At 43.7% G+C, this 70,894-nt stretch overlaps 4 protein-coding genes across 6 annotated transcripts; all 4 read left to right on the top strand.

Moving 5' to 3' along the window:
- Positions 1-1,667: 1,667 nt before the first annotated feature.
- On the top strand, positions 1,668-7,283 carry LOC103715279. Of its 2 annotated transcripts, none has more exons than XM_039125624.1 (4): positions 1,668-2,173; positions 2,271-2,352; positions 5,713-5,927; positions 7,128-7,283. In XM_039125624.1, the coding sequence occupies exons 1-4, from the start codon at positions 1,755-1,757 to the stop codon at positions 7,219-7,221; spliced, it is 810 nt and encodes a 269-aa protein (XP_038981552.1). In that variant the 5' UTR covers positions 1,668-1,754; the 3' UTR covers positions 7,222-7,283. The 2 variants fall into 2 exon arrangements, with proteins under 2 accessions (XP_038981552.1, XP_008801080.2); XM_008802858.3 differs by lacking the exon at positions 7,128-7,283 and adding an exon at positions 6,432-6,812 and having other exon boundaries at positions 1,669-2,173.
- A 12,656-nt stretch (positions 7,284-19,939) lies between these two features.
- LOC113460906 (CASP-like protein 4A3) lies at positions 19,940-23,925 on the top strand. Its single transcript, XM_008802857.4, has 3 exons — positions 19,940-20,941; positions 21,235-21,370; positions 23,459-23,925. Exons 1-3 carry the CDS (start codon positions 20,379-20,381, stop codon positions 23,648-23,650), a joined length of 891 nt encoding a protein of 296 aa, XP_008801079.1. The 5' UTR covers positions 19,940-20,378; the 3' UTR covers positions 23,651-23,925.
- Positions 23,926-43,097: 19,172 nt separating this feature from the next.
- Positions 43,098-53,014, top strand: LOC103715841 (2-methylene-furan-3-one reductase). Its single transcript, XM_008803606.3, has 4 exons — positions 43,098-43,572; positions 44,821-45,144; positions 51,677-51,836; positions 52,540-53,014. Exons 1-4 carry the CDS (start codon positions 43,165-43,167, stop codon positions 52,803-52,805), a joined length of 1,158 nt encoding a protein of 385 aa, XP_008801828.2. The 5' UTR covers positions 43,098-43,164; the 3' UTR covers positions 52,806-53,014.
- A 6,582-nt stretch (positions 53,015-59,596) lies between these two features.
- On the top strand, positions 59,597-63,669 carry LOC103715840 (protein KINESIN LIGHT CHAIN-RELATED 2-like). Of its 2 annotated transcripts, none has more exons than XM_039125622.1 (3): positions 59,597-59,714; positions 60,529-62,285; positions 63,250-63,669. In XM_039125622.1, the coding sequence occupies exons 2-3, from the start codon at positions 60,952-60,954 to the stop codon at positions 63,458-63,460; spliced, it is 1,545 nt and encodes a 514-aa protein (XP_038981550.1). In that variant the 5' UTR covers positions 59,597-59,714; positions 60,529-60,951; the 3' UTR covers positions 63,461-63,669. The 2 variants fall into 2 exon arrangements, with proteins under 2 accessions (XP_038981550.1, XP_008801827.1); XM_008803605.3 differs by having other exon boundaries at positions 60,385-62,285.
- Positions 63,670-70,894: the final 7,225 nt, after the last annotated feature.

The following is a 70,894-nucleotide window of genomic DNA, read 5'->3' as shown; positions in this document are numbered from 1 at the left end:
ACATTACTAGTATTATAAAACAGAGCATAATAAAATATAATATGTATTAATACATAAAAATATGATATAGTATAATATTAATATAATATAATATAATATTATTATAATATAGTACTATAATACTGTGTACTATAGAATAATAATTTAATATAATATTAATTTATTTAATATGACATATCAATATATTATGGTATAATGTAATATAATATTATATTTATAGTATAATCAATAATAAATATATAAAATATTATAATTATTAGTGTAAATTCATTTTTCATCCTTCTGATGACCATTTGCAGTTAACCAGCGGCAATCTCGACGGAAGGGAGCAAAGGCGGACGCACGTTGCCGTGGGCGGACGCCGCCGCCTAAAAGGGCACCCCACGATTTCCAATATCATCAAAAATATGGGCATAACTTAATTTTCCATAATATAATATAATATTAAATTATTTAACATAATATATTAACATATTATGATATAATGTAATATAATATTATATTTATAGTATAATACATAATAAAGGTATAAAATATTATAATTATTAGCATAAATTAATTCTCATAATATAATATAATATTAAATTATCTAACATAACATATTAATATATTATGATACAATATTATATTATATTTATAGTATAATACAATAATAAAAATATACAAAAATTTAATTATTAGCGTAAATTAATTTTTACTCTTCTGATGACCATTTATCTCCCTAACAAATTTTCTTGCTAGATGATAAAATTGGTTAAACAATTACTAATATTTTTATTTATTTATTTATTTATTTATTTTATTTTCTCTATTTTTTCATTTCCTTTTCTTCTTTTTTTTTTCTTTTCTTTTATTTTTCTTTTCTTCTTTTTCTTTTCTTTTCTTTTCCTTCTCTTCTTTCTTTTTCCTCCTTCCCGAAGCTTCTCCCCTCCCTTCTTCCTCCCTTGCCTCACTTCTCCCGCATGGTCATGGAAGGGGCGATCAAGCTCCCGGCGGCGCGACGACGGGAGGATGGGCGATGAAGCCGAAGAGAGAAGCTTTGAGGAAGAGGGAGAGCGGTGAGGGAGAGGTGGTTGGGCGAGGGAGAAGAGGCGAAGGGAGTCAGGGGCGGCGACGGGGGAGAGGGAGCAGCAGAGGAGGATGGAGAAGAGGAAGACGATGTCGGAGGCGGCGGCGGGGGAGAGACAGCGGCAGAGGAGGAGGGCGTTGGCGACAGCAGTAGGGGAGAGGGAACGACAGAGGAGGAGGGAGAAAAGGTGGAGGGCGTCGAGGGCGGCGGCGAGGGAGAGGGGGCGGCGGCGAGGGAGACGGAATGGCGGCGGAGGAGGGAGAAGAGGGGGAGGGCGTCATGGGCGGCGGCGGGGGAGATGGAGAGGAGGGGGATGGGCAGAAGAGGAAGAGGAAGAGGAGGGTGATGGGCCACTTTGGGAAGAAAAAAGGATTTTTAAATGGGGGTACTTTTGGTAAAATAACATCTTTCCGACAAAGCTGAAAACAGCTTTTGGGAGGAAGCTACAAATTAGAGCTTCCCTCCAAAAGCTATTTTCAGCTTCCCGCAAAAGCTGAAACAGCTTTTCCGAAATTTTACCAAACATCTTTTTTTGTTTAAAAGTACTTTTGGAGGGCCAGAAAGTGCTTTTTGGCCCTCCAAAAGCTTTCCCAAACAGGGCCTTACTCGTTCACAGTATCCGAGATAGGAAAAGAAAAGCTACGAGACCACAACTTCAACGGAGGGTGGATAAAGGGGACGATCCATGGCTACGGTGTCGCCTCCAAACCCCCAACACATCTTCCTCCACCCAATCCATCGCCGCCGCCGGGGCTTCCTCCTCCTAACTCTCGCCGCCCCCTTCATCCTCCACCGCCGCCCGCTGGCCGCCGGCGCGCGCGGTCTCTTCCGCATGCCCCCGGCCCGGCTCGCCAACCGGTACTTCTTGGTGCGGGCGGGGGAGTCGGAGTACGAGAGGGCGGGGGTCGTGCGGACGAACCCCGTGGCCAAGACCGCCATGGACAGCGGCCTCTCGCCGGAGGGCGCGAGGCAGGCCGCGAGAGCCGCGCTCGAGCTCAAGAAGATGGGAGCGTGCGACGATAGCTGCTGGATCTGGCCCTCCATCACCCAGAGGTCTTATCAAGCGGCCGAGGTCATCGCCTCCGTCAACGGCGTGGATCGGAGGTTAGTCCAACCAATTCAATTGATCTTTGGTGCTTATAACTTGAGTCTTTTCCATTTTTTCTAATGTATTAACTGTTTTTTTCCCGTTGTTTTGTAGCCGCATAGTTCCGGAGTACAGTTTTTTGGATGCTCGGGGTCTGGGAGCATTCGAAGGAAGGAGATTAGGTTCTATAGCTGAGGTATGATATGAAAGAAATGTCAATATTTTATTCTTTTACTTGATATATTGTTCATGAAAATCTATCTTTTGGAGATGAGCATTTGGCTAAAATGTGTCACAATATTTTTTTGCTTACATATCCTTCTAAATATTGGAATTTGCATGAATACCCCACGAAAATTGATATTTACATGTATATCCTCATCAAATGCTTGTTTTGTATGTATACCCATGCCATCTAACATTTTACCCATTAAAAAGTTAGTGGTTTAAAATTAAAATGACGAAAATATTATTAATGAGTAAACATACAAAAAGAAACGTTTATAAGAGTATAAATGAAAGTAGCAATTTTGAAGGGTATTCATACAATTTTATATATTTAGAAGGGTATACACGCAAAAAATTCTTAGATTTTTGGATAAATACCCTTCTTAATATTACAATTTGCATGAATGCCCTCCAAATTGATATTTATTTGTCTGCCCTCACAAAACACTATTTTTGTATGAATACATTTGACATAACGATTTAGCTAACGTAATTTGCCAAAATTATATTTATTTAAATTAAAAATTTAATTAAAATTATGAAAGTATTTTTTTATTTCTAAAGTGGGTAACAGGTTAATAGATCTCACTAAAAACTAAAACAGGTTGAAATAGAAAAAATAAAATTAGATTTTTTTTGCATGTAAACCCTCATAAATATGTGAAATTGCATGAATACCTTCACAAAGTATTATTGCATATATACCCTTATCAAAATATTTTTTTTTTGCACATCCACCTATTAAGGGTATTTCAGTCATTTTTAATTTTAAACTGCTAATTTCTTAACGATGTTAGATGGGATGGGATAGACATATATGCAATAAAAAAGAAAATGGAGAGTATACATGCAAAATAAGTATTTTATAAGGGTATACATATAAATATCAATTTTGGAAGGATATTCATGCAAATTTCAATATTTAGAAGGATATGTATGCAAAAAACCCTTAAAATTTAATCTGAAGGACCAAGAGAGTAGCTTGCAAAGATCCTGGTGTAATGTAAGGAGAAGTCTGAGCTCATAATACGAGTTGGTTCTTATGAATGTGCACACTTGGGGAACAAAGCACATCAGAAACTGGAAAGGAAACTAAAGAAATTTTATGTGAAAACAAATATTGAATAAACATCTTCTTAAAATCGAAACTTTTACTGGATTTGATGTTAGTATTGATGCTCCGTTGCTTTATAAAAGAGTAAATAGTTAAATCGTGGAATTGACATCACAAGGAAAAAATGTGAGGAGTGCAGCGTACTTCTTATAAGGTGCAAATAGATGCTGGAGCTGCTGTCTGTAACAACCCAGGACCTCACCCAAAATGGCTAGCCGGAAGGTATTATTTGGGTTCATTGATTCTGTATAAGTACCCAAGATCTACCTAGTGAATAACCGATGTGAGACTAAACACACGCCTGCATGGGTCCTCACTTACTGTTCAAGTCCTGACGTCCTCGTCAGGCTAAGGGTTCAAATTTAATCACAAACACCACGATTGGCCCGTGGTCAGCCCCAATGGATCTGTGCTGCAGTGTCCCCTAGTCCACATAGGTTATGGGCCGGGTTCGCTCTGATACTATTTGTAACAACCCAGGACCTCATCCAAAATGGCTAGCCGGAAGGTATTATTTGGGTTTCTTAATCCTGTATAAGTACCCAAGATCTACCCATTGAATAACCGATGTGGGACTAAACACACGCCCGCACGGGTCCTCACATTGTCAGTCTTGGAAACATCCTCCTTCCTTCATCCTTGTCTGTGCTGCAGACTCCCGCTTCTTATTTTTTTTCGTATCATGGATGTCGGTTCGCGTTTTATGGTGCTTGGCTTTCACTTGCCTAATGTAAAAACAAGACCAAGCTATGGCCCATGCCTATTGCCCCAGCCTTACCAACTACCATAATGATGCCCAAAAGGAGAAACTACGAAAACAAATTCGTAAGGCTGTAGCCAAAGAATCTTAAGGGAATCAACATATATACAAAGGGACCTGCTGTTAAAATGTTTAAATTCAAAATGCAATCAAATGGAAATATCAAAAGCTAAGACAACAAAGAATATATGAACACTAAATAGGTCATACATATGTATGATATGAGAGAGCTTGGGTTTAAGCCTGAAGATTGTTACAGGGGCTGTGCAACTCAGCATTGTCTAGCTGAACTCCGGTGGGAAGCCATGTGTGCATTCATCGCCTCCATCTAACTTCATTTAGACTGAGAAAGTGAATGATAGACATGTTTGAAGCGACATTGTCTTCTGGCGCTATATCAGGTGACCAAGATGGTTTTAGACGGTCCCTTTGTGCAATGAAAACAAGACATACTAACCTACCTATCTTTTTATATGATTGATGGGATCTGAGAAAAAGTTAAGAAGCTAACATCAGATGAGAAGTTTCAGAGGGTATATATATGAAATTTGGGTGCATTTGAATGAGGATTCCAGCAGTTTGGCAAAGGCTGGTAACGAGAGAAGAAATTTCAAAACAAAGTTGTTGAATGAGGCTACAGTGTATACATCAAAGGTCCCTTGAGATAGCATGCATGTGTATCATCATTAAAGTTGGATAACTGATGTATATGTTATTCTGGAAAGATGAATGGGAGGAAATTTGACCAATTTCAGGGAACAGTCAAGTTATGGAGCATCGCAGGATGTACTTGGTTGATTTGGTTGATAAAGCTGAAAAATAAAATGCTCAATGAATAATGATTGAAGAAGTATGCTGGTGCTTGCTCGTAAGAAGAGCAATACTACAACCAAATACAATTTTCCGATTTACTTTGGTGAATCACCTCTCCTGGTAATGGAAACTCTGTCCTCAGAGGGGCTGCTAGCAGACACAGGGCTATTCATTTCATCCAAAATGAAAATTACTTAGATGCTGAATGTCTCAGCATGATGGGATTCTGAAGTGTGGATTACTTCTTCTTTTTATTTTTTATATCTTTTGAGAAGAGAAGTGTGGGTTACTTTTCATTTGCAAAGGTGTATTTTTGTTTACATATATATTAGATAATCTTGATGCTCTAAGAAGATAGAATCATGCTATGGATCCAACTAGGGAAAGACTTTAAATAACTAGGTAAAACCTGGGAGGGAAGGATTTGAAAATGCATTTGTTGAAAAAGGATACAGCTCTGGTAGGAACACCTGTAGAATATTCAAAAAGCCGACTGAAATAGATGCTGTAAAAAATATCGATTAGGGATATGGTTATGGAACAACTAAAGAACATATCAGTTTTCACTAATACAATCATCAAGTCAGTTGCAGGTGTTATTTATTTATTTTTAATAGTTTACTTTGATACAAATTCTTCAGGTGTATGAATCGGATGGTATTTCTCCAAATATTAAGCCACCTCCAATTGATGATGGAACACCAAATGAGAGTGTGGAAGATGTATTTGTTCGGGTGACACAACTTATGTCTATATTAGAGACCCAATATTCTGGAGATACTATAATTATTGTTTCACCAGATTCAGATAATTTAACAGTCCTACAAGCTGGCTTAGTAGGACTCGACCTTCGCAGGTAACAATCATTTCTTTTTGCTCTCTGAAATCTTTACCTGATGAATGTCAATTTATAGCCACTTTGCTGCCACCATATATATTAGTCTTAAATATTTCAAGAGGCTCTCTGAAATCTTTCTGTTTGTCAGGACCTTTTCTTTCCACCCTGGTAGTGATTTGTCCAATAACCATCCCCTAGAAGTCACATGGAGGATGGTTGCTCCTCTAGACCTGTTTATGCCAAACAATGTGACCTTGAGAGTTAAAATCTGTCTATTGATGACTGGGTTTTGATCAGCCTATGCTTGTGCCAAATCCTCTGGCCCAAACCTAGGCTGTCCAAAATTTGTTCATTCTGAGCCTGGTGCAAGTCTGGGTAGCATTACATGGCTTTGATATGCGTCCCAGACAAATTTTGCTAAAACCTTCCATTTGCATTGCTTTGTATGAAAGAAAAGACATGCCTCCACTCCTGATTTCTTGGAGACATTTGCAACTAAAATGCCTTTTCCTTTGGATACAGGCATAGCGATCTGTTCTTTGGTCCTGGTGAGATAAGGTTCGTTGATCCCGATGGCATACCTGATTACAAGCAACCGGCATCTGCTGTTTATAAATGTACAAACCCACCAAGCTGCAAATGATTATTTGTTGTCATTGTAAGATTGGAAACTCAATCTGTACATTTGCTTTTATTTCTTTTCATGAGCCCAAACTCTACAGCTGCTTTGATTTCTTACCCTGCTGATCTGGCAAAGCTAGTTTGATCCTATGACTGTCTTGTTAGCTGGGTTTGATTCTGTACCTACTTAAGTTCCACATATGACTGAACTGTAACACTAATTGCTTGAGACAAGAGGATATCTTTTTATCTTTAATGTTACCAGTGATTCAGATGATTCAATTCACCCTCCTAATCTACTTCTCCAACTTCTGAGGAAGCTGATAAATTAAAAATAGTCGACTTGAGCAAATTTCTGGCATCATGAGATCACAGTTAAGCTGTGTGAATAATAGAATACAATTTAAAGGCGCTGTACAGTAATCGGGCATTCGGATATTAGCAGTCTACCAAGCATAGTGTTATTTATGCTTATGAACTACAATAAAAAGAATGGATTGGATGGGGGTGAGTTAATCATTTAGTTGGAGAGCATTCTTCCATATACTCAATGCCATGATCATTTAACAAGGTGCTTTGTAGCATGTCAAATTTCAGGAAACAAGAGATATCCTATACCGGACTCATCCATGACAAAGGAAAAAGGAAAGACTCTCAGCCAGTAAAGCGCCTTCTAATTACTAGAAACTGATGGATCTGCAAGTATAGCATGGACTGTACATCCATACCTATCCTAGACATTGCTGGACAGTTGCTTCACAGTAACTACAGTTGTATAACACCTCCATGAAGAGTGAGGTGATATGATTTATAGGCCATAACCATTCCATGTGTTGGGGGAAAATATAAGGCGTCCTGGAGCGAAAGGCGCGGACCGGGAAACTCCCGACCAAGAAGCGCCGACCAGAAAGCGCCGACCAGGAAGCTCCCGAACAGGAAGCGCCCGACCGGAAGCGCCGACCAGGGAGCGCCGACCAGAAGCGTCCGACCTGATGACGCTCGGACTAGAATGCGCCCAGCTTGGCAACTGGCTCGGCACCCGACCAGGTGTCGAATTCCGAAATGCCTTATCCAAATATTTGACCCCGGCCTAACTCCCTAAGGAAGTCTGACTCCAGATACGCAATCTCACCGTATCCTGCCACTGTCGTCAAATTATTATTGCGCATGGCCTCTGCAGGCCTCCAGCACACTCAACCATTAAATGGGCATGGTTCATGATGATCTCCGGTTCACTCAACCATCAAAGCGTATGACCTCTTCCGACCTCCGGTTCACTCAACAATTAAAGCGTATGGCTTCTGTCGTCTACGGACATTGAGCCTCTTACGGCAAACCTACTTGACAACTGATGATAACATGATTCAACGTTGACTTGAGAACTTCGACCTAATCTCCAACAGTAACAGCGCTGACTCATACGATCGGGCATTAATTTCCACTCCATACCAGATTGTACGATAGGCAGTTTGCCCCGTCACATCACAGGTAACCCAGCCCCCTCTATAAAAGGGGACTCCTCCATTTTAAGGGGGGGGAAAGGAAAGCAAAAAACCAGACTCTCTACTATTGTCTCCATTCTCACACTTGCCCCCTCTGACTTAAGCATCGGAGGGCCGGCGCCGGAAATCCCGGCCACCGGCTTCTTGCAGGTCTTCCGGAGGACGCCACGCATCAACGGACCGCCGCCGATCACCGCCGATTCTCACCGGAGCTCCCCCTTTCTGGCCCAGCGGTCGCCTCCGGGTCCAATTTCCAGTAACAGTTGGCGCTAGAGGAAAGGCCCGAGTTGCGGCCATGAAGCTAAGAAGCAAGGGAGCTTCTAATGTCTCCCGACGTCCTCCAACTAGTCCTGGACATTCTGTCCAGAACTCGCCACCTCCAGCCGATTCGACTCCGCAAGTTCGGCCGGAGCAATTTGATGCCCTGGTGCAACAGGTACAGGCTTAGGCCACCACCGTCCAAAACCTGCAACCCGAGGGCGTCCCAGCAGCACCACTTCCTCAGGCCCCGGTCCAACCGGTGCCCCCTCCAAGTGGACCGGCCCTCCAAGGCCGCGATCTCCACGCCTCTTCAAGAGCCAACGGTGAGGAGCGGTGCCGCTGCCAGGGTTCCGCCCGACCATTCTCCTGGAGGGAGCCCCTAGCGAGGGGTCCAGGCGACTGGCCACAACCGTCAGAGGTCGAATCAGTCCCAGGACAACCCGCACCCGAACAGACCGCTGTGGCGATCCCTCGAAATGATGAACTCGACAAAAAAGTCGAGAAACTGGAGCGCCAGATTGAAGCGCTCAATGGCAAGAGGGGGAGGTGTGAGGGTGACTACGAGTTTACCGCGAAGTCCCCTTTCTCTTACCAGATCGAGGAGGAGCCGGTCCCGCCGAGGTTCAAGATGCCACAGGTGGAGCCCTACAATGGCAAGACCGACCCCTCGACCACCTGGAAAGTTACCGGGCCTTGATGGCACTCCAAGGATCCTCGGAGGCCATGCTCTGCAAGGCCTTCCCAGCGACGCTTCGAGGAGCAGCTCGGCTTTGGTTCACCGGGCTGAAACCCAGCACAGTCTCCTCTTTTGAGCAGCTCGGCAGGCAGTTCGCTACTAACTTTGCTGCCAGCCGACCCCAGCGGCGGACTTCGGACTCCCTCCTTGATATAAAGCAAAGGGAGGGAGAGTCGCTGGGGAAATACTTGGACCGTTTCACTGCCGCAACTTGGGAGGTCCGTGAGCTTGACCAGTCAATAGCCATGTCGGCACTCAAGACTGGAGCACGGTCTTATAGGTTTCTCTTCTCCATTGAGAAGAATTTCCCAGCCGACTTCGCTGAGATGCTAGTCCGGGCGCGGAAATACGCGAAGGCTGAAGAAGCTGTTGCTTCTAGACGGGGTGGGGTCGAGCATGCCTCCAAAAAGCAAAAGAGGCATCGCGAGGAGCGCGGCTGCCCCTGAATCCCATCTCCGTGCCGAGCAAAGAACCCGCCTCGCCCGAAGAGTCCGCCTCGGCTGCGGGGACCGCCCCGACTTCGGTCCCCGCCACGTCCGAGATCCCCACCGCGTCCCTGCATATCCAATGGGAGGTATGAGAACTACACTCCCCTTAACACTCCTCAAACTGAGATCCTCATGGAGATCCAGGGTCAGGATTATTTCCGGCCTCCGCCACCAATGCGGGACCCCGGGACCTGGCGCAATCCCAAGAAGTACTGCCGCTTCCATCGGGATCACGGCCATGATACGGAAGACTGCTTCCAGCTCCGAGATGAGATCAAGGCGCTCATCCGCCGAGGAGTGCTTAACCGGTTCGTGCAGAACCGGCATGAAGAGAAGAGGCCAGTAGAGGGCGCCGCACAGCATGGAGAGCCGAACGCCAACAAGCCCATCGCTGGCACCATCAACACCATAGAAAGGGGAGCCCCAGCTGGGGAACCAGCTGAAGAAGGGCTTCCACCAAAGCGCCCCCGCAATTCTGAAGTCATCTCCTTTTCGAACGAGGAACTGAAGGGAGTCGAAACTCCCCATGATGATGCTGTGGTCATCTCTATGGTCGTAAACAAGTTTGATGTAAAACGTGTCCTAGTTGATAATGGAAGCTCGGCGAATGTTTTGTATTTTGAGGCCTACTCTAGAATGGGGATGGCAGAAAAGCAGCTACGGAGAATAAACGCTCCGTTGGTCGGATTTACTGGAGACTTAGTTCCAGTAGAGGGCGAGATCGACCTCCTAGTCACAGTCAGACTCGCCCCCAAGGAAAGTACCGTGAAGATGAATTTCCTCGTGGTGCGTTTGCCCTCGGCCTATAACGCCATCCTCGGACGACCAGGGCTCAACGCCCTTCGTGCCGTGGTCTCAACCTGCCACCTACTTGTGCGTTTCCCTACCAGCCAAGGAGTCGGCGAAGCCCGTAGGGACCAGGCGGTAGCAAGGCGGTGCTACATGGCGACCCATGCAGCCAGGCAACCGGCCGAAGTGTCGACCTCACCAGTAGACGATCAGCCCACGGTTGAAACTCTAGAGACATGGGTCGGTCCTCAAAAGCAGCGGGTCGAGCCTGGTGAGCTACTCATTCAAATTTTCTTGCAAGAAAATTTTTCCGAGCTAACCGTGCAGGTCGGCTCCGACCTCGATGATCGCGAGAGAGATCGCCTCGTCAGCTTCCTGCGAAACAACGCAGATATCTTTGCCTGGTCGCCCGGTGATATGCCAGGAATAGATCCGGAGGTTGCGGTCCACCGTCTCCAAACGAAACCAACCTGCAAGCCAGTACGTCAAAAGAAACGGAGTGCTGCTCCGAACGACAACGAGCAGCGGCTGAGGAAGTCGACAAACTTCTCAAAGCCGGCTTCATCCGGGAGATACCCTACCCGGAGTGGCTTGCCAATGTGGTCCTTGTCAGAAAAGCCAACGGAAAGTGGCGCATGTGCGTGGACTACACCGACCTGAACAAGGCCTGCCCGAAGGACAGCTTTCCACTGCCAAGCATCGACTAGCTCGTGGACTCCACCTTGGGGCATGAGCTCCTAACATTCATGGACGCCTTCTCAGAGTACAACCAGATCCGGATGGCGCCGGAGGATGAAGAGAAGACAGCCTTCATTACTAACGGAGGCACCTATTGCTACAAAGTAATGCCTTTCGACCTAAAGAATGCTGGAGCAACTTATCAAAGGCTGGTCAGCCGAATCTTCAAAGACCAAATAGGCCGAAATATGGAGGTCTATGTCGACGATATGTTGGTGAAGAGCCGAATGGCGAAGGATCACGTGGCTGACCTCAACGAAGCATTCACCACGCTTCGGAGATACCGGATGAAGCTCAATCCTACAAAATGTGCATTCGGGGTCACCTCGGGCAAGTTCCTCGGCTTCGTGATCACCCAACGGGGAATTGAAGCCAATCCCGAGAAGATCCGGGCACTCCAAGAGATGGTGCCCCCGAGGACAGTAAAGGAGGTACAGCGGCTCACGGGACGGATCGCTGCTCTCAGAAGATTCGTTTCCCGATCAACCGAACGCTGTCTCCCGTTCTTCGCGGCTCTCAAGCGGCCGAAGAACTTCCTGTGGTCGGCGGAATGCCAGCAAGCTTTTGAAGAGATAAAGCGTCTTCTCGCTTCTCCTCCTTTGCTCACAAAGCCTCAACAGGGCGAGCTCCTTTATCTGTACTTGGCTGTTTCCCCAGTTGTAGTGAGCTCGGTCCTGGTTCGAGAGGAGAATAAGCTTCAAAGACCGGTATACTACACTAGCCGGGTCTTAAAGGATGCTGAGACCCGGTACACCAAGCTGGAAAAGACCATCTTTGCTCTGGTCATCTCAGCCCGGAGGCTCCGGCCCTATTTTCAAGCTCACACGGTGGCCATACTCACCGACCAACCAATGAAGCAGATCCTGCAACGATCAGATCGTGCTGGGCGGATTACGAAGTGGGCAGTCGAGCTCGGGGAGTTCGATCTTGAATACCGACCAAGGCCAGCAATTAAAGCCCAGGCGCTCGCCGACTTTATTGTGGAATGCACTGTGCCCGACGATCCCGAGCCTGTGCCTACGATGGAGGAGCCCCCAGAGCAGCCGTGGACCTTGTATGTGGACGGCTCCTCGACCTCGGGGGGTAGCGAAGCCGGCCTCATCCTCACCAGCCCAGATGGAGTAGTGGCGGAACAAGCTCTGCGCTTCGAATTTTCCGCCTCGAACAATGCGGCGGAGTACGAAGCACTTATTGCCGGACTCAAGCTGGCTAAGGAGCTGAAGGTCGGGAACCTGAAGGTTTTCAGTGATTCCCAGCTGGTTGTAAGCCAAGTCTTGGGAGACTTCGAAGCCAGGGAGCAATCAATGCAGAAATATCTCCAAAAGGTGCGAGATCTTACTTCGGCTCTGAGCTCCTTCCACATCCAACACATCGCCAGGTCGGAGAATCTCAGAGCAGATCAATTATCGAAGCTAGCGTCCTCCCGCATGAGCGAGCTCCCCAAAGTAGCAGCACTAGAGTATCTCCAAGTGCCCAGTACGGAGGAACCCGAGCCGACTCTTTGTGTCGAAGTCGAGCCGAGCTGGATGGACGAGCTCATCAGCTACCTGCAGGACAAAATCCTCTCCAGTGATAAGCGCGAGGCTCGCCGAGTCAAGCGTCTAGCCGCTCGGTACCTACTGCACGAAGGCAAGCTCTACCGAAGATCCTTTACCTCCCCCCTCCTTCGATGTCTCCGCCCAACCGAGATGGATTATACAATGCGGAAAGTCCATGAAGGAATTTGCGGGAACCATTTAGGAGGCAGAGTACTGGCCCACAAGATCCTCCGCCAGGGATATTATTGGCCGACACTCCAAAAAGACACGCTAGACTTCGTCCGGAGATGCGACCAGTGCCAGAGGAATGCCAATATTCAACGACGACCCTTGGCCCCGTTGACCTCGATCAGTTCCCCTGGCCATTTGCCTAATGGGGAATTGATATCTTGGGACCATTCTCCCTGGCAACCGGGCAAAGAAAGTTTCTAGTCGTCTCCATTGATTTTTTCACTAAGTGGGTGGAAGCCGAGCCGGTCGCCCGGATCACCGAGCAAAACATGCGGGATTTCGTCTGGAAGTCAATAATTTGCAGATTCGGACTCCCCCGCATCCTCATATCAGATAACGGCCGTCAGTTCGACAACGTTCGATTTAGGGAGTTCTGCTCCGAGCTTGGCATCGACCACCGCTTCACCTCGGTCGCGCATCTTCAGACGAATGGAGAAACCGAGGTAACAAATCGAACTATTTTGCAGGGGTTTAAAGCCAAGCTCGACCAGTCCAAGGGACAGTGGGTCGAGGATCTATACAACGTCCTGTGGGCTTATCGGACCACGTTCTGTATACCCACCGGCGAGACTCCCTTCAATTTGACATATGGAACAGAAGCCGTCATCCCGTTGGAGATCGGACTCCCTTCCCCGAGGGTCGAGCATTATGACGCCGGCTCCAGCTCTTCGCAGCTCAAAAACAATCTGGATCTAATCGAGGAGACAAGGGAAGCCGCCCGAGTCCGCATGGCGAGATACCAACAAAAAACGACACAATACTACAACGCCAGAGTCAAAGTTAAATCTTTCAAAACAGAGGATCTCATCCTCAGAAGGGCCGAAGCTTAACGGCCAACCGAGCAAGGAAAGTTGGCTCCAAACTGGGAAGGATCCTATCGGATCGCACGTGTCCAGCGGCCCGGAGCGTACAGACTGGAGTCTCTTGAGGGGACCCCCATTCCACAAAGCTGGAGCTCTAAAAATCTCCGGGTGTACTACCAGTAGGACCCCGAGGGTTCCTCTGATCGAAACATAAATCTCGCCTTCTCCATAATTTCTGCAATCATTTAACCAGCATTCCTCCTAATGACTACATATTTCATGAGTCTCAGACGACCTGGCCTGGCTCGTGCATACGATCTCGTGCGGACATTAACACCGGGCGCCTTGGCCAGAAGTCTGGAGTGCATTGTGTCGAGCTCGATCTCGATCTCCCTCAAATACCTCGGCTAAGGCCGGAATGCCTCGAGGTCGACAGTGCGTCTCTAGACCCCTCGACCTCGGAAAGCGTCGCAGGTCGATAGAGCGTGCCCAGACCCCTCGACCTCGCTTACGATTCCTCGACGAAGGTCGGGATGCCCCGAGTGTCGACAGTGCGTGCCCAGACCCATCGACACTTCGAGAAGACGGGGTAGTACCTTCGCGGCTCTCCGTGGCGCTCAGCACCAACAACGGGGTAGTACCTTCGCGGCCCCCCGTAGTGCCTCATCGACTAAGGTCAGGATGCCCCAAGTGTCGACAGTGCGTGCCCAGACCCCTCGACACTTCGAAAAGACGGGTAGTACCTTCGCGGCCCTCCGTGGCGCTCAGCACCAACAACGGGGTAGTACCTTCGCGGCCCCCCATAGCGCCTCCTCGACTAAGGTCGGGATGCCCCGAGTGTCGACAGTGCGTGCCCAGACCCCTCGACACTTCGGGAAGACGGGGTAGTACCTTCGCGGCCCTCCGTGGCGCTCAGCACCAACAACGGGGTAGTACCTTCGCGACCCCCCGTAGCGCCTCCTCGACTAAGGTCGGGATGCATCGAGTGTCGACAGTGCGAGCCCAGCTCCCTCGACCTCAGGATGACGGGGTGGTACCTTCGCGGCCCTCCGAAACGTTCGTGATCGACAACGGTGCTCCCGAAAAGTCCGCGGATGATAAAGCGACGCCCACATATCAATGGGTTATTCCTTCTAATGCGCCGGCGTCCCCAGGGAGCGGACCCCGAGCAGAAGAGCGCCCTCAAAAATTAGCCGAGGAGCGAAACTGCCAACCTCGGCACGGGACGCTCAACTCTGACACTACAAAAGGTATATTTTACTCAAAGGTTGCACTATTTCATTCGTTCCTGCATCTATTAGGTGCTCAAATAAAGCCCCGACTGGCGCCATGGTGTTCAGCCGGGCCGATTGTCGCCTGGCCTCACCTGCCCCGCATGCACTGCTCGACGCCGAACCTTAGCTCGGTTTATACCGGCAGCTCGGCGAAACCCTATCCCGAGCTTGGGACCCTTATCGGACCCGTTTAAGTCGGAGAATACATCCGCCTCGGCCACTAGAGGTCCGAGCTCGCGGAGTACGAATAAAACTTGAGTCAGGCTAGTGACCTTTGGTCCAGGGCTCGGCAGAATTCTACGCCGAGCTCGAGAAGGCTTGATAAGCCCGGGTATATCTTTTGGACCTGGACACCGCAATATTGCTGGTCGAAGGTCCGAGCAGCGGGAACTTGGGACCCGAGCTCAAAGACTTGGCAAACATGCCGAGCCTAAACCTAAATCTAACCACGCAACGGATGCAGTCGAGGCCGCGGAGCCCGTCTATAAAGTGAATCGATCGAAGAAATTTACATTTATTGAGGAACAAAACTGGGATCAATCATAGAAAAGTATACTCATTTAAAAGAAAAGCCCGAGGGCCAAGTACAAAATCGAGGCTTGGCCGTATAACAACATAAAGGCCATCCTCCTTTACACATGATAAAAAGATACAAAAAATGACCGTCCTACGGCTCGGCCCTATCATCTTCGGCGGCTTCGGGGGCAGCTGGTTCCTCCGCGGCCAAAGCCTCGGCATGGCCGTCTTCGGCGGCCTTGGGAGCAGCCTTGGGCGCTCCCGCTGAACCCTCCTCGGCAGCGGACCCAGTCTCCTCGGCGGCCTCGTCGACCGCCGGAGTACCTGCCTCGAACTCGACCCCCGCTCCCGGTTGAAGCAGATCGAGGTCAAAGTCGGAGAGGAACCGCCGTAGTTGATTGTGGAAGTCATTGAAGCCTTGGGTGAGCCCGTTCACCCCCTCCTCCTCGAGCAGGTCACGGAACTCTTCCGATTCACGGAAGAGTTCGACAACATTTCGGGCCTGCTCCCTGGCCTCCTTCTCCCGAGCCTCGTGTCGCTCGGCCTTCTGCTCTAAATTTCTTATCTCCTGCTCACGGACGGCGAGCAGGGATTGAGCCTCGGACAAACGGGCCTCGGTGGCCCGCACCTCTGACCTGGTCAGAGCGTGGCCGGCCCTTTCTTCCTCAAGCATCATGTTGAAGAGACGGACCTCGTCCTCGGAGGCCCCCAGTCTGAGCAGAAGCTCTTTCTTTTGGAGCTCGGCCTCTGCCAACTTGCTTTCGGCCTCCGCCAATTTCTTCTCAGCTCCTTCTTGCGCTCGCGCACTTCGGCGAGCTCGCTCCTTGTAATCTACGCCGATCGAAATCAGCGTCTCGACCTCATGAAGGTGCTGCAAGCGGGGCAAAGAAGAGTTGAGCCAAAGATGAAACCAAAGCGTAAAAAACGTGAAAGACAGTAGATAAAGAACGAACTTACCCGAACAGCGGAGATGCGAGCCGAATCCAAGAACTGGTTCATGCTCAAGGCCCGAATTTTCGCCATGTCGGCGGTAAGGAGTGCACCGCGGAAGAATTGTCGTGCCGTCTCAGCATTCTCAAGGGCTGAGTCGCCCTCGAACACCGCCCAGTCCGGGATATAGGGCCGCCTTCCTTGTCGGCCCCCTCCCTCCGACGGGTCGGGGAGGTTGGTCCTAGCCACCTCCGGCGAGGTCCTGGCCACCTCCGGCGAGGTCGGCCTTGCCGCCTCTCGGCTGCTGCCCGGCTTGGATGCCGGGCGCTCGGGTCGGACTGGAGGCCGACTAGGAACCTGCGAAATTGGCGCCGGGCACGGGAGCACCGTCACAGCTCCAGCAGAGCCCACGCCCCTAGAGCTTGAGCCCACCCTCCGACCAGCCTCGGAGGGCTCGGCACGAGGAGCCGAGATCTTCACCTTCTTTTTTGGCTCGGGCGGCTTTCCCGTGAGCTCGGCCGCCCTTCTGTTGAACCGAGCATACAGAGCGTTACTTTTGGTCACTATTTTTGCAATATCTGCAAAGATGAGCGAAAGAAGTTTTAGTTAAATATCGTGAGGAAAAGGCAAAGGGGAAAACTCCTTAAAAATACCACCTACCCGGAGGGCGCGCCGAGCTCAAACCGACATTGGTTAGAGCATCTTCGCTCACGAGGCCGCCTAGAAGAATGCCATCCCCGAGGCTGCGGATGGCGTCGAGGATCCCCTGCTCACGCGAGGAAAGCCTGGGGAGTTTGTTGGCGGTCTTGAGTCGGCTCTGCCTCCACCTAGGGTCAAACCCCCACGACCGCTCGGAACTCAAAAAGAAAAATTTCTTCTTCCAGTCGTGAATAGACGATGGGGCGCCATGGAAGAGTGGCCGACCCGCCCGAAAGGCGATGTAAAGCCACTCTCCATCTTCCGGGTTAGACTTTAGTGAAAAAAGCCGCCGGAAGACATTCACAGAAGACGGGATCCCATATGCCACACACAGGGACAGGAACCCGATGATTGTCCTCCATGCATTCGGAGCAAGCTGCGCCGGTACGAGTTGGTACTCCCCGAGCAGCTCGTTCACAAACCCATGGAGGGGAAATCGCAGGCCGGCCCAGAGTGCCTCCGAATACACTCCGATCCGGCCCACAGGGGGGTTCGTTACCCGATCCCCCAACCCGGCGGGTTCCAAACGGAACCCTCGCGGAGGAAAAAACCACTCCTCGACCATCTCAACCTCCAGCTCACTCATGGTGGACCCAACCTCACTCGGACCAAGACCCATTAGAAATAGGAAAGAAAAAGAAGGGAGGAGGAAGTTTTCAAGAGGGAGACACCTTAGGGGGTTCGCCGGAAGTAATGGCGGAACGTTGGAACGGCCGCTTCGGACTGAAAAGGAAAAGAGAAGGAAAAAGAAGACAATAAGAGAGAAACCATAAGAAGCCAGACAGGGGTTTATATAGATCCCTCCAACGGCCCAGATCAGCGAGACGGAACGCCGCTCCCCGTCCAGATCGTGACACATGTCGGCCCGAAAGTCAGAGTGCCGCATTAAATTCGGGCTAACACTTCGAACACAGAAGCGCCTCGTCGGATCGTGTGGCCCCATCATGAGCCCACGACGCGAGGACGTTTCGAAAAACGAAAAGGTACCCTAATGATGAAACGTTTCGAGAAAGAGGAGACGCCGCCCATTAGAAGCTCCTCGAAGCGCGCGATAATTCAAAATTTCCATAACCCGTATTAACCCAATTAAAACTACTTCCCGCGCTCGAGCTTGTGATCAGCTCGAACTCGGAAGTCGGGGGGTAGTGTTGGAGAAAAAATATAAGGCATCCTGGAGCGAAAGGCGCCGACCAGGAAACTCCCGACCAGGAAGCGCCGACCAGGAAGCTCCCGACCAGAAAGCGCCGACCAGGAAGCTCCCGACCAGGAAGCGCCGACCAGGAAGCTCCCGAACAGGAAGCGCCCGACCGGGGAGCGGCGACCAGGGAGCGCCGACCAGAAGCGTCCGACCTGATGACGCTCGGACTAGAATGCGCCCAGCTTGGCAACTTGCTCGGCACCCGAGCAGGTGCCGAATTCCGAAATGCCTTATCCAAATATTTGACCCCGGCCTAACTCCCTAAGGAAGTCTGACTCCAGATACGCAACCTCACCGTATCCTGCCACTGTCGTCAAATTATTATTGCGCATGGCCTCTGCAGGCCTCCAGCACACTCAACCATTAAATGGGCATGGTTCATGATGATCTCCGGTTCACTCAACCATCAAAGCGTATGGCTTCTGTCGTCTACGGACATTGAGCCTCTTACGGCAAACCTACTTGACAACTGATGATAACATGATTCAACGATGACTCGAGAAATTCGACCTAATCTCCAACAGTAACAGCGCTGACTCATACGATCGGGCATTAATTTCCACTCCATACCAGATTGTACGACAGGTAGTTTGCCCCGTCACATCACAGGTAACCCAGCCTCCTCTATAAAAGGGGACTCCTCCATTTTAAGGGGGGGGAAGCAAAAAACCCAGACTCTCTACTATTGTCTCCATTCTCACACTTGCCCCCTCTGACTTAAGCATCGGAGGGCCGGCGCCGGAAATCCCGGCCATCGGCTTCTTGCAGGTCTTCCGGAGGACGCCACGCGTCGACGGACCGCCGCCGATCACCGCCGATTCTCATCGGAGCTCCCCTTTTCTGGCCCAGCGGTCGCCCCCGGGTCCAATTTCCAGCAACACCATGCAAACGTTACTATTCAGGTAGTTCATAGATGACAACGATAAAATTTGGTGGCGCATGGCAGCAGACACAATTGTTTCAGTATTGCTGTTGCCAAATAGACAACCAGCTTGAAGCTCTTATTCCTTCTCCTTTTTGTGCTAATGACTATTAATAAAACTTTAATGAGAATAAACACATTGAAGAGATAGATGTTCTTTTTAGGAAACGATAAAAGTATAGATATTGAAATGTTCCTGCTTCTAAAGAACCTTTTGAAATAATGCATGGTGATATTTGGGGTGCTTTATCATACTGCTTTTTTTACGGATGCTTTCCTAATGCTGCTCTCACGCTAGGAAGAAAAAAAAAATAGGTCTGGACTTTAGGATGGTGGCTGCTAGAGACTACCAAATTTTTGATACCTCAGTTTCAAAGATCGAGCTGAAGGCGATAATGGGCCGGCTTGAGCTATGCTCGGCGCGTGTTACGGAACAATGCAGTTATGCTTGAGGACAATTCAGCTACAGTAATTGGCTGGATTCGGAGTGGCACCGATAGTGCAGGAGAGTGCTAGCTCTGCTTCAGAGAGTGTTCTTGTATGTGGCTAATCACTTCGAGGGTGTCATGTAGATTGGAGACAGAGAGCTGTATAGGACGTTCTGTGATTTATTATTTTCTAATTTTATTAGATATATTCATACTAGATTTATATAAATTATTTATTTTTTTTAAAAAAATAATCAAATCTCACATCTCACGAGTCACAAGGGCATCTTTTGTTTTCTTTCAACCCGGTTTTCCACATTTTTTGCTTACTTTATCGCCACTCTTCCGGTAACAGAGTTCATTGTTCCTTTCTCTTTCCTTGAACTAAATACTCTTGACGCTTCCACCAAGCTATGCGTGCCAAGTGGCGAAAGGAATCCATTTTATGTCCAGCTTTTGCCTTTCCAGCACTGAGAACCACCCTCCGCCAACCATCTTGCTGGCCAGCAGCCACTAATCCCATTCCGTGTATCTTTATCTGCAGAGCATCACAACCGTCCATCCAGCAAATAATCCCAAACCCAGCACTAATACCATGGCACTGGACATAAATTAGTAGATTCGAGAGCACCGTGACGCTGCTAGCCTTCGCCAATTCTTTCCTCCACAACTAATTGACACCGCCAAATATTTACTAGTGGCCCTAAACCCTTCACTTAATAAAACCCAGCCGAGAATCGGAAAGGAAAGAAGAGCCAAATTTATTGCCCAAATCCGCTGCTTGAAGGAGGAGCGATGGGTTCACCTCTCCGATCACTGCCGCCTCAGGAGAAAAGAGAGGAAGAACCGATAGGCTCTCCTCCGCCATCGACGATCCGGCACGCGGAGAACCCGTTCCCGTTCCCGCTACCGCTTCCGGCGCCGCCGGAGAAGAGCCCCCTCGACGGAATGAAAGAAGAAGCCATGGATTCCCCTCTCCGGAACCCGATCCCGCCGGCGCCGCAGAACAGCCCGGAGTTGCTGCGGTCCCCGGGGCAGGTACTGAACGCGGCGGCGCTGGCGATTGCAAACCGGCTCACCCGGGGCGAGCTGGCGGTTGCGACGAAGATGGCAGCCGGTGGCGGAGGCGGAGCAGGCGGCGGGGCTGGGGGTGGGGATCATGGCTCGAATGCTACTAGGGATGCGGAGAGGGGGTTACGGGGTGTGCCGCTGTCCGTCCGGCGGGCAGCGGTGTGGAGGGCGGCGCTGGGGCTTAGGGTTTCAGCGATGTTGCTGTGCCTCGTCTCGTTCTCGGTCATGGCCGCCGATAAGACCCAGGGTTGGGCGGGCGACTACTTCGACCGCTACGAGGAGTACCGGTACGATCCGACTCTCCCAACGCCACAAACTACGTTTCCGATGGCAATAAATTGATCCATATTTTTTTTTAATTCCTTTTTTTTTTACTGCGTCTTGCTTTTAATTGCAAAAGTGGTCCCAGTGGACCTGTGGTTCAGAAGAGATGAGTAGACCTACGGTATGATCTAAGATTGGGCGGTTTGGTTTTTTGCTGTCGTTCGTTGGCCACCGTCTGATGGAGTTCGGACGGTATGCGATTTTTTTTATTTAATTGTTTATTGATGTGTATGCATGGCGTCTGCTTTCGGTGCAGGTACTGCCTGGCGGTGAACGTAATTGCGTTCGTGTACTCGGCGTTTCAGGTGGTTAAGGAGGTTCACAATTCGATCACAAAAAAATTAATCATGCGCCGTCGAGAGGGATACTGCTTTGATTTCTCTATGGATCAGGCAAGTATTCTTCTTCTTCTTTTTTTAAAGAAGTTAATCTTATGTGCAATGGCTGTGGATTTTTAAATTAAAGCTTTAGTTTTAATTGATGTCGCGTGGTCGTCGTCTCCCAGGTTGGACGGTCACGGACAGTGACTTGTATTGGTTTAATTTGGACTGAAGTCTTACGCCCGCGGTAATGCGGGCTAATTAACAAGTCTCACATACCGGAGTCAAATACAGCAGTTTTATTCCACGTTAAAAAAAAAAAAACTAGCTTTCCCTCTTTCACAAAAACGTCGCATTCATTCTCACCAGAAAATGAAATTCAGAAATCTCATTCATAGTAACATGGTTACCAGAACATATAGTTGAACAAAAATATTCTTAATTTAATCAATAAAGAGAGCTACTAGTACACGTAGTTAGACAGGGTGAGCTACTCACTCCACCATAATGGTTTCCTGCTTACGAGTGGAAATCAAGTCAAAGTTAGATTTAGTCGTAATTTGAACCTAGTCAATGGCCAGTAATTTTACCAATGAAGAGCTTGTTTGGATGATCAGGTTGAAAATCCCAGATATTTATGAATATAAGTTTAGCTCAGCCTTTTTTTTTTATGGTTCCTTTTTTTTCTTCAATAATTTTGTACTAGTCCAACTCATGAATCCCATATGAACTTTCAGCCTGATTGTCCCAATAGGCCATATAGGATATTGACCCTTAGGGCTTATTTGGATGGTTGGGCTAAAGATCGTATGGAATTTGTTGGTTGGGCTAGTACAATCAGCAAGATCGAATGATGACAGACTGAGCTAGGTCTATGTTTGTAAATACCCAAACATAGCTATGCAGTAGTCTTATAATGTTGCTAGTTGTATTGCCCTATAAATCTTAGAGGATTTTCATCCTAATCATCCAAACAAGCTCTAACTTTTTTTTTTTAAAAAAAAGTTAGTTTTCCTTCCTATCTTTTCACTTGGTGATTTAAACTGATTACAGAATTCAATGGATTTACTTGGTAAATGCTAGTAATTACCTAAATTTTGCCACTCACAACTCCAATCTTTTCAAATTGTAATGAAACATGCCACCTATAATGGCCTATGGTCATAGCATGTTGAATGGTCATGAACATGTTAAACCATGTCTGCATGAAATGAACTATGGTGCTAATTTGCAAAAGCTTTGTCGAATTCTTGTGAAACCCCCATGAGTTTTATATCTAATATCCCCTCAAATTGTTGGAAGGGGTGCTACAGAGGGCTATGGCACCATGGTATTTTCAACAATTCATTGCTTTAATGGACCAAGTTATGATCCATCAAAGTTTTGTAAGAATTCACATCAGGTATGTGTCTTATGTTTATCCAGCATAATTTAGTCCCAAATTTCTGGCCATGCAACTTTGACTTACCAGAGGACTAGTTGAGGCTATCATGAATTACAGAGGGCTAGTTGCTAGAAAGAGAAATCTACCTTCTTGTTCTATGACTTTGAGTTACCACTTTGTTGTCCTAGACGTGGTTTTAGGGCTATATGTGTTGTCTAAGGTATCAACTATAACAACCCCAAACCTCACCCAAAAGGACTAATCGGAAGGTATTATTTGGGTTCCTTAGTCCTGTATAAATGCCGAGGATCTCTCCGACAAATAACCAATATGAGACTAAACACATGCCCGCACGGATCCTTACATACTTTTCCCATTTAAAACCTAGTGACCTCGTGATGCTAAGAGTCTAAAATTTATTCAAATCCAATTACAAACACCACGATCATCTCGTGATCAACTCAAATGGATCCATGCTGCAGTGTTTCCTAGTCTACATAGGTCGTAGATCGGATCCACTCTGATATTATTTATAACAACTTAAGACCTTACCTAAAAATTAGCCGAAAGGTATTATTTGGGTTCGTTAGTCCTATATAAGATATCTTCGGTGAATAACCGATATGAGATTAGATGCATAGCTGCATAGACCCTCACACAAACTGCAGCAGTGCAGCAAAATCTCTTCTTGCAGTGTCTCTGCCCGGCAATTTTTTCAACCTCAGCATTTTGAGCTCTATTTTGGGTTTCTTTCCTGAATGTTTTGTTTGTTGCAGATACTGGCTTACCTTCTGATCTCAGCATCATCAGCAGCAGCCTCTCGTAATGATGTTTGGGTGTCGAGATTTGGTGGTGATGACTTCACGCACATGATCAATGCTTCGGTTGCAATGTCGTTCCTTGCATTCATTGCCCTCGCCCTCAGCTCACTCATCTCCGCCTATAATTTCTTCAGCTCGGTCTACTAAACTGCGGCACAGGGAACCAGTGCCTAGTATGCTTGTAAATTTGTAATCGTAGCATTACCACTGAAACTTAATAAAACTTCAATTTTTTTTTTCTGGATTTTTATTCCAGCCTTTTATAAGTATACAACTGAGGAACGGATGTACCTTGGCTGGACTCCTGTAAATTCCTGGTGACTATGTAGAAATGTGTAGATAGCGAACTAGTGGCCGTATGAACTTTGGGAATGTTCTATAAAATGATCAATACAGCAAATACTTGAATGTGGTTGATGTCACCAGCTTAATTACTGCTGAACTGATTGATGCTTCAGAGTAGCCACAATTATCCAGCCTTAGTTTGCTCTCTGGTGGGGTTGTTTTGGGAGTTCATGGCATCTGGAGCTGCCATGAAATACGTAGGCATGTTGAGAAATCAAAATTGAGGCAGCCAGAAGCTCTACACAATTAAAATATAGCATGCACAATGGTGCATGGATCGCTGTTATCTTCAATCTTAGAAAACTTTATAAATACTTTTCTCGAGTACAAACGATGCCTGCTTCTCTAATTTCGCTCCCTTGGTGCCAACGCTAAACAAAATCAGGTGAAGCACTCTGGAGCTGCGGCAGAGCATCAGAACAGCTTTTTATGCTATTTATTCTGTTTCCATGGCTGATCCCGAGAGTCAATCACATGCTTGATTTTTGTTTTTTGAGGGTAAGGGAGGCCCAAAAAAGGCTACCCAAATTTGATTGAGAAAAAGGAATATACTTCATAGGAGACCATGTACAATAAAGAGATGAGCAAAAAGTGATTAAGTTAAAAATTCTAAAGTCGCAAGATTAAAACTTGCCAGTTAGCCAAAACATAACTCGATTTGATTAATCATCAGGCTTTCGGCCGGAGGTTGAGTTCTAGACTTTTAGTCCTTTGTCCTTTTGTTTCCTTTCAAGAAGAGTCCTTGCCTTAATCCAGTGGAGAGGCAGATGAAGTCCGGGAACTCCCTATTCCCTTGATCCATCAAGAGGTGAACATAGCGGCTGCTGAAAGGAAAGCTGAAACGCATGCATTTCCCATGGGAATAAGAATATCACACTAATCTTGTTGCCACTCTCCTCAGTTGGAAGTTGGAACTTAGAAGTTCTTATAAATAGCAGCACCATTGGTCCTTCAAATATGTATGCTCTTGCTCAGAAAATGGATGTGGGGGTTTGAACGTGAGATGTTGGAAGAAAACAAATCCTTTGGTGACAGGGGTTGGATTTCTTCCAATGTCTCACCTTCATTGGCTCCATGCCCTCCAAACCAATCTCTGGAAAGTAATGTTAGTTTTTAGTGTAAGAGTTGGAGGTGATCGAATCTGCTCTAGTGACAATTGGTTTGGTTTCCTCCAACATCTCACCTTCAATTGCTTAACCATATCCGGACATTATTTTTGGGTGCACAGTGTGAGAAGTGGAGGGGCTCAGTCCAACCATATGTTGGATTATTTTCCTCAATGTCTCCCCATTTCAAGCTACTGATTTCTTTGAAACTTAGATGTTTGCTGATTCTGTGTTGGTTTGATTCTCCACAACATGGATGAGAAATGCAGGTTTGGGGTTTTGAACATGAGAATTGGAGGAAATCGAATCCATCCCCAGTTGGTTCTATGGATTCAATTTCCTCCAATATCTCACCTTCAGATGCTCCACTATTTTTCTGCATGCTGCACAAGTATCGGAGAAGAATTGAAACAGCTTTGGATGTAGGAACTGGAGAAAGCCAAATTCATCATGCAAACTATGAGTTTGATTCCTTCCATTTCCTCAAATTCACATGCCCAAAACATCCCCTTAAAAACTGGAGCCAAGTAGGCAAAGTTGAATTGCAGCAAATTGAGCAAGCTATTGTAACTTGTATTCATTAAAAAAATATATAACAAGGCAGTTGAGCTATCCCAACTCATTGTTTTTATACTAGATGGTGACTGTAAACTCATATTAGATAAATGGTTTCACAAGAAAACATATTTTTGCTCATGAAAAGCTTGCCTACTAGCATTATAGGAAAAATAGAAAATCGCTAACAGCATGATGGAAGAATTACCTTTTTCCAGAAAAGAAGTTCAAAAAGGATAAAGGAACAAAAGATAAGCAAAAGAATGGATTTCTTTTTCTTTAGATTTTACCAGGAGCCTAGCAGGTGAAATTTTACTATGAAATGTGTTCTGATAAATTCTGTTCATCTTCATACCAAATTTTGTTATGAAATTATTTATTTTTCTCTGTCACAATCATAAGTAAATTTATTAACATGTCTGACCTTGCCCTGTATATAGTTGTCTGAAAGTACCTTAAAAGATGTTCACATCCATGAGAATTGAATTTGAATAATTTTGGCATGGAATCAGATTGGGGGTTTTTGTAGCCGACCATTCAATAGTAATTATACTTCAAGCCTTGCTGCTTGGAACCCATATCTGATGATTTATTTCAGAAATTCAGGAATCCAAAGGCTTATTATATAGACTGCATGTGATACCTATATCTTAGCATGCCTTGCACAAACATATAGAATTCCAGCCAAAGATTAGGCTCTTCATATCATCCATGAAATTCAATATTAAGGCACCTCAAATCAGCAGCTCTAATCTCATTACAGAGTGCTGTCTCTTGCTCATGCATTTTCACATGTACTAATTTTTCAGGCAAAGACAGTGCACTCGGATTAATCACTCTCTTCATAGCAAGAGTAAATTAATTCACATCCCATCACCTAACAAAAATGCTCCCCTTTGGCCTTCCTATGTGCGAGCAGAGAATATTCCCCAGGAGACCGATCGATCTCTTCGCCTTTCCATATGTGAAAGACCATATTTCACGACAGTGTACACGGGGAGTCAAGATAAGATTTCAGACTTGGAAAGAAGGAAGTTTGGCCTAGTAAAGAATTGGTCATTAGAGTATGCTAAAGAAGTACTTAGTATAGAGAGAGGAGCTAGAGTATGAATATAAAGTCTTGTTCAATGTTCAGTTACTATTTAAGAATAGAACATGAAATAATCTCAATTTTCTGGTCTACACAGATTTATACTCAACAAGAATGAAAGCATAACATGTATGCATTCAGAATGGGGAAAGTAACCTGTAATCAACGATGATGAACTACATGTGGCCAGTTTAAATAAGAGGATGGAGGAGGAAGAGAGCTGATGTATGCTAACTTAAACTGTCTTCAAGATTCGACGGAGAGGAGTGCCAAAACCACCCTTTTCCTTTCTACACAGTATTGGCGAAAAAAGCCCGAGGGAATTGAGAGCTCTGGCTGTTGGTTGTTGGCAACAAAGGCTTCAAGTTGATCCACTCCGACAAAGGTTTGGGTGGCAGGTGGGGCTGGTCAGCCTGGTCAATCGACCTGTGTCTTCAGGGTTTGGGTTGTATCTTTCGCACGAAAGAATGATTGATCTTCTTTTGCAATGTTGACCCTTGCACAGCTCTCAAAAGCATTCCAAACTCCACTCATCTGACTACACGGATCTTAAAATGATCAATGCACGATCCAACAGTGGATCCACACGAAGGGAGGTGAAACCTTCTTTTACGTGAAAGATACAACCCCGCCTATGTCTTAAAACATGGATCTCTAGTGCTATTGCAAGTTTTTCCAAATCTTTCTTTCATCCACTTTATTGTTTAGCTAAACACCGCACATTTATAACCCTTTCTGCATCAGTTTATATTCTTATGATTATATCATATCATATTATGTTATACTATGCTATACAATACTAAATTACTTGTTTCAAAGTGTTGCTTTTTCTTTTTCTTTTTTTTGGTGAATAAAGTGTTGCCCCTCATCCATCAGGTTGACAAAGTCATTTTGCATCTGTTTATTTTGTCTTAGGATCAGCCGCGCAACCTTCATCAGCAATAGTTTACTTTGGTCGCAGCGACACAATCGGATCTCACCCATCTGACCTAGGTGCTTGTGTGCTACTTCCAGAGTACATTGAAAACATGAGCAGGATTGCCGAACATGTTACTGTGTAATAATTTGGACCTGAAGGTTATTGATCTTTGGACAGCCATACAGAAGCCTTCACTTGAATTTGCTTCCTCATGCCTTGTTAGTAGACTATTCTAAATTCACTGAAAGTCTGAGAAAAACCTTTAAATTTTCTCATGCATTCTCTTGTTTTAATTATGACAGGAAATCGCATGTTCATATGTTATCCTGTCTCACGTCGCTGCAATTTTTCCTTGTAAAGATCTTTGCAATACTTTGGCATTTCCTTGTCAGAACTGACCAATATTGTATAGCTGCTGCATTTGACATGCAAATCATTCAATAAGAACAGACCAAAAAATTGATTATAAAATTATATTAACGGTCATCTCTATCTAACTTAGATATTGAAGCTGCCCTGTAAGAGAAGAGGCCATGCCTAGCCAAATCTGACGTAACAACCCAGAATTTCACCTAAAATGGCAAGCCAAAAAATATTATTTGAGTTTTTCGATTCTGTACAAGTACCTAATATGTATCCAACGAATAACCGATGTGGAACTAAATACACACTTATACTTATCCTCACATCTGATATACTGAAAATAATGCTGTTCCATTTGTAACCGGAGCGAATGCTGTTCCGTTGGGTGCTCGAAGACAGAGCGCTGAGAATTTTGTTGCCTTGGGATCCAGAAATCTTTCTGGCCATGGTGCCTCAAAAAGCAACTTTAATGGCATTCAAGCACCCCCTTCCTTGGTTGGAATCCTTGGTCAAAAGCCTCTTTACTCCACGGTTCTTGCTTCAAGATGTCCTGCTCCACCTTCAAACAGAAGATAAAACGGAACTCGAACAACGAACGAACATAAATCACCAAAAACTCCAAGATTTTGAATATAACAAATGGAGCGAGGTCCGGATCGAGATGATCATCACAAATCACAAATGCCAAAACTAGACTCTACACGGTAATCACCATATAAAAATTAAGAACCTTATCTAGAACCCAAATAACACGGCAACCAAAGTATAATTCAAGAACCGTCCCTAGAATCCAAAGAAGAGGCAGCAAATGAAGAACAAGTAATCAACTAATCGAGAAACCAAAACCAATCGTGAAACCAAAACCAATCGTGAGACCAAGAATCATCTCCAAAATCCAGAGAACACCGAAACTAAACTATAAATCAACAATTGTCTCAGGAATCCATCGAGAAAGCAAGAAGACAAGAAAACGGCTATCAAGAAACCATATCAAGAACCCAAAGAAAACTTAAGAAGAGAGGAAACGGGAACGGATCGTCTTCCATATAGGCAACGGCACCGTCGGCCAGCTTCATCTTCCCGCAATAAAAAATAAACCATTAACTCACCAAAAATTATATGAATATTAAAATAATAGAGATAACAACTAACGTTGTAAAGGCCGTTGAAGTCACCTTTGTAGCCCTGGCTTAGCTATTACATAGAAATCATCAACTTGTATCAATATCAAAAATAAAATACATGGACCTTATAAAAATATAATAGTTATTTTGTAACTGAAAAATAAAAAAAATAAAAAAAGACCAAATCCTTTATAAAAAATATGATCATGAATCATCAATATCATCTTCTCCCATATCAAAAACATGGACCAAAGCTCTAGTTTCCATTGTGCTAAAACAACTACAATGCATGTCTGTACTTCCATAACCTGTTGTGTTATGTTCATGAGTTCAATATGCATTTAATAAACTATAATGTCTTGAATTTTTTTGAACCATTTGTGTTCACCAGGTAGGCCGTGGAAAATGTCAAAATAATTTTAATTTATTAAAATATTATGAAAATATCATCATGTAGACTCAATAGAGATAGGCAATATCAAGTGATGTTGGTAAGTTTGTTGCCTAGGCAACCACCTGCGTAGAGCTCTCTGGATTGCCGGAGTTGCTTGGGTTTTTTAACAACTTTAGTTTTTCTTTTTTTTTTTCTTTTTTTTTTTGCTAAGACAGGTTGATCATACCTGACAAGTATGGATACACCCAATAAAATTGAAAAACAAAATACCTTGGAGTGTTAGGGACAACTCCCCATCTCCAACCCATAGGGTACTATCGGAGTGACTGGCTACATAAGCAACAACTCTAGTTTCAACTGGTAACCAATATAGAAGGAAAGCTAGTAAAGTACGGAAAAAAATTAGAGAAGGAAAGTTAGTAAATGGTACATGGAGCTCTTAGTTAGCTAGCAAATATCTTCTCTTATTTGATTAGTGATGCATTTTGAAGCATAACCCTTCATGCAGATAGAACAAATAAATCATTATAAAATAAAAAATTGACCAAGAAAAAATGATATAAGATGACAAACAAACTAATACTGAATAACAGGAAGTAAAAATGCAAAAGATTAGCTGCAATTATGAAATTATAGCGACAAATCAAAGAGGATAATGGAAAAAATAAATAATTAGTTCAAATCATTGACAAGAACTGAGCTCTTATGTGAGCATGACTGAGTTACACTAATTAAATGAAATAGAAGTTGGGTAGTCTATAAGATCATCACTCAAAATAAAGATACTGCAGTTTGATGTTGTTCGATTTCTGCTTACCTAAAAATATGCTAAACAAATCATTGTTAGAACCGACAAACAAAATTTAAATTAATTTTACTCTTACCTGTTCTACTTGAAGAATAGTAGTCGTAAGAGGTTGATCCACAGGGAGACGATTGGAGTTGCATAAAAATTAAAACGTTCACTCGGATTCGAAATCGATTTTTGAATGATAGAAGAATAACATTACTTCGAGGATATTTGAATGATTCTCTGGTTTACCAGAGAATGTTTTCTACTTGAAATTGATAAAAAAACAAGTATTTAAATTCGAAAGGCATTTATATATTGAACTAATCAAAGAAAAGCTTTGGCATAAAATGGATGAAAACAGTGCTAGGAAAATTGCAGACTGGAATATAGATTATATGAAAGAAGATTTAATGTATTGCAGAATAGGAATTAAAATTGCAGAATAAATACAACTTTCTACCCAAATAAACTCTCAAAAATTAAAACACAAAACAAAACCTAAAATAAAATTAAAAATAAGAACAACATGCTCTGAAACTCAAAACATAACTTCTCAATTAAAACTTTCAATTCAAATAAAACTTAAAAAAAATGCATTGCTCTCGTAAACTCAAACTAAAGAAAAACATTGCTCTCATAAATAATAATAAAAAAACTAAACTCAAACAGAAAACTAAAATACTCTCTCTCTTTTTTTCTTTCTTTTCTTCCCCAGAGCTTCCTCCCCTGTTTCGTTGGCCTCAAACCCAACCGAGCACTCCATTCTTTCTTTTCCATACTTCGTGGGTGCAACATCAACAAATTCGCTCGCACTTCAGCCCTAGTCTCACCTCCTTATAGAAGAATGGAGCCTTTTTTCTTCGATTCGGTGAGGTTGCCTGAATTGGTCTAAGAGTCAGGTAAGACCCTGCATTACCGTAGAGATAAACTGAACAAATCTCACTCACGAAAGATGAACCAAAGGGATAGCGCCCACGCGATCGACCGATGAACGCTCTTTCAGGAAGTAGTCCCATCACCCTCGGGCCCGGCGCCAACCAAGAGGAGGCGGGGCTCTCTCCAACCATTCCAAAGAGCCGAGATCTTGTAAAGGAAAAATGAGCTAGCTCAGCTGGTTTGGACCTGCGTGAATCAGTTCCACCAATTGAACAATAAGAAAATGACCAACTTCCCTTATTCCCTTAGGAGGGATTTCCTAGAAGGCGTTGGTGTCCGCTATAGGCTAGGTCTGTATCTGCTGACGGCACCAGAAGTCAGAGGGGCAGGCGAATAGCTTGATGAAATTCCGTGAGGTGAAAGACTAAGTCGAGACCAGCAAGCAGCAAGCGGGGGAGAGTCGACGTGTTGCCGTAGCGCGCGTACTCTTGGAAACCATCCCCTCACCTGATCCAACGGAAATAAATTATCGAAGAGAAAAGATTCCCCCTCCCCTTTGTCTCCCCTTCTTATACCCATTCTCCCCCTTGATGGATCCCTTGAGAGCGCGCTGGAGATGCAGATGTGAATCACGGATGCCCGGACGCGGCGTAGGCTGGGATCACGGAAGGAAGGAGAGGGCGGAGGAGGGGGTCGTCTGGGATGATGGCGTGGTCCGTGGATTTCCTTCACGGGATGCGGAGAGGGGCTGATCGCATGCGATGCTGGAATCTGGGAGGTGGATCATGGTGACTGCGAGGAAGAACACGGGATCGCTGGATCACGGCATGGGATCACGGAGAAGGTGGGGAAGGAGCTGCAGACGGACGCCTGGGGTTAAAGCTCGTTTGTGGATGATTCCTCGTTGGAGTGAAGAAATCGCGTTATAGCGCGATTTCGTCTAGAAAGTGATACCTTAAAATGACACCTTGTGTCATTACAGCGCGCATGTGTGCGCGAATAAGTAAATCCCCCTGAGGGGGACGAGGCCACAGGCCGAAGGGGGGTAACGACCAATTCCCAGGTGGATCTTGAATCTGGAAGAGGAGCGTTGGGGGCGTTGATCACGGAATGGAGCTGGGAGGATGCGGCTTGCTGATTTGGGAAGGAGCTGGGACGCGGAAGATGAATGCCGACGGACTCTTGGGCTGCTGGGATCATGGATTAGCATCCGCATCACGGGCGGAAGCAGAGGCGGAGGAAGGGGTCTTGAATCCGGAAGAGCTTGGATCACGGTGCTGCTGATTTCCTCCTTCACGGGTGGCTGGATCATGGCTTGATTGTTGGGAGGAATGCACGGATGCTGGGATTTGGGATTCGCTGGCTCAAGAAGAAACGGATGCATTAGTGTTGATTGCGGGAGAGGAACTTTGGAGGATGTGGACTGCACGTGGGAGATTGGAAATGGAAGAAGTTCCTGGGATGGATCGCGGATGCTGGGAGGAGTCGATCACGGCTTGATGGGCGCTGGGAGATTGATGGGTCGAAGGAGACGCGGGCTGGACACTGGATCTTGGATGCATCACGGGTGATTACTGGTACTCCGGTTGGGATCTTCATCGCGGGCTGAGCTCCATCACGTGAAAATGCTGGCTTAACGTGAGCTCAGGCTGCCGGGCATTGGGCTCAAACCCAATGTTATTGGATTTCTTGGATTACTTGTACTCAAACACAAATACAATGTTAATTAGTTAATTTTCTTATTAATGATTAGGTATAATACTAATTAAGATGGTATGACGATTGCACTTTTGTGCTCTCATCATTTGACAAAAATAAAAATGATCAATGGTAAATATGAGAATATCAGTCGAAATCATCTAGAATCAATATTGAAAACATGAAGATCAATTTTGAGATGAGTGCATGCAGGGCTACTTTATTTAGGTGGTCATGAATATAATAATTTCAAGGTATATCTAATTAGGATGAGTTGGGCTTGGAAATAGAAATGAGAATGAGTAACTCTCATTCTAGCGGTTTGTTTGGAGGGAGTCTCATATCCATTTCAATTTCAGAGGAAAATGGAAATATCCTTGTAATGTCCGGGCCCACTACCAACTGGGCCCAATATTTTAAGGCCCAGTTACGGGGGGAGTGGGGCCCGATTTTACTGTAGGGGCAGTACTGAGAGGGGGCAACCGTGAAAGGGTTGCCACCTCTTGCTGAGAAGGGAAGTGACAGGGCCATAGCTGGCCGGCAGAGGGAGAGCCACCGCGCGCCCTTGAGACAAGGGGGGCAGCTGGGAGCTCCTGGACCAGAGAACAGGGGAAGATGGGACCTCACTGAGGGACCCTCACCCATGCAAAACTGGGGGCCACCACCTCACCCCCTTGCTGGCAGCCGATTCCGGCGGGCCTGAGACAAGGGGGGGTAGCTGGAAGCCCCCGGAGCAAGGGGGAAGAGAGGATGGGACCTCTCAGAAGGGGGTCTCATCCCTTAAACAAAAGTATTTAAGCCCCAATACTGTACCCTCTATTCCCTGACCCCTTAGAACAAAAAAAAAAAAAAAAAAGCAGAGAGCCGAAACCCTGGAGCTAGAGGCGGAAGAAGCCCTGAAGCTCTAGGAGAGGAAGGAGGGACTACCAAGGGGTGGTATTGCCCGACTGCAACCGGCCAAAGCCAGGTAAGGACCCTGTTAATGAAATTATAAGTAGTAGAGAAACCCTCTGTGGGGTATTCTCCCCTCTGTTTCAATAGTGAAACAGAGAGGAGGAGATCGGCAGAAGGAAGAAAGGGCCACAGGTAGGGCCCACAGGCCGCGGGCCGGGCCGGACTCACAGGCCGCGGGCCGGCCTGAGAACGGCCGCGGGTTGGCCTGAGAACGGCCGCGGCCCAAACCCAGGCCCGACAACTACTCGGGCCGAGCCCGGCTGCAGATGAGCAGGGCACCGCAGCTTCGGCTGCGGCTACCCTAGGGCTCGTGGGGCAGCCCCAGGCCGCCGGTCTGGCCGAGCCGGCAACCGGCGTGGCCACAGGGCCGCCAGCCCCGGCCGGACCACCACCTCCTCTCCGGCAAGAGGTGGTGGTGCCGGAGGGAAGGACCAAAGAAAAAAAAAAGAGAAAAAGAAAGAAAAGAAGAAAAAGGAGAGGGGAGCCTACCAGTGTTTCGACCGTGGATCCGGCGCGGTGACCTTGGTCGCAGTCGTGGTCGCAGCATCGATGGCCGGAGGCCCTTCCTCCCCTCCCTCGGGCACGGTGAGCTCGACCGCCACCTTCCTTGGTCGCGGCGAGTTCGACCGCAGCCATGGCCGCGGTGGTGGGTTTCTTTCCCCACCACAGTGGGGACGAGGGAGCCGTCGGCTCCGACCACGGGCTCAGCCGAGGACGCCGTGGGCTCGGCCTCGGGCATCGGCCGTAGGTACCGCCGGCCGTGGCTCGGCCCCTCCGGAGAGCACCTTCCTCCCTTCGCAGGCGAAGAAAGGGGGAAGGAAAAGAGGGATCGGGAGAAGGGAAGAAAGAAAGGAAAAGAGAGAAGGAAAAGAAGCTTCGGGAAGGAGAAGAAAAGAAACATGGAAGAAAAAGAAAGAAAAAGAGAAAGAAAAAAAAGAGAGAGAGAGAAAAGAAAAGAGTGGGTTAACGGGTCGGAATCGGGTTCGGGTCCGAAAACCCATTAAGCCCAATAATAAGAAATTGGTTTAGCCAATTGAACCTAAACCCGGGCCCAATCAAATTGGGCTAAGCCTGGACGAGCCAGACTATAAATTTAACCAAAATTAAGCCCAAATGGAATGAGGCCCAAACCCAATTCGGCTGGGATTGGTCCTAACAGACCAAATTAGTGGAAATAAGCCCAATTCAAGCCCAATGTGACTAATTTGGGGCCAAATTGACCCCAGATTAATCCTGACTCAGGCCCAAATAGACCACGGTGACCCTAAACCCGGAATTAAACCCAATTAAGTTGGGGATTAAGCTTATTGACCAATTAGCAGGCCAATTAACCCATATGGACCCAATTAAAGCTCCAATACGGATGCATTAGACTTGGGCTATAGTTCGGGTAGGATCCAAACAAGTAAAAAGGAAATAATATGCTTATTATGACGTGATTTTAGGTGACTCAGGATCCGTCACCAGGACATGAGAAACTTGGGAGAAAGCGAATCACGGTAAGTAACCTGTCCTAATCTTTTATAGATCATGCATGAAATTTAAACCGTTATACTTGTACTGTAGGTCATGTACCCTAAATTATAAGTTATGAACGGTGAATGTATATGGCATGCTTTAGTTATACAAGTTATGATTATATGTGCTTTATGATTTCCATTATGCCTACGAAATAAGTAGATTACGTTATATCCTAAGATATGGATTATGAATCATGTATATGAGTGGCATGCGTTAGCCATATAATTGGTGATTATGCTTATATCATGCTTATGTAGATTTCATGATGCATGTAGGATGAATGGAATTACATGTCATAATTTTCATTAACATGAGCATAAAAGAATGATGATGAATTGCCTCTAGTTATTTGCACTGCTTGCAAGGGGTACCTAAGAGTTTTCGATGCTACGGGCCGAATGCAACTGAGCCGGCCTTGCCAGTGGCCGATAATGACTGAGCCAGCCTCGCCAGTGGCCGACTAATAACTGAGCAGGCCCTGCCAGTGACCGATAATGAATTCGCCGTAGCATCCATAAGGTACTACCTACAAGAAGTATTGTTTACGGACTCTTAAGAGCTACTGAGCGAATGCAACTGAGCCGGCCTTGCCAGTGGCCGAGAATGACTGAGCCAGCCCCGCCAGTGGCCGCCTAATAACTGAGCGGGCCCCGCCAGTGGCCGATAATGACTTCGCAGTAGCATCTGAGAGTATGACCACGGCATGCCAGCGGCACGATTTTCTTTATATATATATGCATGTACAAGATTCCTTAATAATGTAGGATACTGAATTATTTACTCAGCATGGATATTTTATCATGATGATTTATTAGATAGCATACATGTCAGCTTCTCAAACCCTGATAAGCATGGTTAGCATTTTTAGTTGATTCAACAAGATTATACAGGATTACTTACTGAGCCGTGTAGCTCATATCTGTTCATTTACATTTTTTCCAGATCACCACCAGTGACAGCTGCTAGAAGCATTTTTCTTTTGCAACAGGGCTTCTTTATTTTTGGGATGATATGAATATACTTTTGTGTATATAAACTATGTAGAAGCTCTGTACCTTATATATACCCTCTGTTGTAATGCACATATTTTGATATATGCAAGTTTGACTGCTTTTGACTACCCTGTTACCTATGTATGAGGCTGCGTGCTATTGTAGGCGGTAGTCGGCAATAGCACGACCGTGTCACGGATCCGGGTCCGGGGCGTGACATCTCGTGGTATCAGAGCTCTAGGTTTAACACGATCATGGCTGTAAACATCTGGGTTAATGGGTAGTTAAGAATATTATGGCTTATCAAGATATGTTGATCTTACGTTAAACTTTGGCTGCAGTAACCACTGTAAGATATGGATGACGATAGGAGGGTACCGTCAGCATCCCCACATCCTGGCTACCTCTCAGACTCTCCGGATACGCCACGCGTTGCGGCAGGAAACGCAGATCTAGTTGGGGTATACCAGTTGATGGCGCAGTTACTCCAGCAGCAGCAGCAGATGCACCTGGCTGCCATACAACCAGCTAACTCCTATTATGAGAGGTTCCGACGGTTGAACCCACCAGTATTTGACGGCGGATCGGACCCGATAGCAGCTGAGACATGGATTCGGGAAATGGAGAAGATGTTCCAAGCACTCCAGTTCCCTGAAGAAACAAAGGTCCGATTGGCCATTCCCCAGCTGATAGGAAGCGCCGAATTTTGGTGGACAACCATGGAACCAGCATACCCTGCCAGCAGGATAACTTGGAGGGACTTCACGAGGCTGTTCTATACAGAGTACTTCCCGGACTCGGTGAGCCAGATGAAACAAGATGAATTTTTGACACTGACGCAGTCCGAGCAGATGTCCGTCCTACAGTATGCCAGCAAATTCAACGAACTGGGCCGGTTCTGCCCCCAGTTCATGGACAATGAAAGGAGTAAGGCAAGCCGGTTCGAGCGGGGGCTGAGGTACAGGTCAGATCTCGGATATCTTCTCACCTATTCACCTGCTACAGAGACGTGCTGGATCGGGCCTTGAAGGTTGAGGCCGACTTGATGAGGCTTGACATAGAAAGAAATGATCTGATAAAGGCCAGGCCAGTAGGAGGACAGAGCAGTAGGCCTAGGGGCATCAAGGGGTCTATGATTAAGAAAAGACAGAACCGAGGTTGCCCCAGCTGCGGCAAGCATCATAGTGGGCCATGTCTGAGGAAAATTGGGGCCTGTTTTACCTGCGGGCAGATCGGACATATAGCACGTGACTGCCCAAGGAGAGCCCCCAGACCTCCTGCACCTGAGGGCCAGAGGCCAAGGAACAACCCCCGAGTGTTCGCGCTGACTCGCCAGGACGCCAGTGCGAGCGATCAAGTGGTGACAGGTACACTGCCAATTAATTTGATTGATGCCTCTATTTTGTTTGATTCTGGTTCTACACATTCTTTTGTGTCTGTTAGCTTTTCCAAACAGTTACATTGCACATCTGAGAAAATAGAACCATTGCATGTTGCCACACCCCTCCAAGAAACAATAATAGTCGACACTAAATACAAGAACTGCATAATTCAGTTGGGAGGAAAGGAGTTAGAGGCAGATCTTCTACAGCTTGACATGCATGATTTCGACATTATTTTGGGAATGGACTGGAAGTCCCAGTACCACGCCCATATTGACTGTTACCATAAGAAAGTGGTATTCCGGATGCCAGGGGAACCAGAGTTCTTCTTTCTGAATGACGATACACCCCCTCAATGTAATTTAACACTGCATTTCATTTCTGCCTTGCGAGCCGCCAAAGCACTAAAAAAGGCGTGTACGGCTTATCTGGCATGTGCGGTGGATACCCAAAAGGAGAGCAAACTAGAAGATATTCCGGTAGTCAGGGAATATCCAGATGTTTTTCCTGAGGAATTACCGGGACTACCCCCTGATCGCGAGGTCGAATTCACTATTGACCTCACACCAGGAGCAGGACCTATTTCCAAGGCTCCTTATCGAATGGCCCCTGCTGAGCTCAGAGAATTAAAGACACAATTACAAGAACTTTTGGATAAAAAGTTTATTCAACCCAGTGTGTCTCCATGGGGAGCCCCAGTACTATTTGTAAAAAAGAAGGATGGGAGCATGCGACTGTGCATCGATTACCGGGAACTAAACAAAATAACTATAAAGAACAAATATCCTCTGCCCCGGATTGATGACCTGTTTGACCAGCTGCAAGGTGCCCAAGTCTTCTCCAAGATAGATTTGCGGTCCGGTTACCATCAGTTAAAAATCAAGCCTGATGACGTGCCAAAGACTGCATTTCGAACCAGGTATGGACATTATGAATTTCTGGTTATGCCATTTGGACTAACCAATGCTCCAGCTGCTTTTATGGACTTAATGAACAGAGTCTTCAAGCAGAATTTAGATCAGTTCGTGATAGTCTTCATCGACGATATACTGATTTACTCAAGGAGCAGGGAAGAGCACGAAGTTCAGTTGAGAATGGTACTGCAGACCCTTCAGAAGAAAAAGTTATATGCCAAGCTGAGCAAATGCGAGTTTTGGTTGAACAGCGTGGCATTCCTCGGTCACGTGATCTCCGAGAATGGAGTGTCGGTGGATCCCAAGAAGATCGAAGCAGTGGTAGATTGGCCTCGTCCCACCAACATCAAGGAAATTAGAAGCTTTTTGGGACTAGCCGGGTATTACCGACGGTTTGTGGAGGGATTCTCCAAGATAGCCACTCCCTTGACCCGATTGACCAAAAAACGGGCCAAGTTTATTTGGGACGGCAGTTGTGAGAAAAGCTTTCAGGAGTTAAAGCAGAGGTTAGTATCTGCTCTAATTTTAACTCTGCCATCCACAAATGGAGAATTTACTATTTATAGTGATGCTTGCAAAACTGGGCTAGGCTGTGTATTAATGCAAAATGGCAAGGTAATAGCCTATGCCTCCAGACAGCTGAAACCCTATGAGCAGAATTATCCGACCCACGACCTGGAGTTGGCTGCAGTGGTTTTTGCCCTGAAGATATGGAGACACTACCTATATGGGGAACATTGTGAGGTATACACTGATCATAAGAGCCTAAAATATATATTTACCCAGAAAGAATTGAATATGCGGCAAAGAAGATGGTTGGAACTTCTGAAGGACTATGATCTGAGTATTAAATACCATCCAGGCAAAGCTAACGTGGTGGCCGACTCTGAGTAGAAAGTCAGCGGTGACTTTAGCTGCACTACTCACCGCCCAGGCGCAGATTCAAAAGGATCTGGATAGGCTACAAGTCGAAGTAGTTGCACAAACTACAAGGAGTCTGTTGGCCACTCTGAGGATACAACCGACACTGACCGACAGGATAAGGATCGCCCAGCAGTCTGATGTACGCACAGGTCAACTCAGGGATGAAGTAGAGAAAGGGTTACGACCCGAACTCCAGATTCACCCAGATGGTACCCTGAGGTTTGGTCATCAATTATATGTTCCGGCTGATGCTGAATTGAAAAAGGAGATCCTAAAAGAAGCCCACCAATCTCGTTTCTCCATCCACCCCGGCAGTACCAAGATGTACAGAGACCTCCGAGAGCATTACTGGTGGAAAGGTATGAAAAGAGAAGTAGCTGAATATGTTGCCAGATGCATGACCTGTCAGCTGATAAAAGCAGAACACCAGAGGCCGGCAGGATTACTAGAGCCACTAGAAATTCCAGAATGGAAATGGGAGCATATAACTATGGACTTTGTTACAGGGCTCCCAAGAACAGTAAAAAGAAATGATGCAGTGTGGGTGATTGTTGACCGCCTCACAAAGTCAGCCCACTTCCTACCTTTTTAGGGTTGGAACCTCATTGGACAGGCTGGCCCAAAAATATATTGATGAAATTGTGCGCTTACATGGAGTGCCAGTGAGCATTGTATCTGATCGCGACCCCCGATTCGTATCCAGATTCTGGGGAAGCTTTCAGAGGGCTATGGGTACCGAATTGAGGCTTAGTACAGCATATCACCCCCAGACCGACGGTCAGTCAGAACGAACAATCCAAACTCTGGAAGACATGTTGAGAGCATGTACCATGGACCTAGGCGGAGGCTGGGACGACCACATACCTCTGGTGGAGTTTGCCTACAACAACAGTTACCATTCCAGCATCCAAATGGCACTGTATGAAGCTGTATATGGACGAAAATGTCGATCTCCTCTGCATTGGGATGATGTTGGAGAGCGAAAATTACTGGGTCCTGAATTGGTTCAGAATACTAGAGATAAGGTACTTCTGATAACGCGGAGATTACAGGCCGCTCAGGACAGACAGAAACGATGGGCTGACAAGGGCAGGAGGGAATTGGGATTTTTGGAGGGGAACTTTATCTTCCTAAAAATTTCTCCGTCAAGGGGTGTTACTCGATTTGGGCGGCATGGTAAGCTGAGTCCCCGCTACATCGGCCCATTCGAGGTTCTTGCCAAAGTAGGCAGGGTCGCCTACAAGCTGGCCTTACCTCTGGAGCTATCAGGCGTACATGACGTCTTTCACGTCTCTCTCCTACGCAGGTACATCCTAGATCCCAGCCATGTAATACAATATGAACCCCTGCAGATAAATGAAGACCTGACCTATGAGGAAGTCCCTCTACGCATCGTCGATAAGAAGGAGCAGATTCTTCGGAGGCGCACCATACATTACGTCAAAATCCAGTGGACCAATCACACCGAACGGGAAGCTACTTGGGAACTTGAAGAGGAGATGCGTCAAAGTCACCCCCAACTCTTCGAAAATTGAGGTATGTTTAATTTCGAGGGCGAAATTTATTTTAAGAGGGGGAGGATGTAATGTCCAAGCCCACTACCAACTGGGCCCAATATTTTAAGGCCCAGTTACGGGGGGAGTGGGGCCCGATTTTACTGTAGGGGCAGTACTGAGAGGGGGCAACCGTGAAAGGGTTGCCACCTCCTGCTGAGAAGGGAAGTGACAGGGCCATAGCTGGCCGGCAGAGGGAGTGCCACCGCGCGCCCTTGAGACAAGGGGGGCAGCTGGGAGCTCCTGGACCAGAGAACAGGGAAAGATGGGACCTCACTGAGGGACCCTCACCCATGCAAAATTGGGGGCCGCCACCTCACCCCCTTGCTGGCAGCCGATTCCGGCGGGCCTGAGACAAGGAGGGCAGCTGGAAGCCCCCGGAGCAAGGGGGAAGAGAGGATGGGACCTCTCAGAAGGGGGTCTCATCCCTTAAACAAAAGTATTTAAGCCCCAATACTGTACCCTCTATTCCCTGACCCCTTAGAACAAAAAAAAAAAAAAAACCAGAGAGCCGAAACCCTGGAGCTAGAGGCGAAAGAAGCCCTGAAGCTCTAGGAGAGGAAGGAGGGACTACCAAGGGGTGGTATTGCCCGACTGCAACCGGCCAAAGCCAGGTAAGGACCCTGTTAATGAAATTATAAGTAGTAGAGAAACCCTCTGTGGGGTATTCTCTATTAAAACAGAGAGGAGGAGATCGGCAGAAGGAAGAAAGGGCCACAGGTAGGGCAGAATGGCCGCGGCCCAGACCCAGGCCCGACAACTACTCGGGCCGAGCCCGACTGCAGATGAGCAGGGCACCGCAGCTTCGGTTGCGGCTACCCTAAGGCTCGTGGGGCAGCCCCGGGCCGCCGGTCTGGCCGAGCCGGCAACCGGCGTGGCCACAGGGCCGCCAGCCCCGGCCGGACCACCACCTCCTCTCTGGCAAGAGGTGGTGGTGCCGGAGGGAAGGACCGAAGAAAAAAAAAAGAGAAAAAGAAAGAAAAGAAGAAAAAGGAGAGGGGAGCCTACCGGTGTTTCGACCGTGGATCCGGTGCGGTGACCTTGGCCGCAGTCGTGGTCGCAGCATCGACGGCCGGAGGCCCTTCCTCCCCTCCCTCGGGCACGGTGAGCTCGACCGCCACCTTCCTTGGTCGCGGCGAGTTCGACCGCAGCCATGGCCGCGGTGGTGGGTTTCTTTCCCCACCACAGTGGGAACGAGGGATACTCTCTATTGTAATGCACATATTTTAATATATGCAAGTTTGACTGCTTTTGACTACCCTGTTACCCATGTATGAGGCTGCGTGCTATTGTGGGCGGTAGTCGGCAATAGCACGGCCGTGTCACGGATCCGGGTCCGGGGCGTGACAACCCTAATCCTCCAAAGCTAAATCTCTACTTTCTTCTAGTAATCAAATTTTATTTTGATTTAGATTTCAATTCTGGTCACGAACCAATCATGATTTCTATTTCAATCCATTTCTATTCTGATTCCAATCGCGAACCAAACATGCCTAAACTTAAAATTTGGTTATAAACTGGCAATAGCTCGAGCTAAAAGAAGCCATCCGATAACAAAAGCGAGTCCATGCAATAAGCTTAATGCTGCTGTCTCTTGACACATTTAGCCACAGTCTGACTCCATAATTTAGTTGCAATATAATTCCAATCGATTTTAGTTATAGAAGAACAAATGTAAAACCAAGTCACTTCCTAAGTGTAGAATTGAGGCTTGAAAGCATGATTATGAGCAGTTACCCAACCTCCAAGTTCACCAACTCACTGGCACCCTTCAATTATGAACAACAGAAGCCTGTGCCAATGAATTTAGCTTCTTTAATGATCAATACAAGTACAAAACATATATGCCACATTTCATCCCCCAACAATAAACTGATCAACTAATAAGATGCATTTTTAAAACTACAACAGATATTCCAAGTCCATTTAACTTCTCCAGGAAATCGGCAGATGCGAAAAGGAGAGGTCACAGTGTCCGCCCGTGGACAGGCCAAAAAACCGTATAAGGAACGGAAGGCAAAGGCTACTGGCAGAGGGGTTCACATATTGTTACCGGAGGTGAACGCAATCATGCACTTTTTATCACAGGCTTCGGTCTTCGAGTGCGATACGAGATAAAGCGTTTGAAGCGGTTGGCCGCTCGGTGATATCCGTGGTAATGGAAGCTCTTCTCAGCTCCACCACCCCCTTCCAAACCCACCGTCTCTCCTCTCTCAGACCCAGCTTCCCACCTTCCTCTCTCTCCATCTCAGAGAGGAGAAGTCGTGGGAGAATTGGAGGAAGAATCCAAGCTCGCAAGCGTCCTCTTCTCAGAGTCTCTGCAAGCCCCCAGTCTACCCCTTCTTCGGTAGAAACCATTGCAACTGGCTCGGAAATCCCCTCCAAGATGAAGGCTTGGGTGTACGACGAGTACGGGGCTGCCAGCGTCTTGCGGTTCGACGAGGGGGTCTCAGTCCCGGCGGTGAAGGAAGATCAAGTCCTCGTCAAGGTGGTAGCTGCCGCTCTCAACCCGGTGGATTTCAAGAGGAGGCTGGGGAAATTCAAAGCAACCGATTCCCCTCTTCCGGTGAGTTTTACCGTTTTAATCCTTCAATCTTTGCCTCTTTTTATTCTGCGTGGGTTTTGTTTTCCTCTTTTCAGATTCTTGTCCATGGGTTTATGGCTCCAAATGCTCTGTTCTTCCCATCTGCAAAGAGTGCTTCTTTATCAAGCTCTGCTTTTGTATAAGAAGTATAAACGTAGGGTCAAATATCGGCATCCTTACTGATACTGCCTCGCTTAACAGGGATGACATCTGATGAACGAATGTATTATAATATGTAGCAGGTTCATTAGCAATCATTACAAAGACAAGGGTGGAAGTCTGATGTTTCCCAGATGGAAACTACAAGAAATATGTGTATATAAATCTTACCTCCAGCATTTTTTCAAGGTCATAGAATGGGGGAGGGATGATTTGCAATTTCCTTATATAAGATTCCCTTAATGCTACCGCTTTTAGCTAGGAGAGAGATGAATATTTCTTCTTCTTCTTCTTTTTCTTTTTCTTTTTACTTTCGTGATTGAGATGAATACTTCTTGATGCTTGGACCAAGAAAGGAATCTATAAACATAGGCATGCCTGAGAAGAGCAAATATGATGATAAATGATTCACGAGCATCTTTTTCTCAGAATACAAGACTGAATGATGGTGAATACTAAAATTTTATGTAATCACAGAGAAGCAACAGAAGCATGGGGAAAACATGCTGATTTTACATAGGCCAAATGAAAATGGTATTAGTTCAGTTATAACTGCAGCCATTAAACGTGACTTAGCTTTTTCAATTGACCTGTCAGCTGCATATTCATCTTTCCTTGTTCACAAGTTATTGAATTCTTTTTATTTTTATGTAGTTTGTTTTTGGACAATTTGCCAAGTTTCCTTCTGAAACTGCACAAAGGACTTTTCAATTGTTATCTAGAAGTTGGTGTATGAACTGATATACATAAAAACAAATGTCCAAGCGTGCATATGAAATTCATCGAGAGTAACAAATTTCGAATTTGTCCAAGATTTTGGAATTATGTACAAATTCTATCAATTTAGAGGCTGTTTATTTTTAAAATTTTTGACTGGTAATGGTGTAAAATTAGCCTCTTGTGATCTATATTACACATTTGTATTTTGGCATTTTATCAGAGTTGGTATCTGGTTTTATTGATCTGTAAATATGTTATATAACATCTCTTTGAGGCCTGTTGAATTTAGATATCTTCACTGCCTTTGTTGATCTGTAAATATATTACTTAACCTCTCTATGCCTTTTTTAGACTGTTCCAGGTTATGACGTGGCTGGTATAGTTGTGAAGGTGGGTAGCCAAGTGCAGAACTTCAAGGAAGGAGATGAGGTATATGGTGATGTAAATGAGAAAGCTCTGGAGAATCCTAAGCAGTTTGGGTCACTTGCCGAATACACTGCTGTAGAGGAGAAATTGCTGGCAATAAAACCCAAGAATCTGGATTTCATACAGGCTGCTGCGCTACCACTTGCCATTGAAACAGCCTATGAAGGCCTAGAAAAAGCTGGCTTTTCAGCAGGTAAATCTATCCTTGTATTGGGCGGTGCAGGTGGAGTTGGATCTTTAGTGATTCAGGTCAGATTCCATTCCATTTAAATTCTGCATAAAAGATAATAATTTGGTGTCAGACTGATCTCTGATTGGCTTGTTGTTTTATTCCTCCTTTTTATTTAAATCTCTTATGGTTATCTGTTTTTTATTGCTTGAGTTGCAGAAAAAGCTATAATAACAACTTTATTTCGTTGCTTGTAAGTTCAATACTTGATATGTCTTCATCTATAACATAGAGGTACCTCATTTCTGTTATATGTGTGCTGTGATAATCCATGTGGGCGTGTATTTAGTCCCATATCGGTTATTTGCTGGGTATATCTTGGGTATTTATATAGGATCAAGAAATTCAAATAATACCTTCTGGCTAGTCTTTTTGGGTGAGATCCTAGTTTGTTATAGGTGCTTTTTGTTATCGTTGAATTTATTTTTTCAGATGTGGAAAAAATAACCCCCTCCAAAACTCCCTCTTTTTTTTTTTTGCTCTTGTTTTCCATTATTTTGTTTTTACTATGTTCCTCTGGTCTTCATTTTGTTGTACTGAAAAAATGTCACTGAAGACATTGTTAATCCTTTTCTACAGGATACATATTTATGCTGTACAATAATACAAATAAAAGTGCATTTTCTGTGGCAATAACCAAACAAAAGTTGTTGGCATCTCCAAAGGTGTATCAAGATTTTAAGGAACCATATCTTGTATGCTTCACTTGATTATCATGTACTGTTATCAATTTGAGACAACCACTCACCTCATAAAGTACTTTTCAGTAGATCCTTGATAAAATTAAGTGGGGTTATGTGTCAAGAAAGCAAGCGGAAGGCTGTTGAAAACAGGGGAAGCTTGAATGAAGAACTCCAGTTCTTTTCCATTAAACTTTCTGTACATGATACGTCCTATTTATAACATTATATTGACAGAGTAACTGACTAACTAACATGATAACAAATTAACTAAAAACTGGTAGAGAAGTTAAAGTAGTTAGTCCCAGTTCTTGAAGTTCTTCATGAAGTAAAATATATCCAGAACACAGGGAGTGAAGCAGAGTTGCAGAGTTGATGAGTTGAGTGAGAGAATGATGTTCCTCAATAGTCCCCCTCAAGATGGAGTGTATAAATTGTGTATACCCATCTTGCATATGAGAGTATGAAAACGGTTTGTTCCGAGTGCTTTGGTCAATAAATCAGCAAGCTGTAAGTTTCCGGATATATGAAGGGTTCGAATGATGCCTAGTTGAAGCTTGTCTCTCACAATATGGCAATCAATCTCGATATGTTTTGTTCTCTCATGGAACACTGGATTGGCAGCAATATGCAACGCTGCCTGATTATCACAGAATACTAATGCCGGTTTGGTATGTTGTACATCAAAATCCTTGAGGAGATTGATTAACCATTGTAATTCACAGCATGTGGAGGCCATGGAACGGTATTCTGCTTCTGCAGAGGATCGGAAAATGGTTTGTTGCTTCTTTGATTTCCACGAAATGAGAGACTGCCCAAGAAATATACAGAAACCGGCGACTGATCGACGCGTATCTAAGCAAGATGCCCAATCTGCGTCGCAAAAGGCCTTTAAATGAAGCTCAGAGGCTGATGGAAAGAATAAACCTTGCCCTGGTGTAGCCTTCAAATATCTCAAGACTCGATATGCAGCATCCAAGTGCGGTTGTCGTGGTATTCCAAGGAACTGACTCAAAACCTGCACAGAAAAGCTCAAATCGGGCCTTGTTATAGTGAGATATAACAGTCTTCCTACTAATCGCCTATAGACTGTGGGATCTTCAAGCAAAGTTCCTTCAAGATTGCTGAGTTTTAAATTTTGGATCATAGGACTTTTCACTGGTTTAGAACCAAGATAACCAACATCCTGTAGAATTTCCAAGGCATACTTTCGTTGACACACTGAGATTCCTTTAGAGCTTCTTGCTATCTCAAGGCCAAGAAAGAACTTCAAGGTTCCTAGATCCTTGAGTTTAAATTGTGCATCAAGATTTTTCTTGAGAGTATCTATATATAGAGTGTCATTCCCTGCAATGATTATATCATCAACATATACAAGAATTGCAGTGTAAGAACTTTCATCCTTTCGTGTGAATAGAGAATAATCTGCTTTTGACTGAACGAAGCCTTGGGAAATAATGAAAGAAGATAGCTTGGCGAACCACTGTCTTGAAGCTTGTTTCAGTCCATACAGAGATTTGTGTAGATGACATACCATCTTCTTCCCTTCCTCCCCTTGAAGTTCATATCCTGGAGGCAAATTCATGTATACCTCTTCGGTCAAGTCTCCATGCAAGAATGCATTATTTACATCAAGTTGAGATAAATCCCAATTTCTAATTGCAGCAATTGCTAATAATGTTTTGACCGTGACCATTTTAGCAACTGGGGAAAATGTGTCATGATAATCTAGACCGGCTTGTTGAGTGTAACCCTTTGCAACTAGTCTTGCTTTCTTCCTTTCTTCAGTTCCATCTGCCTTAAACTTTGTTTTGTAGACCCATTTGCAATCCACTGCTTTCTTCCCTTCAGGCAATGGAGTTATGGTCCAAGTGTGATTGTCATGAAGTGCTTGTAGCTCAGCTTCCATCGCATCACACCATGCAGGGGATTTAAAAGCTTCATTATGGTTTGTCGGATCAGTTGCAGAAGAAATGGACAGGCTGAAGGCTCGATGTGATGAAGAAAGTCTTTTGTAATCCAGAAAGGCTGAAATGTCATATGGCTGTCCTGACAGTGCATGGGAGTCTTGTTTACTGTGGTTTGCAGATGCCAAAGCACAATGATAATCTTTCAAATATAAAGGAGATTGCTTGACTCTAAGAGATCGTCTAAGTTGTTGGGCAGATGAAGGAAGAGGTGCTGTTTCTGAAATGAGGCCGGGATTGAGCCTAAAAGACCTCCTAAGATGATGATTTTGAGAAGAATCAATTGGCAGCTTTGATGTGAAGGGAGGTGAAGAAGGAGAAGTCAAATGGACTTGATTGTCTAGCGTGCCAGTGGGCGTGCCATGGGTCGTGCCGGTTGAAGTAATGAGTTCAGCATTGGGTGCAGAAAAAGTATTTTGTGGCTTAGTTCGATGTAACTGATCATAGGTGATGATAGATGGGGAAAATATTAAATCACAAGACTCAGAGGCAGAATCTAAGGCAGGAGTAATGTGATCAGAAGCATTATGTTGGAAAGGAAATGTAAATTCATGAAATACAACATCCCTTGAAACGAAAACCTTTTTGGTTTGAGTATCATAAAGTTTGTAACCTTTTATACCATGAGGATAACCAATGAAGACACATTGTGTGGCCCTTGGATCAAACTTAGACCTAAATCTTTTTATGGTTGAGGCATAACATAAACATCCAAACACCCTTAAGTGATCATAAGAGGGCTTTGAACCAAATAAGACTTCATAGGGTGATCGACCAGAGAGTTTTGGGGTCGGCAACCTATTGATGAGATACACTGCTGTTAGGATGCATTCTCCCCAGAAATTCAAAGGCAGGTTTGCTTGAAACCTTAATGCCCTTGCTACATTGAGAATATGTTGGTGTTTTCTCTCTACTACACCATTCTGTTGGGGGGTTTCTACACAGCTGAGTTGATGAATAATTCCCTTTGAATCATAAAAATCTTTCATATTGAATTCCCCACCATTGTCTGATCTAAGTACCTTTATCTTAGCTGAAAATTGAGTCTCAATTAATGTGTAAAAGGACTGAATAATGTCCTTAGTTTGGGACTTGAATTGCATGAGATAAACCCAAGTGCTTCTGCTATAGTCATCAACAATTGTGAGAAAATATCTTGAACCATCTAATGAAGCTGTGGAGAATGGACCCCATATATCACAGTGAACTAACTCAAAAGCTGAACTTGAGACATGAGTACTGTGAGGAAAACTCAACCTTCTTTGTTTGGCAATCGGACAAACTTCACAATGATTATGGAAACTAATATCCATTTCAGATACAGATTTGTTTAACAAACAAAGACGAGGGAAAGACAAATGGCCTAGTCTACGATGCCAAAGATCAAACTCATGAGCATTATCAGCTGATTTTGCAGAGGAACACAGTGAAGAAGACAATGGAGGATTTATAATACCGGCTGCAGCCTGTGTGTTGTTTACTTGAAGATGATATAAACCATCTTCAAGTCTCCCCATTCCAATCGTCCTCCAGTTCAACAGGTCCTGTATGACACAATATTTTGGCAGAAATATCAAGCAGCAATTATAGGAGTTTATGAGCTTGCTGGCAGAAATAAGGTTGAAGGAAAAATTTGGAACACAGAGAACATTTCTTAAGGTGAGCATCTCTGATATCTCTACTGTTCCCACATGTGTTGCAGCTGTTCGTTCACCAGTAGGAAGTCTGACAGTGGCATTTATTTTTCCCGTAATTGTTGATAGGTAAGAAACGGAACACACCATATGATCTGTGGCTCCGGTGTCTATAATCCAAGGAACATGGAATTGATTTTGAGCAATAGCAGTCACTGGGCAAATAGTATTACCTGAAAAACTTGGAATGGATGGTGTTCGGGTCATACTAGTTGCCGGTTGCAGATGTCCAACCTGATTCACCGAAGGCTCTGGCATTTCCTTTATGACAGAAATCATCCCATGAGGCTGTATTTGAGGCTGTAAAATCGAAAGAATCTTCTGGCACTGATCCGGAGTAATGGTTAGTTTAGAGTAATCGCATGGGATTTCTGGAGTTACAGAAGCTTGATTTGCTGCAGAGATTTTGCCTTTTGTGAAATTAAAACCAGGTGGAAATCCATGAAGTTTGTAGCATTTATCCTTTATATGACCAAGCTTTCCACAATGACTGCAGATAGGTCTATCCTTCCTACGAAGTTGACCCACAGTGTTTTGTTTTTGAGGATCCTTTTGATTGAAAGAAGAGTTGGCCGACCTGTCACTTGAGTGGCTAACAAATGCAACAGCTTCAGAATTTTGAATCATGGCAGCCTCACGTTGTCTTTCTTCTTGGAGTACAAGAGCAAATACCCTGTTAACTGGTGGCAGAGGATCCATTAAGAGAATTTGTCCACGAACATTTGAGTAAGATTCATCCAATCCCATCAAGAACTGGATAACTTGCTCTTCGGATTGATATTCATTTTGCTGTCTAGGTCTATAATTTGCCAATTCTTCCCAAAGACCCTTTAAGCGGGTGAAGTAGGAGATCACACTTCCATGGTTCTGTGAAAGAGAGGAGATTGTCTTCTGCAACTGATAAATTCTTGGTCCATTACTTTGATTAAACCTTTCTTTCAAGTCTAGCCATATTTCCCTGGCTGTCTCCATGTAGATTACGCTGATGCTCATCTCCTTTGGGATTGAATTTAAAATCCATGCAGAAACCACTATATTACACCTCCTCCAAGCCGCATGATGTGGGTGATTTTGTGGAGGTTGAGAGATGCTTCCATCGACGAATCCTTCTTTGTTCTTCACACTTAAAGCCATGATCATGGACCTACTCCAAGTTGAATAATTCTCCTCATTTAAGATCAAGGATATGAGTTGCAAACCTGTATTGTCACTGTAATGCAAATAGTACGGGCTTGCCGGATCCTCGATCACGCTCAAGGCTGGCGAAGGAGTTGAACCAGCATCACTGCGAGTAGAAGCAGCCATGGAGGAATGATCTCTATGGCTCTGATACCATGTCAAGAAAGCAAGCGGAAGGCTGTTGAAAACAGGGGAAGCTTGAATGAAGAACTCCAGTTCTTTTCCATTAAACTTTCTGTACATGATACGTCCTATTTATAACATTATATTGACAGAGTAACTGACTAACTAACATGATAACAAATTAACTAAAAACTGGTAGAGAAGTTAAAGTAGTTAGTCCCAGTTCTTGAAGTTCTTCATGAAGTAAAATATATCCAAAACACAGGGAGTGAAGCAGAGTTGCAGAGTTGATGAGTTGAGTGAGAGAATGATGTTCCTCAATATTATGTCCCTCTTCAAAGCTCATAATAAACCATTCCCTTCATATGCTTATCTCCTGTTGTGTAGATCTCAGAAACTTGGTAGCAGGTAGCTAGTAATAAATTTTGGTTGAGATAGGATGCCCATGGTTAAGCTCTTTGGAAGATGTTTCGGTTCCTGTGATGGTCCAAGTCAATCGCATATTCGGAGGCTCAACAATTGGTGGATCGAGTCCATAGCACATAGTGTGCTATTTTGCATCCATTCCAATTATATGGCAGGCTGTAGTCCATTGTGCCATCTCTATTTGCATTCGTAGCCTTGTAACAATGCTTTATCAGATCATTTAACTAGCATCCGCATAGTTGTTGCTTACATCTATCTTCACATAGCTATTAGTTCACCTCTTTAACCATGTGGAAGCAGTAGTGATATTTCATTTGTCTGACAATTTCGACATCAAATATTTGAGCAACTCCTTGAATGACCTTGTCTATTACTCTAATAATTAATTTTCATCTTGCACCGGGCTTCTGTGTTGCCATATGATCAATCAGCTCATGATGACATTCATAGATATCAAAATTACTACTTTCCTTTGTTTTGCAGCTAGCTAAGCAGGTTTATGGCGCATCAAAAGTTGCTGCCACTTCCAGCACGGGGAAATTGGAATTTTTGAAGAGCTTAGGAGCTGATTTGCCAATTGATTATACCAAGGAAAACATCGACGAACTACCAGAGAAATTTGATGTCATATATGATGCTGTTGGTAAGATTACCTTTGGATGCTTGATTCTCTTTTGAGACGAATACTCAGCATTCTCCTTGAAAGAAAAACAAATAGGAGATTACAAAGATAAACTGATACTAGATTATATGATATCTTTCTGACATCCAAAAAATGCAGTTTCAGGTAACTTTTAGTGATTTTTGCAGACAGGTGCTGATTTTGATTTAGAACTCGTGTTTGGGCAGAATACTGGATGATTTCTTTCTAGATCACTCAAATTCATTTTATATTCATATTTTAATTAAATGATCCTGTAACTAGAAGCCAACATACATCTCATGGAGGAACTGCTCAAAAGTTCTTTTATTGGTGAGGCATTTATGATGCACCATGTAAGACAGGCAGTTAATGGTTAGAATAAGGTAATTAACATCTAGAACCACTACTAGTAATACATAGTGTCTCGGGTAGTCTTCATTAGTGTTCGATTGGAATTCTCAGAGCCATCTTCTTGCACAAACATTGTTATCTGATAATAGCATTCAATCAGCCGTGATCCTCCCCTTCCATCCATTTTATTGCCTTGTAATTTTACTTGATCTCCAAACAAGCGATTCTCCACTTTCGCAGCATCTAAACTTTTAGAGGAATCATTATAGATTGCAATTGAAGGGTATTATTTAACTTGTTTTATTTCTCTTCCTTCCAATATAACTAACGAGAGGTGTGTACTTGTACACAGGGCAGTGTGAAAAAGCAGTGAAGGCAGTGAAAGAAGGTGGCAGTGTTGTGGTGTTGACGGGTCCCGTGTCTCCACCAGGTTTCAGATTTGTAGTCACTTCTGATGGGGCTGTTTTGACAAAGCTAAACCCATTCCTTGAGAGCGGAAAAGTGAAGCCAATTGTGGACCCAAAAGGTCCATTTCCATTTTCTCAGGTGATTGAGGCATTCTCCTATCTTGAAACTGGGAGAGCTACTGGGAAAGTGGTTGTACACCCAATGCCATGAAGTAGGACGAGCATTTTTCCAGTAGCCTTGTGGTGGTTCTGCAGTAAAGCTTCAACCTGGATCAAAGAATGCTAGAAAGCTTGTAGCACTAAAAAGGTTTCTTGTATCCTTTTTACTGGGTTCTCTTTCTGTTGATGAATCCTGTTTTAATGTTTGTGTGATCTTCTGTAATAGTAATCCTAATTTTGAAAATTCCAGCTTTCCAACAAGCAGTGGTCTTGAAAATAGTTGGTAAAGGAGTGCTTTGTCATGTAAATCAGACATGGGGGAAAGAAAAACTCAATCGTAAAATGTTAACTAATCCAGAAACTAGATGGATGAATTAGATGGTTACCCTTAATATAATGAGTGATGGGGATAAATGTTAGCAAGCTGTTTACACTTTCTTTTGTACGTGGATGTGCATATGCACATGCATGTCTGTGTGTCCAAAGGCTTGCAAACTGCACTAGTTGGGAACCGTTGAAATCACCACTTGTTCTAAAAGCTTAAACTTATAGGATGAGGTAGATTTATTTATATATTTTATATTTTCTTACATTCTTCCTCGTATGTGGGCCGGACTTTTTTTTAATGGGTGAGTCCAACATATGAATTATTTAATAATGGAGTTAAAGAGTACGGAGACACAGGGTTTGAACTTTGGACATCTACTTTGATACCATGTTGAAATTACTAATTGTTCTAAAAGCTTAAACTTACATAATGAGGTAGATTTATTTATATATTTTATATTTTTTTATAGTAACCTCTTATGGCAGTGGAGTTTATGGAATGTTTAATATTGATGCGTGCAAAGGCTTTACCAACTACGCTAGTCGGCAATCTCTTAGAGCAGTGTAGTTCATGGAATGTTTAATGTTGATGAGCATAGTGATTAAATGACACTAAAAGAGCAAATAAGAATCACTAGACTGCATTTGGAGGATTTTAATTTGAGAATCATAAACCTTTTTTTTACGATTTTATATTTTTAAAATGTCAAAAATTAATATTTTTTATAAGATATTTGGTTGAGAAGGTTCAAAAATGGGAAAAAAGGATGCTGAAGGAGAACATGAGCTCAAGATTGGAGTCAAAGTAAAAATCCTTAGGGCTCGTTTGGTTCGCAGGAAAAGGAGGGGGGAAAGTGTGGTCAACGGGAAAGTAATGAAATGCCTCTTGTTTGGTTGGAGTTTTCAAAGGAGAGAGATGGGAAAGTTATATTCCCATGGGAATATGATTCCCACATTTCGGGCTCGTTTGGTTCGCAGGAAAGGGAGGGGGGAAAGTGTGGTCAACGGGAAAGTAATGAAATGCCTCTTGTTTGGTTGGAGTTTTCAAAGGAGAGAGATGGGAAAGTTGTATTCCCATGGGAATATGATTCCCACATTTCATGGGAAAGTCTTTCCCATGAGAAACATGGGAAAGTTACTTTCCCATGAGGTGGGAATCACTCCTTTTTTATTTTTTCCCAAAAAGACCCTTCAACATTAAAGAAGCATTAAAGAGGCATTAAAGACCTAATTTTTATTAAGGGCATAATAGGAATTATACATAACTTTCCTAGGAAAGTGGATGGTCAACCAAACATAAGCACTTTGGAAATTTGTCACTTTCCCATGGTTAACCAAACATGCCAAAAGTGCTTTCCTAGGTATCCTCTTCCTAGGAATCTGATTCCCAGGAATCATATTCCTAGAAGGGAAAATACTTCCCGCGAACCAAACGAGCCCTTCATGGGAAAGTCTTTCCCATGAGAAACATGGGAAAGTTACTTTCCCATGAGGTGGGAATCACTCCTTTTTTATTTTTTCCCAAAAAGACCCTTCAACATTAAAGAAGCATTAAAGAGGCATTAAAGAACTAATTTTTATTAAGGGCATAATAGGAATTATACATAATTTTCCTAGGAAAGTGGATGGTCAACCAAACATAAGCACTTTGGAAATTTGTCACTTTCCCATGGTTAACCAAACATACTAAAAATACTTTCCTAGGTATCCTCTTCCTAGGAATATGATTCCCAGGAATCATATTCCTAGGAGGAAAAATACTTTCCGCGAACCAAACGAGCCCTTAGTTTTGTCATTTTTAGGACTTTCAGGGGATTTCATTGCACAGTCAGGATCCAGTATTCTAAATCATTGCTTGTAATTTCAAAGATCCAGTATTTAAATCATGACCTGAACTCAAGATTTCTCTGTCTTTCCTATTAAACCAACTGGAGTAGGATACGAGGCCAAAAGGTCAACACCAGACGTCCGAATGATACAGCTCGCTAAAACCATTAATTGCCGATTACTCTACAGTTATATACACCGTGAATACAAGAAACCCAAATCAGGAGATTGCTCGAGTATACGGAATGCATAGGCTGGTAATTTCGAGTCCTTCATTAGAGATCTGATACTGACTTGATTTATGAGGGAGTTGGAATGCTTTGAAGACCAACGAACATAATCCCATAATTAATGGGGTCACTTCATAATTAATGCCAAAGGAGGATTGGATGGATTTGATCAAGAATCACATAATCTCATTCTCTGGAGATTCTCTTGTCCCAACGAGCATCACCAAAATGGTCTGATGCTGTCCAGAAATTGGCGTCACTTCATAACAACTAAATTTACTATAATTGGTCTCATTAATCTTGATACCAAAAATAACATATCATCACCTGGGCACTACTTGCTCATTGAATGAAGTGCCAATTACAAGCGGCGAAAAAAAAAAGAAAAAGAAAAAAAAAAAGAAACTTTACTGCCAACAAGTTATAGATTGACCTGCAAGCAACATGTTCAGAGATGATATTTACTCATAGATATAACCGAAAAAAGGAATCCAAAATCACTCAGCAAGTTCCAAAAGAATCATACACTATCTTTTTATTCTGTAGCCTATGCTGATTAAAGGGGAAAAAATAAATTCCGATTACAAAAATGGATTAATTGTTTCCCCCACAAGCTTTTAATGACGAAAGTATTGATAACAATTATGTATATATAAAAATCCTGTAAGATACATGCAATGTGTGGTTAGCTCACAACTGATAAAGGAGATCAAGGAAATACTTATGAAATAACTAGCTTGTAAAAATAAATAAATGCCCCCAAAATGAAGACAGCAGAGAGAAATAACCAAAGAAAGGCTCTAATAAGGTGGAAAAAAGGTGGGCTACATTAAATTATCTATTAATAAAAGGATCCACAACTTGATTCATGCATCATGACGAAAAACATGTAAATCCAAAGCACAATTTATTATAATATCGTTTACTGATAAATTCTAAAAAATTACAGAATAACAAGCTGGTTAAGCAAAACCATTTTCTAAAAAAAAAAAAACAAATATGACTTATTGGTTAAAGGGTTCTATAACCAATTAAGTAGACAACCACTAATCGTTATCGAATTATGCTTCTCCTACCTCGAGTCTGTTTGTGCTTTCCAACTCTGGTATCCCCTCCAAGCCTTTTCACCCCTCGTACTGTTGTTCTCCTCATATTTAAGCCCACCACCCTCGTGGCCAGAAGGGCTGCAAAAACACTCAAGAGAGAATTCATAGAAAGCTAAGAGAGAGAGAGAGAGAGAGAGAGAGAGAGAGAGAGAGAGAGGTGGGATGGAGTCAGTGTCGAGGAAGACGAGCGAAGGGAAGGAGAAAGGGTCGGCCGTCGGCCAAGCTAATAAGGAGAGTCGCGGCGGCGGCGGTGGGAGATTCTGGATGCCGGTGCACTACCCAAGGTACAAGAGAGCTGATTACGAGACGATGCCCGAGTGGATGCTCGACCACCTGCTGACCCAGTACGGTCTGCCCATCTTCGGCAACCTCAAGGAAAAGAGGAGTTTCGCCATGGGTGCCTTTCTGTGGCCGACTAATACCCATTAACATCTTTCTTGTGCGAGCGTGAGGGGGAGATTTTGGTTGATGGTGTGGGTGCGCGCGCGAGTGTTGTGATTCTTCCGTGTCCCAGTGTTTTTGCAAATTTTGCAGTATTTTCTTTCTTTTTTTAATTTGAAATAGTGGATTAGTAGGAGAATATGATTTGTTCGGCCGCTGCAAGGTTCAGGGCTTTGCGTTGTTTTGCTTATTTTTCTTATTTGAGGTGGTAGATTATTAAGAGACGATGATTTGTTTGTTCACTGCAATGTTCGAAGTTTTGCGTTTTCGATTGAATAGATATTAATGGGATGCGACGCCTTTAGCCTTCAAATCTTATATGCCTCTGCGTCAATTCGATTGCTATCACCTTGATGATCGAAGGTCGGATACATAATTGAGAGAAAAAAAAAAGAAAAAAATAAAACTATAAAATATTGCATGAGGATTTGTGCAAGCGTGTGTTTAGTTTTATACCAATTATTTGCTGAAAAGATCTTAGGTAGTTATACAAGGAGCCCAAAAAATATCTTCTGATTAGCTATTTTGAATGAGCTCCTGAGTTATTATAAATAGTATCAGAGCAAACTAGCCCCATAGACATCAGAGCTTGATTAAGAGGAGCATGTGAGGACCCAAAAGAAGAGTCATGATCAAGAGTTTGGCAACCCTCAGAAATCCAGCCCTATCATAAAGAAAGAAATTATATGAAAACAATCTTCAAAAATCTGAATATGGAGAGACCATGCCACCGAGAAAGTATAAAGACATTTTATCAAAAAAAGAAAGTATAAAGACATGAAATTGTCCACATTCTTCCTAAGGAACTTGGTAAGTACTGAAATTATAATTATTTGATCCCAAGCAGGTATTCAGCTGACATTCCAAGTGCACCAGCAAAAAAAATGTGAAATAATGTCGCGGAGATAAAATCGACATCTTTTATGTAATCACAATCCCAACTTGACTGATAAGAAGGAAAACGAAATAAATCCTTATTAAATCCTGGTGGGCTAGCTTCTTAGAATGTTAATAATGGCAGAAAAGCAAAAATAACTTAATTAAGAACATTTATTCTGTCGAACAGAACCGATTTACTTGGCTATTTGAACCTGTATCCATGTGGTGCCAGTCCAAACCCCCCCTCCTTTATAAAGCCAATCGCTGGAGTTAATATAGACATAATGCTGAGTCTATGGGGCTAGTTTTACAAATTTACATTTAATATAGACAACAGTGCCGATCTTCAAACTATAATTTGTTCGATCTGCAACCCACCAGGCACCAGTGCATGACACGGTTGGTTCCTGCAAGAAGCTGCAACTTTTCATGTTCCTGTTACCTGTTTTGACCGTTGCCAAACAAATACTAATCCTAATCGAATTAATATAGACAACTTTTCATGTATCCCCTCCAATATACCTTTTCACCCCGTATTGTTCTCCTCCTATTTAAGCCCACCACCCTCGCGGCCAGAAGGGTTGCAAGAACACTCAGAGATAGTTCATAGAAAGAGAGAGAGAGAGAGAGAAAGAGAGGTGAGATGGAGTCAGTGGCGAGGGCGACGAGCGAAGGGAAGGAGAAGAGATCGGCCGTCGGCCAAGCTAAGGGGAGTCGCGGCGGCGGCGGCGGCGGCGGCGGGAGCTTCCGGATGCCGGTGCACTACCCAAGGTACACGAGAGCTGATTACGAGATGATGCCCGAGTGGAAGCTCGACCGCCTGCTGACCCAGTACGGCCTGCCCGTCTTCGGCAGCCTAAAGGAAAAGAGGAGCTTCGCCATGGGTGCCTTTCTTTGGTCGACTACTATCCATTAACATCTTCTTTGTGTCAGCGTGAGGGGGAGATTTTAGTTGATGATGTGGGCGAGAGAGAGAGAGATCTTTGGTTTTTGCAAATCTTGCGGTATTTTTTTTTTCTTTTTCTTATTTGAGGTAGTAGATTAGTCGGAGACTATGGTTTGTTTGTCCGCTGCATTGTTCTGGATTTTGCGTTTTCAATTGAAATAGATATTTAACGAGATGAGACGTCTTTATTCTTTAAATCTCAGGTTTTTTTTTGGCCTTCTTCCACCTCCACCGTTCATCCATGTTCGTAGTTTGTTTATAGTAGTTTTGATTGCACTGGAGCACTATGATATGTAGTGTAGATTGTAGTCTTGTACTATGAAATTAATATTCTTTGTCCAATATTTGATATTGTGCCAAGGTGAACCATGTGCCCCCTCTCATCTTCTGAAAGACAGCAGAATGTTTCCTAAGCCATCATAATCACATTGGTTGCCCTCCGTGGGCACATCAGAGACCATGATGACGCAAAAATATATGTTTATTATCAGCATCCTTCTAACATTCTTCCCAGTTGCACCGCAAAATATATAATATGTTTATTATCACGAGCATGCAATGGATAGTTGCTTAAAAAATCGTGCAACCCCTTATATCCTTCCTTGGGTTTGCATTTATAAGTCTCTTTATCTAAGGGTATCAAATCTCAGCCATCCGTTACCCGAAAGAAGAATCTCAGCCATCAGGTCCATCATGATTGTCCACATATTCTGGCATCCTGTCATGGGCCCATTGCATCTATCGATGCGCAATTTAAGCTATTTTTTTGGGGGAAAAAAACTAACCATTCATATGTACAGCTTCTTTTATGTCTTCTGCTGATTTTGGAATTGCAAATCTTGAAGAAGGATCAGATCTCGAATCAGAGTGATGGTTTAAAATAGAAAAGATTGTAAGAATGAAGGAAGGTTTGTTATTGGCATTAGTGGCATAGGTTTAATGTCAAAAATTTGTATCCATTTTTATTATTAAAATAATCATAATTTAATTACTAATTTAAAGAAAATGACTGCACAATGAGCGGTCGTCGTCGCACTCGTTGTTTAAATAAAGGGAAAGGATAAAACTAGCCTGTTGCAAGCGGAGGAGGTGGCGGTGGCGGTGGCGGTGGGGGAGAAGCCGCCTTCTTCACCTTCCCGCCTCTGCAACTCAAATCCCTATTGAATTTATAATTCTACGTTTTTCTCCTTTGGTCTCTTTTTAAGGTACGATCTCCCTCCCTGAATCCGTTATTGGAATTGCTATCGTCTTCCGAATGGATTATTCTGTGCTGTTCATTATTTCATATATATGGGTTTGAAATCAAATGAATGTTACTTTTCTATGGTGAAGTTTTGTGGAGGCTCAAACAATTTGATAAATTTAGTGCAAGAGTTTGATTAGGATAGCTTTGGGCAACTTAGAGAGATTTTTTTGGCTTCTATTATTGGGATGGACATCACATTGTCCAATTTTTTGCTATCTCAATATCATAGAATCGAGAGTTTGGATTCTGATGATTCTTTTTTTTTTTTTAAAGAATACGGTGGTTACTCATTGATTTTTCTATATTTACGGACTTGTAATTTGATTTTTTGAGGAAAAGCTTTGTCATTTGAATTGCTTGGGTAGTTTCATCAATGTTTCTCTCAATGTGCTTGCAATTTGTTAACATTTGCTTTAATTTGCTGCCCTCATTCTTTCTTTCATCTCATTAAATACGGGAGGGAGTAATTCGCTTCCTCCGTTTCCCATAAAAAAAAGGTATAGTTTGCTGCCCAAGCAGAAGCCGGGACATTGCTCTTTTGTTTTTTTTCTTCTTTTTGGTTAAATTTGGTTTTATCTGGTCTAATTGTTCTCTAACTAAAGGTTGTTTTTATCTTAATGTTGACACAGTTTATAATTCTTTCTGTTGACTGGATCCAAATTCTTCATCTAATATCGTGAATTTCTCCTTGCCTTACAATGCCTGGATCGATAATGGGTGTGGTTGATGGGAATATGGCATCTCGTGGCTTGAATTCCCCTCGTATTAAAAAGAATCTTCCATCAATAAAAACCACGAGGGCTTCTCCATCTCCAACGAGCTCAGAGAGTTCTAGTGGTTGGTCGAATTCAGAGCGGAGCTCTAGATCTTTTGGTGTTGAATCAAGAAGTGATGCAGAGTTGCACCATCTCATTAATGGGAATAAGAAAGTTGTGAAGGATTTGGTTGTGAGAGGGGATAACGGTTTGCCGGATAAGAAGTTTGAGCATGCATGTAAGGTCCATTCTCCAAGCACCAATTCTCCTGCTTCATGGAAGAAGTCTGCAAGGCCTCCTCGATTGCCATTGGAATCCTCAGAAATAGGTGGAAATAATGTAAGAAAACCTGGTGCAGAACCAACTTCTCTGAAGAAATATCAAAGCTTTCCTACTAAAGATGCCTCGATATTAAAGAATGGGACTGAAGATTCCCCTAAGATGGAGCCAACTCACCCAGATCTTGGTCCTTATTTGCTTAAGCAGGCAAGGGATGTGATATCTTCGGGAGAAAGCCCTCGGAGGGCTCTACAGCTTGCACTTCGGGCAGCCAAGTCATTTGAGAGATGTGCATGTAAGAAGCCCAATTTGAACTTGGTCATGAGTCTTCATATTGTTGCAGAAATCCACTGCACTTTGGGGCAGTATGATATGGCAATCCCTGTGCTAGAGCGGTCGATTGAAATCCCATCTCTGGAACATGGCCATGACCATGCCCTTGCCAAGTTCTCCGGGTATATGCATTTGGGAGATACTTATGCCACCATGGGCCTGATAGAGAACTCGATACAGTGTTATACAAGCGCTTTGGAGGTTCAGAAGCTAGCATTGGGTGACAGAGACCCAAGAGTCGGCGACACTTGCCGGTATCTGGCAGAAGCTCATGTGCAAGCACTGCAATTCGATGAGGCCGAAAGGTTGTGCCAGATGGCTCTTGACATCCATAGAGAGAAAGGCAATTTCGCTTCTCCGGAGGAGACGGCAGATCGGAGGCTCATGGCCCTCATTTGTGATGCTAAAGGCGACCATGAGTCCGCCCTCGAGCATCTGGTCATGGCGAGTATGGCGATGATGTCCGATGGCCAGGAGGCAGAGGTGGCTTCAGTTGATTGTAGCATAGGAGAGACCTATCTAGCGTTGGCTCGATATGATGAAGCTGTGTTCGCTTACCAGAAAGCACTTACTGTATTCAAGTGCACCAAAGGCGAGAACCATCCATTGGTTGCTTCTGTCCTTGTGCGTCTTGCTGATTTGTATTTGAAGACTGGGAGATTCCGAGAATCAAGATCTTACTGTGAAAATGCTCTCCTGATCTATGGAAACCCACTCCCAGGGACATCCCCTGAGGAAGTTGCCAGTGGTCTCACTGATGTCTCTGCCATATGTGCGTCTATGCATGAGAATGAGATGGCACTGAAGTTGCTTCAGAGTGCCCTTAACATTTATAATGATTTGCCAGGTCGGCAAAGCAAGGCTGCTGGAGTTGAGGCTCAGATGGGAGTACTGTATTATATCGTCGGAGATTATTCCGAGTCTTATGCCTCCTCCCAGAATTCGGTCACAAAACTTCAAGCATGTGGGAAGAAAAAGTCTGCCTTCTTTGGCATTGCTCTGAACCAAATGGGGTTAGCATGCGTGCAACTCGATGAAATAAATGAAGCTGCAAAGCTGTTTGAGGAAGCCAAGAGCATTTTAGAGCAAGAGTATGGACCATATCATCCGGATACACTGGGAGTATACAGCAATTTGGCAGGGACCTATGATGCTTTGGGAAGGTTTACTTCGTTTGATCTCATGCATTAGATATGCTTTGGAATGATTTAATGTGTTGTTTACTTTTTTGTTGCTCAGAATAAATTATGCCATTTGCTATATAGCCTGAGCCAATCAATTACAATTTTGCATGATTCTACATGCTAGAATGCACTTTCTGCATCCCATCATTCTAGGATAATTTTAGGACTATGATGATTTAAAATTTCATACTAAGATAACCTGATAATGTAATGGACAAACTTAATCATGAAATGCATACTATTTTGTTTCTTCTTTTTTTGAGGGAATCAAACGCATACGATTTAATGAATATAGGAAGTAGTTGAAGGACTTGTTTTCTTACCAAAATGCATGCGAAATGCAGGCATTTATCGCTTATCAAAATTTTAAAGTAAATGATTTACACCTTGGCATCATTTTAATATTTGAAGAAGTATAAGCTTTTGACATTTTGCAAGTAATACTGGCAACTGGTTTAGTCCCACCTAGTTCTGTAAATATGAACCCTATAGATGTAGTGCGATGTTTCCTGACCTGCTACTTATCCTTTATATCTCAATAAGCTTTTCATCAATGAAGAGTTACTTGCAATTGCATTTTAAGTAATTATTTAAATCTCGATTTTTTATTGACTAATGGACTTCATGTAGGAAGTTTCTAGTTAGGAATGAGTCCATGTTATGCGATATATTTCCTTATGCTTGAGAAAGTCAAGGGAGTTCCTGAATCCATTATTTTGTGGAAGCTACTCTATGGGCTGTTATATTACTCTTTAACAAGACAGTGTGCGTGATAGTATGACAAGACATCGAACATTTTTCTTCTTTATAATAGTGCAAATGTTATCGGTTGCTTCTAGCTTTAAGACTTAAGAGTGCTCTTGCTTCTTTAAAATAGTAGAATGCTATGAGTAAACTAATGCATAGTTCATCTCATGTTCTGATATTTCTAATTTCGGTGCAGGCTGAATGATGCCATTCGAATATTGGAATATCTTGTTGAGATCAGGGAGGAGAAGCTGGGGACAGCCAATCCAGCTGTAGATGATGAGAAGAATAGGTTGGCAGTTCTGTTGAAAGAAGCTGGTAGAGTTCGGCACAAGAAGACTAGATCACTGGAAATTCTCCTCGAAGGCAACTCCCATGGCATAAAGAAAAAGGCAATTCCAGTGTGATGCCTATCATGAAATGTGTTTCCATGCATACTAAAAGATCTGTACCAATTGGCTTCTTCTAATTCGATCGTTAAGCGCAAATTGTAGAAGGGCTTGTTGAAGCATCATTGTATGTTTCTTTATACCAATGAGGCCACTGTCCCTTATATTCTGCAATGCAACCATCTCTTTGCCTTCATGGTCATAATTATTATTATTAAATTTTTTTTGATGGTAGGCCATGATTCTTTGTTATAAATGTCTCCTAAAAGTCATTGCCTTCACTTAGAAAATCTACTGATATTAATGTAGTGGAATATTGGTGGGAGAAACAGTGAAGCATAAGATGGATTTTAAGACATTCCAGGTTCCACAGTGGACATCGTAGCAATGGTCGATAACGAAATGTAAGAAGAAAAATAATAAAGGTAACTCCATTAGCGGTCATCAAATACCGCGTGCGTCTGGGAACTCCTTGGTTCACTGCGTAAATACACTCAAACCCGAGGGCTACTTTCGTTATAAGCAAATCCTATATGAAGGGTGGTTCTATATACAACCCCCCCCCCCCCCCCCCCCCCCCCCCCTATTGCTAAGGACACCCCCAAAAACCAAAAAAAAATACCCAAACTAACCTTTAGTGTAATTACCATATTGCCCTTGAAATTTTCTCAGTACACCCCCCTTCCTCCTCCTCCGTTTCGTTTTGAAAAGAAAAAAAAAAAACACCCCTCAAACCCCCCTTAAATCCCTCGATCCATTTACATCGTTTAGGCGATCTTTGAAGGAGATTTAAGCCCCATTCGAAGCATGGACAAGCAACTAGTGATTTGGGACGAAGAATCGGCCGCAAAGGTACGTGTTCCACCTTGTTTCGAAATTTTTTTTTTTCACGGTTCGTGCTCCGTTCGGCACTGGATCGCCGAACAAAAGGCTTCTGTTCGGCTGAACAGTGCCGAACAGAAGCCTTCTGTTCGGCAACCCTCAACCGAACTCTTTTGTTCGGCTGCACAGTGCCGAACAGAAGGCTTCTGTCCGGCACTGTGCAGCCGAACAGAAGGGTTCTGTCCGGCTCTATGCAGCCGAACAGAATGCCGGCGACGAGAGGGAGAAGGGGGAACGGGGGGGTTTTGGGCGTTGGCGAGGTGCTTTGGGCGGAACAGTTCAAAGGGAGACGGAGGGGGTTTGGCCGCCGGCGAGGTGCTTGAGGCGAGGTTTTTTGGGCGGAAGGGAGAAGCCGGCGGGTGTTTTGGAGGGGAAGAGCGGGGTGGGGGGGGTTTGGGGGGTGTAGAGAGCAATTTAGGTGAGGGGGTGGGGAGGGTAGGGGGTAATTTAGGAATTTTTAATTTTTTAGGGGTGTCCTTAGCAAATGGGGGGTGTAGAGAGTATTTAATTTTTTTTAATTTTTGGGGGGTGTCCTGAGCAATAGGGGGGGTGTATATAGAACCACCCCTATATGAGGGGGTACCGTCCTGCGACTCGAAACCATCATTCCCTCGCCCCCGTTTGGGTCTCGAAGAATTCAAAATCCTTGCTCTGAATCAAGAACCGTCAAAAGCCCTGAGCTTCGCCGGAGTCTGGCATCCTCCTCCACCGTCGCGCCGGCGGCGCCAGACTCGTCTTCAAGAACGAGCTCTTCCATCATCGAGAACTCGAGCACGGCGTCCGAGGGCGAACCTATAGCAGGAGCGGTCGGAAATGGAGGTCTAAGGCATCGGATCGCCGAGGGGACGATCTTGATGAGGAGAAGAGGGCGATTTCGGCCACACTCGTCTTCAAGAACGAGCTCTTCCATTATCGAGAACTCGAACGCGGCGTCTTAGGGTAAACCTATGGCAGGAGCGGTCGGAGATGGCGATCTAAGGCGTCGGATCGCCGAGGGAACGATCTTGATGAAGGGAAGAGGGCGATTTCGGCCAGACTCGTCTTCAAGAACGAGTTCTTCCATTACCGAGAACTCGAGCGCGGTTTCCCAGGCCGATCCGAAAGCAGGAGCGGTCGGCAATGGCGATCTAGAGGATTGGATCGGTGAGGGGAACGATCTTGGTGTGGAGAAGAAGGCGAGTTCGGGCCAGACTCGTCTTCAAGAACGAGCTCTTCCATCACCAAGAACTCGAGCGCTGTGTCCAAGGGTGATTCTAAAGCAGGAGCGGTGATGGGGACAATCTTGGTGAGGAGGAGAAGTCGAGTTCGGACATGATTGCAAAATTTACTGGATTTCCACGATAATTACATATCCGAAATATTATACGTACGTATGACCTTGCCTTTTGTAGGTCGCAGAAGAAATCTAAAGAAATCGGGTTGGACGGGTTAGAATAATGTTTATTGCACGTGCCGCATTTAGGTGTCAAAAATGATTTAAAATATTCTAGTCGCAATATTTTCATCGCTTGTGATTTAAAAAAAAAAAAAATCAAGTTGAAGAGAAAAAAGCGGGATTCCGAAGAATGAGCCAGGGGATGTCGCCGTTCCTCCTCTCACTCTCTCTCTCTCTTTCCAATTTCACCAGCAGTAGAAAAGATTGAGAGCGAGAGAGGGACAGATGGGCAATTGTTGAGTTTTTTCTTCACAGCCGATGGTGCTGGTTCCCCCAATCTTCGGTTTCCCTTCCCTCGCAGCTCGCATCAGGTGGTCTTCTTTTTCTTTGGTTTATCTGTAGTTTCCATGCTTTTCTTCTCTCTTTTTCTGATTCTTTTCCGATTTCTTTAGTGATCTGTGTAGCCATAGCTTGTCTCTGTTGAGAATTCTTGTTTTTCTGTACTATTCTTGGAATTTCACGGGAGATTTTTAAGATTCTGGGTTTCTTTTGATGGGATTTAATCTGGTTCACCTCAGATTGAAAGTGACATATTTGTTTGGGCGCATGACATTGCTTGGAGATACTTAAAGTGCGTTCAACGTCTCTCCATGTTGAATTGATGTTCCTAATTTATAGCCGTTCTGGTTTTCCCAATCTGTTGATTTGTTAAACTTAAAATGGCAATATTATTTGATTATTCTGGTAGGGAGATTAGTTATGCAAGCGTAAAGATAGAGGTTTTATGCAAAGGAAATTGAAAACAGAGCTCTTTCTCAGACTGGCTTGAAGACCTAGGCTGTCAAGCTCTAGATCGGTCAAAATTTTAGAAAGTTTGTGCTTTTTTGATGTTTAATAGGGAACATTGTTTGACGCCTTTTCATTCTTGATGCTAAGTGGTCAATATGCTATTATGAAAATTGATATAGTTGTAGTGCTGTGCATAACTACCTCGGCCAAGTTGTTTGGTTGCATGGCTTCAAAATCCTTTTGAATCACCCATGCCAATAATTTTCTTATTTCTTCTTAAAACTAGTTGCTTGAAATTCAGTCCTTTGGAGACTTGATAGATCTTTTAGCTAGCTGGGAAGTCACTCAATATTGTCCATGACAGTCCTGGCTGGTTTCATATTTTTAAATGTTAAGATAACCAACTTTTGGCACTTGTTACTGAAGCGATCTTTTTGGTGAGAGAAGGAATTTCTTCCTCCAGTCCACTGAACTGGAATCTCTCACATGTTCTAAAAAGGTTGACATCCAAAGTTCAGTTGGATCTCACTTTAATCTGTTAACTAACCACTAGAGACCACAGCTTAAGCTGTTAGGGTGAAGGATGTATACCAGGCCTCAACATAATTGTCTTCCACTTGAATCATAGATGGAAGGATCATATATTTGTGATTTTTCAGGAGCACAATAGCAATCACGAGTTGAATTATCTGTTCAAAATCGTGATTTGATCCTTGAATGTTGTTTTCCATCAAATCATGCTGCATCAACTTGTTTCATTGTTAAAAACTTAAAATATAAAGAACTTGGAAATAAATATATGAGCAACAAACAATTTTTAGTTTTGCATGTTACTGAATTGAACAAAACTGCTATGTATCAATTTAGACCCTCTGATTTGTACTACTGGTAAAATATATGATATCCATGCATACAAATATGAAAAACACGATGACAAGTGTACTCTCTCCATTCTTTAAGCTAAAATCTAGGATCTGTTCAGAAATATGGCATATCATGTTCTTATACTTTAGTCTCTGATACTATGGTTTACAGCAAAGTCATGGGGTGAAGTGTTATTGCCTTTCGCAGAAAAAAGGGAAACTAAAGGCACAGTTTAAGTTAATATACGATGATATTAAACCTTAGCTGCCTCTATATATTGCTCTGTATTTTGCGTTCCCTTTTTGACCATTATGGGACAGCTCACATATCAAGTGATTATTTATTCTTCTCTGGGTTAATATTTAAATTCTGAACTTCATTTTTTCTATGGTGATACAGGATGTTAGTTCTTATGACTTAGTATTTGGGAAGTTTGCATTGTGTTCCCTTTTCGAGGACTACTTTGAGCAAGCAAGGAATCTCAACACGAGGATCATGCTAAAACCATTGGAAGATCGTCATGTGGATTTAGTTGCAACTGTATCCAACAAACTTTAGATGCATTTCATGACTGTTACATAAATCATTCCTTGAATGCTTTTGATGTTTCAATTTTTTTTTATATCTTTTATCATATTCTGTATACATACCCTTCTCTGTTTTGAAAAGGTGATATGATAATCAATTACAAGAAGTAAAAGCAATGGAGTCTTTTGGCCTACAAAACGATTATTCTTAGATTTCAATTATTCCTCAATTTGCTTTCTCATCAATAATAATAATAATAACAACAATAACCACCATTATTGTTAGATTTCATCAACAACAACAACAATAACAGCCACCAACATTATTCTTAGACTTCACAACCTAATATAGAGTGCAAGTTTCTGTATCATTTTTGGTCGAATATGATGTTTTGAGCTGATCTTAATCAGTTTGCATAACTTGTATTGTTATAATTTATACTGCTCCGTCTACTTATCTTTCAAATACAATGCTTTAGTTTTTCAAGCTAATGGAATGGAGTCTGAGTATGTGGTACTATCAGTCATTCAGTTGTTTTAGTTGCTTGCTTTTTCTTTCTTTTAATTGTACATGCCGAAGTATTGGTTAGAGCAATCTTGCATTATTCTGGTAGTTTTTCTATATAATAGAAGAGCTTTTGCTTTTAGCAAATGAAATGTTGCTTGCCTTAATATATTTAAAGTGTTTGATCCCCTTGATCAGAAATCTAGGAAGGCCTTTGAAGGAAATGCATTATTCCGCTGGCAAAAGTTGTGCTTCTTATTGATTAATTTTGCTGTTTAATATTCTCATAATAATCAAAATTGTATTTGTATCAACGATTGACAAAAGAGGATGTTATTTCCATTTTGGCTTTCTTTTACAGGGACTTGGATGATCCACATACATTTATGGACCTTATGTATCTACTTCTGGTGCGTAAGAATCTAATCCTTGGAAGAGACATCTACCCTCAACAGCTTGTTAGTTTTCACCTTAAATCATTAGACATGCTAATCTCTTAGTGTCAATTGCATTATGTCTTGTTTTCCAGCATACTGCATTTAAGGTCATGTGCTTACCATCCTAGATATCAATTTGGGGCTTTTGGTATATTTCCTCTGCTAATAACAAGAAGGTACGTTCTTTAAATCATCATATCAAATCCCCTAGTCATGTTATTTATCAAATTGTTAGATATTAGTTTTTTTTTTTTTTTGGTACAACGGCAGTTCACACCCGCCGTAGATGGGTGCAGCCAACAAAATCAGAAATTAGATATTAGCTTTTACCGATTCATGTCCATTGGAAAATGATAGATTTTCTTTAACTATCTTTGCTCTTATATACATTAACTGTCAATATTTTTCAAATGAGATATTGTTTTACAGTATTATTCCAAACTGAGAAAATTAATTTTAAAAGAAGAATTATTTATTGTTTGTGATTAGAATTATTGATGATTTGTGGTTATTTCTGTTTTCCTTTGCCCCCCTGTCTGCTTTAGGCAGAAATTGGTGCATTTCATGAGTTTAAAAATTAGGCTTGTTCAGAATTTTTTTCTTACATGGGTAAGTTATTCTCTCCATTGTTGTGGTTGGTTCATTTATCTTAATGTCTTATTATGGTCAATTTCTAAAGCTTTCGGAAGTTTTTTCGGCAAATATTCATGACTTTCCTTTTTTATCCTATTGTGCCTTTTTTGCATTCTTAATATTCCAATAGAAGTAGTTAATCTGCCATGATTTATAAAGTTGGAAAAGAAAACATGAAAGCTTTTTTTTAGCACATGCAAGTGCACTGAGTTTTTTTTTTTTTTGGTTGGGGCGGCGGTGTTGAGGGAGCATTGGGATTGAGTGTCAAAGAGATGGAGACAGAGCATTGATAGTGGGAGTCCTGCTGTTCGCTTCACTTTACAAGTTAACAATACCTGCAAAATGACATGTCTATCATGGAAAGCATTTCTGTATTTTGTATGGTCATTCACATATCTGAGTGTATATGATTTAACCCAAACCCATTTACTCCACGAAACACCAACTTTGTCCAACTATTCTAATCAACATACTTGCCAAATAATTATTTAAATCGAGTTTAAAATCTTTTTCTCTTTGTTTGCATATTAGTGAAGATGTGAAATTTAGAAATTTGAAGTGTTACTTATTTCTTAGGATTGCAAACATTTCAAAAGACAAAAACAGAATCATTTGGAGTATCCTTTTGCTGCACTGCTTCTCATGCATCTGTTTCTTTGCTTTTACAAGATTCGCACTTTATTTTGCATATAGTCTCATATTACAATGTTTCCTTTGAGAAAGTGTATGGAAAGACCTAAATAAATTATACGAAAGTTGTTGAGATCATACATCATCAGTGCCTTGTGAAGTGCAAAACGAGTGTTCGTTTCCAGTTCCAAAGCTACTTTTGAAATGTATCAGTTTCCTTTGATCTTTTCTTCTCTTTCCTGATCGTTTACTGTTGTTGTTGTCGGTGTTATTCCTTCAAGCCTGAAACAATGATTCAGTTTGTGGTTATCTCCCGTTGTAAAATTTAGCTTCAGCTATTTGAACAAATGCATTCTGTTCAACTTGTATTTTTCTTGTCGATTTCATATTTATGCGGTTCTCAGATCGAATTGCATAGCAGGGCATTTCCAGAAGATTATGGTGTTATGGGCTTGAGATATGGATCAGAAATCTATCCATTGGCACCTCATTTATGCCATTTCCTTGTGACAACCATATATTTGACTGATTTATCTTCTGAATTGTGATCTAAATCCCTTAAATGTGTATCATCTTTCAACTTTCACTGTCTCTTATTCATCAAACTTCTCGTATAGGTTTGCTAATATTAGTTTGCATAGCATTATTTGTATGGGATAGAACTTGAATTACATCTATATGAGAAATTCATGGGCTTATACTACAGTTTGCTGTCAATCTTGTATAGCAGTGTGGAGAATTGGGAACCAGAACATGTCAATTTGAAACATATTTTAACTGTACATATTGAATCTTAACTATATAGTTAAA

This window comes from Phoenix dactylifera, chromosome 4, assembly GCF_009389715.1.
Source record: "Phoenix dactylifera cultivar Barhee BC4 chromosome 4, palm_55x_up_171113_PBpolish2nd_filt_p, whole genome shotgun sequence".
NCBI classification, from domain to species: Eukaryota; Viridiplantae; Streptophyta; class Magnoliopsida; order Arecales; family Arecaceae; genus Phoenix; species Phoenix dactylifera.
The sequence above is the reverse complement of the archived record's forward strand: the minus strand, read 5'-3'. Positions and strand labels throughout refer to the sequence as shown.

What these genes read in the sequence shown, in the direction of transcription:
- LOC103715279 (XM_008802858.3), top strand. Translation starts at nt 1,755, where the DNA reads ATGGCTACGGTGTCGCCTCCAAACCCCCAACACATCTTCCTCCACCCA. An exon ending in GTCAACGGCGTGGATCGGAG is followed by an intron (nt 2,174 to 2,270) that starts GTTAGTCCAACC and finishes GTTGTTTTGTAG; the next exon opens with CCGCATAGTTCCGGAGTACA. An exon ending in GATTAGGTTCTATAGCTGAG is followed by an intron (nt 2,353 to 5,712) that starts GTATGATATGAA and finishes CAAATTCTTCAG; the next exon opens with GTGTATGAATCGGATGGTAT.
- LOC113460906 (XM_008802857.4), top strand. Translation starts at nt 20,379, where the DNA reads ATGGGTTCACCTCTCCGATCACTGCCGCCTCAGGAGAAAAGAGAGGAA. An exon ending in GACCGCTACGAGGAGTACCG is followed by an intron (nt 20,942 to 21,234) that starts GTACGATCCGAC and finishes CTTTCGGTGCAG; the next exon opens with GTACTGCCTGGCGGTGAACG. An exon ending in TTGATTTCTCTATGGATCAG is followed by an intron (nt 21,371 to 23,458) that starts GCAAGTATTCTT and finishes TGTTTGTTGCAG; the next exon opens with ATACTGGCTTACCTTCTGAT.
- LOC103715841 (XM_008803606.3), top strand. Translation starts at nt 43,165, where the DNA reads ATGGAAGCTCTTCTCAGCTCCACCACCCCCTTCCAAACCCACCGTCTC. An exon ending in CAACCGATTCCCCTCTTCCG is followed by an intron (nt 43,573 to 44,820) that starts GTGAGTTTTACC and finishes TGCCTTTTTTAG; the next exon opens with ACTGTTCCAGGTTATGACGT. An exon ending in TTGGATCTTTAGTGATTCAG is followed by an intron (nt 45,145 to 51,676) that starts GTCAGATTCCAT and finishes TTTGTTTTGCAG; the next exon opens with CTAGCTAAGCAGGTTTATGG.
- LOC103715840 (XM_008803605.3), top strand. Translation starts at nt 60,454, where the DNA reads ATGCCTGGATCGATAATGGGTGTGGTTGATGGGAATATGGCATCTCGT. An exon ending in ACCTATGATGCTTTGGGAAG is followed by an intron (nt 62,286 to 63,249) that starts GTTTACTTCGTT and finishes ATTTCGGTGCAG; the next exon opens with GCTGAATGATGCCATTCGAA.